Source organism: Trichoplax adhaerens, genomic scaffold (genome assembly GCF_000150275.1).
Source record: "Trichoplax adhaerens TRIADscaffold_17 genomic scaffold, whole genome shotgun sequence".
Lineage (NCBI taxonomy): Eukaryota > Metazoa > Placozoa > Uniplacotomia > Trichoplacea > Trichoplacidae > Trichoplax > Trichoplax adhaerens.
This window is the reverse complement of record NW_002060959.1, coordinates 908,520-980,608: the sequence shown is the minus strand read 5'-3', so window position 1 is coordinate 980,608 and position 72,089 is coordinate 908,520. Positions and strand designations below refer to the sequence as shown.

Sequence of the window (72,089 nt, the reverse complement as noted above, 5' to 3'; positions counted from 1 at the left end):
GTCTAGAGGTTGGCATATGCACATTATGCGGTGGAAGACAGTTGTTGTGTACTACAGTACTAGAATTGGAATGATCGATTCACACCCATACTAAAAAATGTCGTTTACTAAACTGTTTACACTGCATGCAACCAATCGTTCAGATTAGTACCGTTAATATAATAAATACCACTATATTAAACTGCTTTACATAACAATAAATTAACATTTATTTAGCCTTATCTACAGTATCCAGATGTTACAAAGTAATAGGTTCATCGCATAAAGGCTTTGAAATAATGAATATTTACATATCAAATTGTTATTTCGGCTAGTTCCATGACATAATCTGATAATAAAAGCTTGAACTCATCTCCAGCAATATAAAAATAACGATAACCGTCTTATAAAATAGATTGAGTTATCCATCAGATTTTACTAACGTATTATCTTCTCCCCCTTCATTACTAATGACAGAAGAGCTTCCTTCAGCAGCCTGTTCCGTGTGAGATTTCTTGTGCCTTAAGATTTCGATCGCGCTAAAGTTGAATTCTTCAAAGCATACCGGACACTTGTATAGCCTTCTAGCAATTTGCTCAGTCGCCGATTTAGTACTTGAAATTAATCCTACAGATAATTTTTTAAAAGATCTACACTTTACTAAACAGGGCACGATGATAAAACAATACTTTAGATTTTACATGTATAAACGTTGACCTTTACTATGCTGCAGAATTGTGCATTCACTTGAATGTTTTAAGCGTTCAACAAAATTAGCTTTCATTTCCGTATTACACAAACTGCAAGACCACGTTCTCGAGTCTAGATACTCTAATGTGTTACTTTTACACCGATCTTCGGTAGTTTCCAAACTAAAATATACCAGTAACAAAAGGTATAGTTTATTATACTGTACACCAAACAGGCAATTTTTCCGTGTTATTGTCAGCATCATGAATACCTATCATATTCCAGATAATCACTTATTTGAACTTGAGTGAGGTCTTTCGTATCACTAGATTCTATAGTTTCTTTGTCGGTTACATGAGTGCTATCTGTATCAAATGATAACATGATTACATCATATATATTCAAACTGGTACAGGTCAATACTAACCTAACTGCTCAGTTTTTTTCATGTTACTTGCATCAGCATACTTCTTAATTGTATATCGAATTGAATCATCACATATGCGATAGATTTTCTTTTTTAATTTGTCTTGAAATTCGTCTAAACTTTTCGCTTTTTTACCGTCCAAAACATCTAATGGAGTTAACAAATTGAAGATATTTCCAATTACGGATATAATGCAATTCTTTTAAACATCAAATTGGATGGATGATAAATCAACGTTATCTACCTTTATCGACATGAAATTGTAGTAGTTGGTTCCACATATTTCTAACTTGGACTAATAAGATTAACATTTTACCACATCTCCGACAGTCAGGATATAATCCAATTTCTAACCAGTTATCGAAAATCATTCTAATCGGATGATATACGTATAAATTTTAGTAAACGTTATTAACAGCATGCGTTTCAAGTACGTAGGTATAGGAGTACATATGACCGCCAAACATATATATGAACGGCATTCTCTTAAATACTACACATAACAACCTGGTACATGTACGATCGGTCTTGATATTCTTTGCAAATAGTAATAGTGTTTGCAGAGCTGGTAGACGAATACCATTGACAAAGTATGGCTTTGTTGTTTCTAATAAGGATCTAAATGCAGATTTATTTAATTAACTTAATCTAAGATAATTCGTAAAAAGTGTCTTTAGCTAGGATTTTAGTAGCGTTAAATGGAAAATATTTTTAATCAGAAAAATTACACGTATGCTATAATTTGATGTCCAGAACTGAGAGCACTTCTAGGATTGGCTAATTGGCTCTCATCTTTGTTGCTGATAATCTGAAATTAAAAAAATGAGATTGCTACATTACAAAGTAATTATTAAAGTAAAACCTTGGATTATAATTAATTAAAGAAGATATGACGGCTTTATTAACGTTACTGTTAGCTTTGGCTGTTTGGTATTTACAATAGAATACAAACATACAGTATCAGCCCTACCACGCTGCTGTTACCTGTGGATGAAGAAGCTGAGGCTGCATAGCAAATATACTTCCAGGATGTGGTGTAACAAATGATTTAGTCTAATTTAAACATAGCATTGAAATATTACTAATACCATACACTTCCTAATGCTATCCTGTAAATAATTCCAGCGCCACTAATTATCGCTTCACCTTCGCATGAAAAATTTGCTCATTCTCTTTTCTCCAGGAATTACATTCGTCAGCTAGAGCGATGTTTGGGTACAATCCACTAATGCACCAATGACGATACAAATTAAAATATTTTTCGAGCTATCAAATTGAGTTTATCAAATAGTGTTGATAATTGATACCTTACTAAAACAACTTTATGCAATAAAACGGTACGTGGATCTTCTTCATCGTAATCATCCTGTTTTTTTTCCTTTCGATCCTTAATACATTCAGTACGAAATATTAAATTCAAGAACCTTATATCTATATAACACGTTGAAGTAAAATCGTTTCCTAACCCTTGATCTATGGTCGCCATACAACAATCTGAATTCAGCATCGCGGAAATCTGTTTCTTTTACTTCGTCATCGCTAAAGTTTTGTGCATGCTAAAATATTGATTAAATGTTTATGGTAACTAATCAGAACTGACTACGAGAAAATAAGTGTTGAGATCAACTATTAGTACATACTTCACCATCCATTCGAAGCATCTTCCTTTTACCCAATTTATCACGTGCATATTTCCGCTTTAAGTCTCGCAGCTGTTTCTTTCTCTCTCGTTTCTTGTCAATGCTTTGCTTTCTGAACGGATCGTTTTTATCATTTACCTCTTTCTCAGAGATCAAATGATGATCCTATCATGGAGACGATTATTATTTTAGTTTTAAAATAGTACCTTAGATATTGCAAGTTATATAACGCTTATCTAAAATAGCTGACTTGTAATAGATCTAAAAATTGCAATCGCAACTTGGACATTTCATAAAATCGTTGTTCTTCTATCCCGCGCTGTCTACACCATTTTTTAGATGGAATTTCCCTCTCAGCTTTAACCTAAGAGCCGCAGTACCAATATTCGTTGTGGTTAATAAGTATATGATTGGGATTTATATAGCAGCCTTCGTCATCCTTACCTGTAGCCATGCATTGTAAGCATTCAATAAAGTAAATGGATCACCTTCCGTAGATAAAATTTCCTCACGAGCGTTCTGTTTTAATATATGTAATCAATTCTTGCAAATAAGATCTAGAAATCTAGTAAGCTTAGAATCTATAATTAACTTCGTTATCTATCTTAGTGTAATTCTAAAGCCAGTGAAACTTACAGCAATTTCACTGCCTTGGTCAACAGTTTTATAAAATGGAGACTGAACTGCAAGTGCAGCGGCCATTGTTACGATGGAAGGGATAATCTAAATTTTATGACGTGAATTAATTATTAGAAGCCAATACTGAAAGTATGTAACGATATTAACATTGCAAATGTTATAAGGGGCATGCATTGTTAAGAGTATTATAGTTCATAAAGTTAGACCTTGAATAACGTCCCCATAATTAATGTCTTGCCAATAACGACTTCTACCGGAAGATTAGCTAACATTTTCCCAATTACTGTCAATTTCATATTCTCCTTTTCTATTACATCCTAAATTAAAATAATAATAACCAGTAATGACAAACTTATTAGCATAATTCAATCTATTAATTTACGGATTTATATTCCAGAAGTTACAATTTCAAGTGCAAATGGTACCGCACCTGATCTTGCAATGATATAACCGAATGATCGAGTGCAGCTTTGGATGGTGGTTCAATGAATGGGAAACTACACAGTCCGAGATAAATTAAAATGAACGAATTAACAGTGGCATCGTTGCCAGTTAAGAAATCAGTCGGCACGTACATCTTGAGTATGTACGAGTGTATATGAAGAAAATAATATAATTAGCCAAAATTACTTCTGTAACAATGTTATAGTATACATGTAGCCATTACGACAATTGCCAATCAAAGTATGAATAATTTATTAATCATCAATTTATCCGCACATATGGGCTCAATGTGAATACGTGAAAGCGTTAGAAAAGCAGTATAGTTGACGTACAATGATCATACTGTTTTTAATCTCTCTTATAAAAGTGAATACTATTATCACTAATCTTTAAATTACTTACTCCGTGGGATTCTTGATTTCTAAAAGAAGCATTTGTAATATTAAACTATCAAGGGAAATGCGTCGAATTTCCGGTGTAGAATACTGTTCGAAAGCCTCATATTCCGAGTCCGAATACAGACGGAAACATACTCCTGGTCCGGTTCGACCTACAAGATATATTAATACTTTCTTTAATACTACGTTAAGATAAACTTTAAAGCTAATAATAGTGTTTCAAGAATGACATTATAAGAAAGAAAATGGATTTACCGGCACGTCCTTTTCGTTGCTCTGCACTCGCTTTACTAATCCAAAATTCTTGTAGTCGGTGCATCTTAGCTCCCGAATCATAGCTCATTTCTTTTACCTAAGTCGCCAAAATATTAAGTCAATATTAGCTATAATGTCATACTTATCGACCAGTCTCATAATAGAATTACCTTTCCAGAATCGATTATAAATCTAACTCCATCAATAGTAACTGAAGTTTCAGCGATATTAGTAGATATAATACATTTTCGAACACCTTCTGGTACAATATCAAATACCTAAATGGTTGCGACAAATGAGATCTTTGAAACTCAAAGAAACTAATTTCTTTACACATTAATCTAAGAACAAAATATTTATACCTTTTCTTGCTGTTCGACAGAAAGCGAGCTATGTAATGATAAAACAATCCATTTTTTGGTTTTCAAAGCATAATTTCGAGCGTCTTCGAATAAGGCTGTTATATCTGATAGGCCACTTAAAAATACGAGCATATCACCACGTTCGTTGTCAGGGTACTGAAAAAGGCAAAAACACGATAGTCAGGTAATTTGTCAACGTCTAATTGCCAAAGGTTTAATTGATATGGTATGGTATTCCATAACTGCACAAAATACCTTTTCGTCAATAATTTGCATAATTTTCAAGTAAGGAGATGTATCAAATCGATCAGCTGTACCTCCAAATTCGCGGGACTCCCGAATCTATGATGGTTACAAGAAATAGCAATGTAGCTGTTAGTTTCATTATGAGAACTTAATGGAACAATTCAGAGACATAACCAGCTACTATTTAATTTATGGCAATTTTTAAAATAGTTTAATTTACAAAACTTAAATTCCAAGACCAATTTTAACTATGGCCTGGTATGACTATTAGCAATATCTAATATCACAGAGTTTTCAGTGATAATGTATTTTAACTACGAGCATGACGTAATTTCAATTCGAATTTTCATCTTAGACTACGTTTCCGAATATGCGTATGTTATAATTTATAGTACAATAGATATAACGAACATCTCTGGTAATAAGATAGCAAGCATTACTAAAAGTCTAATCAATGTACTGTCCAATACACTTTTCATACTAGAAGACATATCACTACTAAGTATAAAAAATACGATTTTAGGTCATTTAGTCCACTATAAAGTGCCTGAAAAATTTCAAATATTAGGTAGTCATGATAGTAGAAATTTAATTACCGTGAGTTGAGAGACATATTCCAATTGGATTGGATACAATCTACCGGGAATCTAGTGAAGATACAAATTTTCTTAAACGTATCAAACAATCCTTATTCGAATTAAAACCTAATTTAGTATAAAATTATTGTAGCATGCGTAATAATTTCATAATAAAAGTGCTGAAATTACCTTGATTACTGGAGCACCTTCAAAGTAATTTGCAAATAAGCTAAGATAGTAAAAAGATAATATTAAAGGAATTCTTAAGATCTCAGCTTTGTTTTAACTCTCATATTGTTTTACTGAAGATAAGTTTCATTTACTTAATATTAATAGTAGCGGACATTAATATCAATTTCAAGTCACGTCGAATTGGTAGCAGATCCTTTAAAATGCCTAAAAGAAAGTCTCCTTGAACATGTCTCTCATGAACCTAGGATATAATTTAAAAATAGAATTTAAATTATCTGTCCATTAAGATTGGACCTTCATCGTCCTTCAAATATAAATTAATAGTTCAAACTTCAAACCTCATCAACAACGATAACGTTATACAATGACAGAGTTGGGTCGGATACTAACTGTCGTAGTAAAAGACCTAACAATAAAAATATTTGATATGGTACATTAATCGAGCAAGTTTGGATACATTAAAGTGTACAGTAACTATATCACATCAAAGTCGATACATTCTAATATAGTAATAAGATTTAAGGAATGCTAGAGAACCAGCTCTAATTCGAGCGGAAATTTTACAATTAAAATTATGCCCAATTTTGTTACTGATACACAGTACATTATTGTTGACTGAAAACTTTACCTTCCGTCAAAAATAGCACCTTGGTAGCTCGTGTTTTGCTCTCTTCAAATCGAATCTATATGAATAGGTTTCAGTAGCAATGTTAAAAATGTCCTTTATTTTATTAAAATCCAATGTGCGAATTAGTATGTAATAAACGCCATATTTTTTAGCGAATTTAAAGGCAACTAGTAGCCTCTACAGTGGATAAATCCATATTGTGTTAATTCTATACCAACCTGATATGCAATTCTTGAACCATACTGATTGAGCATCTCATATCCGACACGTTTTGCTAATGACATGCATGCAATTCTACGTGGTTGGGTACATGCAATATGGCTGAATCCCGAGTTTAACAGGTATTGAGGTACCTAGAGAGTAATACAGTATTTACCATTTCTTTGCAGTGATCATGATATCAATAAACATTTGCATCTAACCCTAATGTTACAGTATCATATTAATTTGCATGACTACATTTAGATTACCTGCGTTGATTTGCCACATCCCGTATCACCAGCAATGATCACTACTTGATTTTGCTGAACCGCAGTAATAATTTTTGATCGGTACTGACTTATTGGCAAGTTGCTCTGATCGTTCTTAATTTTACGTATCTTAGCAAACTAGAATCATGTTAAGAGTGATAGAGACTATTTTAGCATACTTTAATGCAATTGTTAGTTTTTCTTTTACAGCTAGATCATCAACCTAATGTGTAGCTTGTTATTTGAATTTACTGAAATATCATCATAATTATCAAGAATATATGAATGAATAAGAATCGATATCTGTTCACTAAGATTCACGTTATTAATATTGACATTATTATAGGCCATTTCAATGAGATATTATATCTCTTTGATTTTCATTCCATGCATTTTAACCTTTTGCTTTTGATTAAAGTCCTCGTAGAGATGAACTAATTGTTTAAACTCTTTAAGCTTTTCCTGATTCAAACCTCTGGGCAAATGATCTATACCATGAAAACGATTACATAGTCTTTATTATCTGTATAGATTCTCTTAGGAATCGTACGTTATCTCCGTTGATATGGCATTACCGTAGTTTTGATGAAATAATATACTGAAGTTGCATCGGTATCTTTTATCGTATTTTAAAGGTAGGTCAAGTTTTGAATATCCTTCAGCTCCATCTACAGATCATCATCAAAACCACAATATTACAGACAGCTCGAAACTGCAAATTGCATGCGAGAACGAATTCAAAATGCCATATCGTACACCATCATTCGTATTAATTTCAGCTATATTGGTAATTTGTCACCTGATGGAATGGATGGCGATTTATTCTTCTGATAACGATAATACCGTTCGCAGAATAACCAAAAGTCTTTATGATGTTTAGTCTCCCTAACAGCAGAAAAATTATTTCCTACACTACTCTTCGATAATATCGTTGATGACATTGCATACTAAGTATCTACACACAATATAATCTATGGTAAAGATAATTGATCCACATCTTACCGTTGCAGATAGCTTCTCCCGGAAAAGAAGATATCGTCTAGTTCATCACGATATAAGGTGAAATCAGTGATCGACATCTTCGACCTCGGCAATCAGAACATCGCAGCCATTTTGATGACTAGAGCTGTGTTTACAAATGATATGCTGCAAGTAATATCCGATTGTCCAAATGTCTGTGCTTCTGGTCCGTATTCTGTATAGTCTGTGCTGTCCACAGGTTGGAATTGAAATCATAAGCTGGCCGATCTGGTCTAGACTGTATTATCGTATATTATGTTTGAGTACTGGATACACCGTACAAGAGCATAGTCTGCGCATGACCCTTGTTACCCTAGCAACCCTTCAAACAGTAATTGCATTCGGTCAGTTGATAGAACGTTGACTAAGTTCTTAAATCTGTTGACTCTTCTACATATAATAAGTAATATTAAATTGACAAACCAGCCAAAATGGAGAATTTATCATTATTACCAATGAGGTAGGTAAAATGACAACATAGATACAGATATGATTATTTCTCAGGTATTTTTCGTTGCTGCAGTCTTGCGTGATTTCGCAAGGTATACAAGGATACCATTATATACCATTTTAATCAGATGAAGACACAGCAATGAACGATCATTAGTTAAAGAGTTAATATAAAAATCGTATTATAGTTCAATGATTTATTGGTATAACAGATAGAATATTCAACCACAGAGTTGATCAATGAGAGATTAAAATGTTCTCTGTTTCATTGACTACTTTTAATATTTGTTATGCGCTTTACATTGTTTATTTGAAATGGTCGCATTTTATGAGTTAGGCATATTGTGATTATGATCGATATAATATCTAGCTAAATAGACAGATATGGAACTTACTTTGCAGTGGAATGATTTGATAGAGCAATGATCTAAACTATAGCTGTCGATCAGATTGAACGACCACAACCGAAATTTTAATGTACCAGATACTGTTCTGTCTTCATAGCTAACTAAGATCGTTAGAGTGTTTATTGATCTGTAATAATACGATTGTACTACTTATTTTATGACTATCAATAAGGTTAATGTAAAGTTCACGCTTACATACTAGTTACACAATTACATATAATTTTCATCGAAAAGGGTATAAATAATCCATGGCTGATCTTGATAGTCTCTAATATTATGTCGATCATAAAGAAACGGCTATAAAGCAAACTAGAGCATTATTTTATATTACATCGTGTATGCTAACTCTGAAGCATTGATCTAATTTAAATCAAGTTTAAACAATTATAAAATTATTACTTGCTGTCTTAATTTCGTATAATTTATTGCTAAAATAAGCTACAACACACAATCTAACTCTATAGGTCGATGCATTTAAATTAATGAGAAGTTTTATCTGGTATATTTATAAAATTACATCGAGTAGGGGCAGCATTAAGTGTTAATGAAAAAAATGTTAATAAATATAGCTACTTTCTGTCAGGAAACAGCTCTAACGTTTAGTATTTATCTATTTTAAATCTTACTTTACTAGCTGGATGCAAGGCTATAATGGTGGCCCTATTCACTTTATCGATGAAGTCACTATTTGCTTTCTGGCTGGAAGAAATATAAAGTTTATAAATACAGAAACCAAGGACCAAAATTATCATTACCTTAACGTTAAAAGTGTTGGTCTATTTACCGTCTCTAAAGAATATCAAGTTTTTGCGTACTCGGAGATTGGCTTAAATCCAAGCATTCATATTATTTCATTTCCAAATTTTGAAGAGAAATGTGTAATTTCAGGTAGTTCATTGAATCTATTTGAACGTTAGACTGACTCTATCACATTATTTGTACTAGTTTACGGTGGTATGGTATATCGATAAATATTAATTGATTGAATCTCTTTAATAACTAGGTATAGCAAAGTTGGAAATATCAGCATTTACTTTTTCAACGTATGGAACATACATTTCTTTCATTACTGGTGTACCTGACTTTCTGATATCCGTTTGGTAAATAAAATCTTAATAATAATATTTAGCTTTTCCTATTCCGCTATGAATGAAAATATATTATATCAAGAATCTACTTATGAGGTATTTGTGAATATTAAATGAATAGGGACTGGAGTAACAATAAATTGCTGTGTTCTACTAATGGACCTACGGTAGAGACGTCATGCATTACTTTTGATCCACTTAATTGGCATAATATGTGCACCTACAGTCATCACCAAATCACCATGTGGAATATTGAACAAGCAAATGACAAATATTTATTGAGTGGACAGTAAGTCAATGGAGTGGTTCGATAATATATATAATCCATGATCATTTTCGATAGTTTATGTATTATTTATATGTAACATATACGTCTATGAAATCTTTTCAGCAATATTACTCTACCGTCTGTCGATGAAGTTGGAATCGTCTCAGCAGACAGTAATCGATATCTCCAAACGCGCCAATCGACACGATTATCCAGTGCTGTTACAACTATTTCTAAATCAGTACGTGATATTTTAGCTGGAACTGCGGCTAAAGCGAGACGAGAACAGAAAAGCAAGCACTTAGTTGTCCCTGTATCACATTGTTGGTCGGCCAACAGGTATTGTATAACCAATGAAATACTGACTCTTACCTGTCCAAAATAACTCGAAGGCTATGATAACATGGATAAAACCGTCTAAATTTAAAATACGAAATACTAGCTAAAATATAACTCAAACTTTACTATAAATATAGAATTAATTAAAAATTCGATAGCTCTATCATCCATATATAAAGGTGTTTATCCGTTTTCTGATGAGGTTTGGCTAATATATGTGGCTAAGAACGCTAATTACCCGTTAATTAATCTTAAAGAGATGATTTCCATGCAAATCATGATAATATCTCGCCTACATAATAATACTTATCTTAGCATTGTCACGATGTTTCTAATCTATTGTAAAATTTTATTCCTGTTTCAGCAATATTTATATTGGCTGTAGAGGTGGACAACTTGTCATTATTGATGCTACTTATAATAGCACTCTGAATATTTTAATTAATCCGCGGCATAAGCATACCATTCCATCTGTTCCGACTACACCTTTGAGCAAGCCTAGTAGTGCCGCTGCTAGTCGTATTGAGCAAGGTAATACGGGTATATTAAACAAAGATAATTTTGGCTATGGCTAGATTTGTAGCAGAATATGATATAGATGCATGCCTATAATTATAATTTAAACTGTTGCTTTATTGGACAGATATCGATTTAAAACTTGGGCAGACACCTTCACCAACATTTGATTTAATTGGACCTGGAGCCTTTAGTTGCCTTTCACTCCATAAAGATGGACTATACGCTGGTGGAACTGTAAGAATCATATCTATTATCCGCTTAATTACTAATGTCATTAGTCCTTTAAATTTTTTATCCAAATTTTCAGATGATTGCAGCATGATTGACTTTGCTAACGTTATGATTATTTAGGATGGAGCAATCCGTACACTTGATGTAACATTAGATGAACCAAGAATATTGGATCAAATTGAAATTGGCCGTGAAATTACATCCTTGACCTGGTCATCTGACTTTGAAATTCTTGGTGTCGGGAGTCGTCAGGTTTGCAATTCATTTTTTTTATAAATGAATTGACTTAAGTCTATTTTCTATCTTGCATACTTATCACCTACATGTCATTATAGGGCACGATTCATTTTATAAGAAACTGGAATATACCAAATGCAAATCTATTGCTGGATCATCATTATGGTAAATTTGTTGGCCTTGAATGTATCTATCCAGAAAATGACTATTGCGTGGTAGGTTATTAAATTATGATTTGAAGCATTATTAAAGCCTTTCATAAACTTAGCTAACGATTACTACGTAAATATGCTATCAATAGAAATATTTCGTTCTTGGCCTAATAAAACTATTGTATCCTCATTTCTGTTTACCATACTCTCAATTTGATTCTAACAATACTATTGTAGACCATTAGAGCAAACGGAACTTTGCAGCTATGGGCAATTCAGGAGCCTTCGCTTGATGCTACCTGCTTTATAGGATGCCAAGTAATGAATTGCTAACATAAGATATAAGAAATTAATATCATATTTCATATTAGGATAACATAACTGCTAAATTTTTTTTGTTGCTGTATACTCAGGCTAGTTGTTTGGTTTCATGCCCATCATCGAAAACGGTCACTATTGGAACAGAGAATGGCTATATCTTCATAGTTGATATTAATGAAATAAGATCGCCTAGAATTATCTATCGTAATCGTCTATTTCATTCCTGTATCACTAAATTAGCGTAAGAATTCTACATAACTGATAAATCATATAATTTCGATCGATCGGATTGCTTCATTAAACTGTCATACTAAATATTAAATCTGATTCCGATCTAGTCATGATGTACAAGGGCGATACCTCCTGGCTGGGTCTAATGATGGCAATTTATTCATCTGCAGTGCTCATGCTACATCGAAATTTCAAGTCTACGGCTATTTAGGTATTTCAATATGATTGACTAGCACCTTTTTACCGTAGTAACCCGGTCATCAATCGTTGTAATATTTAGTAAATATAAAATTCGATTGTCACTTAAATTAATGCTGATTATTTTCTTCTTTCTATTACAGCTATATCTGGCAATATTACTGAAATTACTACCTATACCGATGAAAATGATACAATTCAAGTAGCTGTTTTGCATAATGACAGCATGTTGACATATTTCAATCTTTCAGGTAAATTTATGGTTCTAAGCATTGATATCAATATTAGCCGTGTTATATCCTAGTGTTCTCTAAAGATCTGATGTGTTTGATAATAAATTTGGAAATTTTTTACTGATTAGGTTTAGATCATAATCAAGATGTCTTTGCGACTAAAAGTGGTCAAATTAAAGATACTGCAGTTAATCGAGTAGATTTCAAATTGACAAGTGCAATGAAAGGATTGCAGTTTACCGCTGCTAATACGCTTGTAGCATTTGATGGTAACTCCAAAGAATTAAAAGAAATTGATGTACAACGAGGAGATGGTCAAAAAGTAAGTTATTATCCTGTATTCTGCGTCTGGATATCTTCATGAAGTAATTTTAACTTATAATTATTTAGGTCAGATCTAGCTGGAAAATCAATCGAACATTTTCGTGTCATCAATTGCCTGGTGGTGGTGTTTTCATTTCTCGAAACGGCGATTTATTAATAACCTGGTCTCAGGATGGATGTGTTGCAGTTTGGTCATTGCCTTCCATGGTAAGTGGAGAATTTAAACGATCGATTATTCTAGATTTATAGATAATGTAGACTGACTCGAAATTTAGTTAGAAAGAGAGGAGTGATTGAAAAGACTACTTTTAAAATTAACATACCCTTAGATTAGTTGGCACAACGTAGGTTGTATTAAATTTGTAAAATCAAGCTAAATTCATCTTAATTTCTATCTGGGCTTCTAAGGAAAAAGTTGGTTGCTATTATTGCCATGATTACCACCGTGGTGGAGTAGCTGCTGCTATTATTACGGATGATTGCCAACATATCATTACGATTGGCGATTCCGATAGTTTATGTTCATGGTTATTAAAGTAAGGAGACGTTGATTGGTGTAATAATTTTATGCTAATATTTGTCACTGATCTAAACTTACAAAAATATTTATACATTAAATGATAATTATGATCTTATTCTATACAGCTATGGGAATTCCAAGAAAGGCGTAGGGACTGTAGAATCGCTGGAGTTAGAACGTCTGCAGCAAAATCAAATTATTTTAAAAATGGAAGAGTGGTGGGGTCCAGTTAGTGCAAGTGAGAGTGATTCGCCAGATTATCGAAGTCGTAGTGAAATGGGTCGGCAAAGTAGTGCAGATACGATTTATTGTACACCAACTCCAGTACCAACATCAGATCATAGTTGGCTGGAAAGATTAATTATGGAGGTAAAAATATTTATAATCTTAATTTCATTCTGCAAGTAATCTCCATAGTTATTAGCAAAAGATTCTATTATAGCCCAATTGAAGATGGAATATACTTTTGATGGATTCTGTTTTAGACTCAACGATCGGATGATAAAAAATATAGTGACGAAAAACGAGCAATTCGTGTTGCAATACGAGATTTGAAAAGAAAGGTAAGAAGTCTTCGCCTGATAGAGGTTTACTTATCATATTCTTCGTTACGACTCTTTGACAGTAGTCTGCGTTCATCATATTGTACAGTATGGTACTGCGTGTATAAAACATATAGAATTAGTTCTTGATACCGTTTTTCTAGCAAGTAACATCTAAAAATGTTGCCATTCTTTATATATCAGAATAGATATTTGAAAGTTTAAGAATTGAAATAAGTAATTTATGCTGCATATGATAGGTGAAAGAGCTAATCATTAATAATGAAAACATGCCCGAGATTGATCGATTACAAAATTATGAATTTACATTGGATGTTGAGGAAAGGCAAAGACTTATTGAAGAGTCGGATAAAGAAGTTGAAATGGTAATGAAGCATGATAGCGTCCAAGACTTGTTCTTGCATCAACTAAGACCGCCATCAGTTTTCTGTTTATACGCTATAAATTATAACTGCTAATTTCGCAAATTACGGATAATTCCGTAGGTAAGACAAGATATTAGATTAAAGAATGTAGCCAAAAAGTATCACCAGCAATTAATTAAAAGCGAGTGCTGGGATCAAATGGAAATACATGGGAAAGCAATACATGTTAGTATTATAACTTAATATAGCAAATTTCTATAAAAGATATGAAATTTAGATTTACTGAAATTGAAAATGAACTTATAAAGGGATAATAATATCATGATACATAATAATAGGCATTTAAATCCAATGTGGTGGTAAGCAATTATCCAATGAGGAAAAGAACGGAAACTGAATTAGCCGAAATTGCTTTTGTTAATTTACAACGTAAAATAGAAATTGCTGAAGCATCGGTAATTTACACTTTTTTTGAAGGCAAATTATTACAGTCTTGTAGCTCGATTTCATTACTTCCAGCAGTTGCATTGCTGTAATATTCTGGTACAATTTCATTTATTTTTCTTGCAGCTGCAAAAAGAAATTATTGGCTATTCAAGTAATAGCTTAACTGCAGAGGTAAGCACAATATAGCTATTTGTGAATTTTACTGGATATCTTAATTGAAATCATATGGAATCATAATATAGGCGGCTGAAAAAGCAGATGAGGAAGAAGTTAATGAAAACAATAAGGATGATTTACAGCATGAAGGTGATTCCGTTGCATTGCATGGCAGTCGGGCAATTGCTTATGGTGGAGGAAATCCACTTTTATATTCTCAATTTCAATTGCATATGGTGCAAGAAAAACGCGATCAAATAACTTTGATAAAGGTGGGTCAGATGCCGCATTAAAGCGAATAATCAGTGCAGTATTCATCGCAGTGATGGTTTAGTGGCATATATGTCATTTATCTGTAAAATTTGTGATGTAGTTATGACACGAAGGCAAGTAACACTACTTTCTTTTCTGCAAGATTACATCCTTATTATAATAATTCTAATAAATAGTTAATGATTAGTAAAAGTCATAATTATGATTTCTTAGATGTTTACACTTATTAAGATCAAATAGCACATTAATATCTAATAAATTAGGATTAAAGACATTTCACCGTAAATATCTATTCGGTAGCTTTGCCTGATACTATTTCTCAAGGGATAACCAGTCACAATTTCTTCGATTTGAATGGTGTTGCGTAGAATATTACAAAAAAAAATGAAGCAGTATAATACAGAATTAGCAATCATCTTTATTTTGTAGTCGAATCTTATCGTAATAGTTTTATGATGATTTTACAATATAGTGATACATAAATTTCAGTTTCTTGTATAAGCTATTTTAAAATTCATTGCATAGTTTTGCTATGGACTTTATGAATTATAAGATGCCACCGATCGTTTTGAAGTTTTACGATGATCTTATATTATAGTACAAGTTAATGCTGATATCATTACATAATTATACTATTGAATACTACTACGCAGGATACCATCTATTTTATTAAAATTTTATGATAATTTTACAATCTTATGTAAGTTTCAGTGCCTTGTACAAGCTAATGCTGAAATCATTGCATAATTTTACAATTGGATTCGACTATGCAGGATAGCATCTATTATATTAAAGCCAAATTTAATGAAGACTTCGAAGAAGTAATGAAATCGAAAGCAAGTGAAATCAAAAAGATACAGGAGAAGAACGTGCGAATGAGTAAAATAGTATCAGATTTAAAATTGAACGAAGAAATCTTTCAACCAGAAATGCATATTGATGAAAAACCTGAGGAGTTACTAAAAGTTTACGATCACGAGGTGAATTTCAGTAGCTGTATAAATCTTAGATATGTAATTTTTTAAAATTTTATTTATCCTGAAAAATACTAATGCGGTAAAGTCTTATCTATATTTATTCTGTTGGTTGCTTAGATTAAAGGCGAAAAGTATTTACCGCCAGAAGAAGTAGAAATAAGAGATCGAATCAAACGCGAAGAAGAAGCAAGAAAAGCTACTGAGGAAGGGCAAAATCCTAGAGATCGAGCTTTGCAACAGATGATGGGTGGAAGATTGGAAGCTAACCCAGAGGAGGACCTTTTCAAGGTTATTATATAAATCGTAATAACGATTGAATATTTTATAAAATTTATTTCAGGACTTAATTTCAATTTGATTTTTGATCAGTCAAAGTTACAATGAACTACAATACTAATTATTTTAGCTGTCATTGCGAAGTGCATTGATAATATTAATTTGATAGTTCTAAATCGATTTTTACATTTTGATTAGGAATTTGTTCGACCAGATTTCTTGAAAAAACCACCAGAACAAATGACTGATGAGGAGGCTCGAATGGCCAAAGAGATTGAAAAAAAAGAGAAATCTATTGTAGAAGAAAGAGAGAAATATAAAAAGGTTAGCACTTAAATTTAATTAAGCTAACCACTCAGCCTATGGATAAATTCTTCTAAAACTCCTTGTCTAGCTTTAGTTAGGGTATCTCTTTCGGTTACCAAATCAATGCTTTTCTTTTTCTATTGTATGAACATATAATTGTAATGACTTAATCACAAAGGTATACACGTTAACTATTTAAATTAGGCTTTGGAAACTGAATTAAAGAAATTACAAACTAATGTGACTTCCATTTGTGAAGCATTCGATGATCGAATTGCTCAACTATTTGAAAAGAAAGTAAATACGGATATGGTCATATGTCAGGTATAGCTAAAGATTTTCTGAATTTTATAAAGAAAATTTTTTCGAGAAGTTAATGCATTGCATTTCGTAATTTGTTGATTTATACTGTAGTTCTTAGTACAATTAATAAAATCTTTTCCTCTGAATATTTTAAAAAATGAAATTTATAGGAAGAATTGAAATGTTTGCGGTTATATTCGTCGCTATTAGAGGAAGATTCTATGGAAAGGAAAGAGTCTGAATTAAGTAAATTGCTGGAATACAAGAAACAACTGAAGGTAAATCATAATCCAAAGAACACTGCTCATATAAATATGATATGGTTGGTGTTTATCATCGCTTTTCATTATTTTTTTGATGAATATATATAATGTTTTCCATACGAATTTATTCTTTAGAATCAAACTCATGCCATGCTGACTGATGTTAAACACGAAGTTGATTTATTCCATGAAGAATATGATAAATATGTTAACGATGACAAGGTATATAGAAAAGAATTGTGGCGTCTCAAAGGGCTACTTAATTTTAATTTATATATTTCAATATTGAGAATTAGCTGCTTTAACTACTCTTCTATTAGTAATCATATAATCTTACCATATTATTTAGAACATGGATAAAGGATTTCGTAAAGAATTTGCTGATACTGAACCCTACTTGGATACATTGCATAAATTATTCCGTCGTCGACCTAGGTAAGTTAATATATTTAGAAATATTGTAATCTTAAAGATGATATTCTAATTTATATGCATTTTTAAATCAGGGGGCAAAAGAATTTAGTCAGGGTGTGCAATGATCCTCCAGTTGTTATGTCGCCTAGTACAAAAAATCCATATGCTCATCCACCAGGCTCACAGGGTGGAGGATTTGCATATTCTTCGGGCTTTTATAAAGCATTGGATGATTATGATGACATAACTCATATGCCACAAGGGTTAGATGTTCTGATATGGGAGCGTTTAACCGAATATCGTAGGAATAAAATTGAGATAGAGCAAGAGGTAATCTACTATAACTGAAGACTCTGATAAGTGTGCTAAAAACTATTGGTTAGCTGTCTGATGCTAATGCATATATTGATGGCGGCAATAGGTTAAGAGTAAAGCTTTGACGTTAGCCGAAATGGAAGAATTTTTGAAGAAGCGTGTTAAAGAAGATGATGACTTGAGAGAAGAGATTGAAAGTATCCTTAGAAGCCTAAAGAGGTACCGTATACTGCATAGGTCACTAATTGAAACATCGTAATCTGTAGAAATATCCTGATAGATTTACCGTATTACAGGGACTTTATTGCTATCATGAAATATAAACATGAACTATTTCATTTAAACTTTTATGTGATGTCAGGAATTAAAAAGTCGTTTGTATGGTTATATATTGCAATACATTGAAAGTAAATCATTTTCTAAAATTTTCACAGAATTAAAGATGAGAAAGTAAAGTTCATGATCAATATTTCAATTCAGTTCTTATTAAAGCAAGGCCAGGTAGCTCATTTTGACTTACTTTATTACTTAGTAGTGATACCATTTTTTTTATAAACAGATTATTTATTAAATATCTTTGAATATCTTCACATGATTTAGGTTGAAGTTTATAGCGATGATTTTGTCCCTGATTATTCTGATAGTATCTTGATTCATCGATCTGTAATTGAAGATTTAAATGCAACTATTCGTGTAAGCTTAAATTTACAGAAAAGTTTTTTATTATATTAATGTAACTTCTTAGCTCTTTGCATACTTATAAATTAAAGTCTTATATAACAATTTCGAATTTTACGTTAAAATAGCTCTTAGGTGAGGCTAAGGTTAGCATTATGAATGACTGTAAGAACTTTAGAAAGAATATCCATTCGTTGGAGTGGTACGTTTGCAATCAATGTTACTGGTATTAATGGCTAGTTGATAAACATTAGCTGAATGCACTTTCATTTAAAATTTTAGGGAACATAAACAGATGAAAATGCAAATTGAAGATTTGCATACTAAAACCAAGGATATTCAACTTTTGCGTGTTACAAAGGAGTTGCAACAAGTAATAAATATAAAATGACTTTTAATAAAATAGAATTGTTAACTAAAGGCATTAAATATTCCACTATATCTATTTAGTATCTTGGTGACGAGGATTATCAGCAAATTCATCAGCATGAGATCCAGATGCTGGAAAATACTATAGCAAAATATCATCATGTAAGTTGTGAATTGGAAATTTTACTAGGGTAATAGGGATAACACTATCTATCTTAGGTTAAATGACCTCCACATATATTGCGAGTTGCGTTGGTGTAACATTTAAAGCATGATTGAAGGGTTTAACTATCTGAATTTTTTTTAAATGCCACGAATAGGCTCATGAGCAAACAATAAAAGAGCGTAAACGAATGTTTACTCGCTTACAAAAATTAGTCAAAGCCAAGCGTTCCGAAAATGATTCGGTCACTAATCAACTAGACGAATTATCGCTTTCCTTGACAGAGAAGAAATCAATCTTCGATGTTAATGGTAAGTAAATTATTCTTTATTACGAATTAGCAATTTTAGGAAATAAACAGTATAATGTTGACAATAAAATTTTATATTTGATTAAAATTAGCTGGAGGTGATATTGAAATCACACGTGAGAAACGCAGGAAAGAAATCACAACTAGGCGCAAATTAGTCGATGTTGCTAAAATTCAAGCTCAAGAAGTTGCTGTCTTAAGGGCTGAAGTGGAGAGGCTGCGCATGAAAACTTTCCCAGCATTGGTTCAAATAGATCATTAATGGATATCGGGAAATATTCCTACATTATACTGTATATGACTTCTCCGCTTGAAAAGGCGAAATTTACTGTTGTTAATTAGTTACACAGATCCAATATCCTGTTACTCTTCCAGGCGCATTAAATCTTGTATTATAATTAAGAATTATTCATATGTATAGTATAAAAATTCAGTAATACGCAATCTACTTCTATATTAAGGCTAATAGTTAACTGGATCAATATCTGTTGACTAGTAGTTATAAGTATTGCTGACATTTTACATTATTTTGGGCTTTGGTGCGCTGATTTAATGTCATTTTCCATCACTATAATTCTTATTAAGTAAATTTACATGGATTGTGTGCAGCAGCATAGCTTAGCCGACTCATAGAAAATATGAGCTATTTAAAATAGTGAATAAAACAAGCTTTAGTATAATTTAAGCAATATACTAGTATTTTCGTAATTTTTTCAATCAATCGACGAATCTTTTTGAAACACTGATATGATGATCATTTTACTAACTCAATAAAGGGAAAAAAGTAATTTTGATGATCGTTTGGTACTTTCTGAGTAATTGATACAATTTTGCAGCCATCCGCTCGCTACCATACATTACAACTACTTCTCATAAAGCTAATAAGTTTTAAAGTTGTCACAGTACTTCTCATAGCATGATATTTATAGCTCAAAGTCTTGGGCTACAAGTAAGTAAGACACATCGATTTATTACCTTAAATTAATAAATGCATCCGATATTTAGTAGTGCAGTATGATTGATACATGATTCTTTGATGTTTATTGATAAATATAATTGAACTCTTCTTGCTTTAACCAGGTAACTGCAATGAAAACTAAAACTAATGCTATCGTGTAGTACGTATTATCGTCGCTAGAATTGAACGGTATTCTGAGTCATCCAATGATTTGGTGCAACAAATCACATATTTTAAGCCAAAACATGCAAGAGTAATAGAATAGACACTAGTACTATGCCTTGCGCTTATAAATGCGCTTGGCAAATACATGAAGTGCTTTAGCTAAATCCTGATTGGCAATTTTGTTTATGCCTTCAGATAGAGTTGTATAACTCTGCTCTTCATAATCATTATACCTCTGCTTGAGATTTAGCTCATTATATAGGTCTTTGACTTTTTGCACTGCTACTTGATCATTTTTTGCATAATTATCCTATTAATTTAAAAAAAATTGAAGGGTTATACCGTGAAAAAACGGATGCTTTGTAAGGAACAAGAGTGTTTGATTTTTACTTCAATTTGAGTTACAAAGATGACAACCTGTAAGACTTTTTTCTGTTCTTCTGATGCAATGGACAGTGCTTGTACAACCAACCAAGAACATTTATTGTCTTCAATATCAGTACCAATTTTACCGGTTATTTTCGGATCTCCAAAGCAGTCAAGAAAGTCGTCCTGTAAAATTGATAGATATTATATTGGACTTTATTTAATGCATGCAACAATCGGCGAAATGTTGATGTCATTCAAGATATACACCAGGCTACGAAAATAATACTAAGCAGAAGCTATAACAAAAGCAAACCTGAATTTGGAAATATTCTCCCATCTGCATTAGAACTTGACGAGCATCTTGATAATCGACTTCGCTATTGTTCTTTGTCTAGAGTGATGTATTCAATAAATTTTATGGCATGATTACTAATAATGCAGAAAAAAGTTGGCCGAAAGAACTATTGTTGTGAGCTTACCATGGTCATAGCTAATGCAACAGGTAAATAAAAGGAATAAATTGCAGTTTTATACTTTACAATTGCCCTATACCTGAAAATAGGTTAAATGAAAAAATTAATTACTTATACTGGTATAAATCAATTAATTGTTGTATTACATATTACTGCCAGCCAGCCAGCCAGCCAGCAGTAATAAATGATTTAATTTTTGAATGCAATATTGATTGTAATGCGGTCAGGGTAAAAAGATATATATTTTGGGTTAAAAATGCGTTAAAATTTACATAAGTTATTTAGTTACTCATTAATTATAAAAAGAATGTATGAGAGAAGCATCAGTAATAAATCAAGGCTCAAAGGTATAGTAACTGTATAGATCAAATTCTCAATTGTACTGTAGTATTGCAATAAGAATGACTACGTGGTTTCATGATACTTGATGCAATCAATTAATCGTAAATGACTTTTAAGCAGCTATACCTTTCGATTGAAAATCTAGAAAAATCTACATAGCTGGGTGCTGTAATTAAATCAAGAGTCTGTCCAACTTCTGTATCGTAGGTTGTCTGATGAAGGAAAGGTATAATAGTTAGGTTCGGTAGAGTAAATTTTTTAAGCTTCATTTTATCTACTACGTAGAAACTAACTTCATGCATTAAATCCAGAAGATCCGCATAATAAGGTTGACTACGAAAGTATTTCTTGAGTAACTTATAGATACATGATTCGATCATGAAGGAATCGTTGATAGCAATTGTACCAATTTCAGGCTAGAGAGAAAATTTAATAAATAATTACTTTCCGATTATAAGTACGGAGAGTTATAAATAAAATATTACTAGAATGATATAGGAATCCTATATTTCCAACTCTTACATTCCTAAACCAGCATGGCTGACCACGACGTGTAACTGAATCATCCATAATATCGTCAGCAACAAGAAAAAATGCTTGTAACTGTCAATGAAAAGGGATATGTGATTCTTAAAGCTTCTTTAAAAGATGACTATAAATACTGTACTTATTGATAGCCAAGACTTTGGAGAATGAAATAAAGTTTATACTTCAATGCTGAATGCAAATACGACTAGAGAGGTATTGCAGATCATTAATTAATAGCTGTTGCATTTTCAGTGTTATTGTACTTACGAATTCCACACACCATCCTAGTATTAAGGCTCCCTTAATATCTTCATCGGATAGTTCTTGCGGAGCAACTAGTAACCTTGCCGTAGCAATAACTGATAGTCCACGATTGCGTTTGCCTAAGATAATAGTCAGGACAAGCCATGAAGCCGACAGAATTATACACTACTTACTTGATTATCATAGCTATATTACTAAAGTACAATCTTTAAAACTCTACGATGGAATAAAGCTATCGCCAAGATAGTTCACATTGATTGATTGAATTGTAAATAAACGATAGATTATATAAAACTACCAAATTATGACAATCGATTATATAAACCACTCGATGTTTACTCAATTTAAAAACGTGTCTATCATTACACAGTACGTAATCATTGATAACCTATTTTGAAAGGCATAGTACTGATACTATCTATCCGAGCAATACGATATACTGTATGTGGACTTATTTAGTTGACTTTACCATTTACCGAGAGTCATAGAGGTCAATGGAGATGTTACATTACTATATAGTAATAGACTTTGATGACATTTGGATTGGTTCATGTATTAATAATGTTGTAAAACTGGCTTACCTCCAGGGACATTGCACTCTAGCGACTGTCATCGATCCCAGGGTAAGACAAAATTAAGTTAAAATATCAATATAATAGATAAATATTAGTAATAGAAAGTATCATAATCCTCTATTTTCTATTACAATAGTAAAAATAGACAGCATGAGAGAAGTTGCTAAGATATGAGCAAGGTTGTAGGCAACAAAGTCCTACTGTAGTATATCGTCATTTGTGTACAACGATTGCAAGCAAAATTGTATACTCAGAGTAATATCGCCTACAAGATTGCTTTAACGGATATAATAATATTTTAATGTTGTGAGATAAACTGCTGATCCATTGCTAAGATCAGACTTAGTGCGAAAGAAGCAATGTCGTGCTAGGTTACTATTGCATACAAGTGCTTGTTGAAAAGTACTTTATACAAGTACTGTATACTTGTGCTTATTATCGTCTACATACATTGCCTAGATTGGAGAAAATGCTCAGGCTGCTCAGCAGCCAAGTTATACTAAATCATTGTTTAGTATTACTGTATACGAATACTATATACGAGTATATCCGTCGTTTGCAAGTGTTAGAGACTATGTGCATAGACAATGTTTGATGAGAATTTTTACTCTAGTGTAGCTTGTTTTTCCACTTGTCATTGCCAATGTGCGAGCACTTGTAACTTGATTCTCTTTCCTTGAACCATTTCTTATATATAAATATCCTATCTATTCGTACTCGATAGAGCTCCATGGGCTGTATAGAAAGTCCTTAGTCAAATCCATTATCCTACATTGCTCTATATCTTCCAATTTCTCTCAGTCAACTATCCTTGCTATCTTAGCGGAAAAATCCATTCAAAGCAACTTATGGTAAGACAAGACTACAGTACCTTTTTCATCCATTGAATTGCATCGACAGTTTGATCATTAGCTAGACCATCTTCAGTTAATTCGGTGACGAGTTGTGGAAAGAGCTGGTCGAATAAAGTAGCATCATTATCGCCTAATTTTGGCTTTTTAGCATCGGCCATTTTGCTCTGTGAAATGGAAAATTCTCAATGATTTGCTTGGATGAAAGTGATCAAGGTGACGCTGGTTGACCTCCTAATGACGTGACCCGCCTCGACCTGACACCCGCCCTTGAAGACGATTGTCATCGACGATAGGCCAGGGTTTTATTCGGCTCAATTCTTGCAGTCTGCCAAGCGGAGAAGATCTTGCTGTACCGTATATTAAAGCTGTATCGTTTAGCTAAGTTTTGCGCTACTATGATCAGTGCGTAATCCAGTGGCAGATTAGTAGCTGTACTGCGCAGTCCACATGGTATGACGATCTGCCGCAGATGATGCGTCAGTTCGGGTCAGTGCTGTCAGCATCCGATAGGGGGGGGGGGGGGGGGCAAACTCTTTGCTGGTGTAAAATAGATGTCACCACAAAGGCTTGTAAAAGCAAAGGCTACTCGAGCAACAATATTGACCACTTATCCAGCGTCTCCTTTACTCTCTCTCTTACCAGCCACTACGAACGGTTCTACAGTACTGTAGAGACAATGACGAGGCTGATACTTTCTACTCCGTTCCTACAGTACCTTTAGGAGTGGAGACGGTGGAAAAAGGACAACATTTTGACTTGAGTAGCCGCTTGGAAAAGGGGGTACTGTATATTGTATAGTATTATTGTACTAATCGCAGCTTTGACTGGCGACATCTTTCGGAAATACAGTACAGTAAATCACTACATTGCTGTGCTACAGTGTGTACTGTACTGACCTGACTGTACACTGTACGGACAATCAGGCCGAACGAATGCAATCCAAAATTTGCCCCATACTTGAAGTAATTTACACCGCCGTATAAAAACTTGAAAATTTTACTTCCCAGTTCAGATCCTTCTGAGTTCATACTCGCGTGATGAGTAGCATCATCACTCGCTCATGAGTGAGACGTGCCAGCTCCGTTTCGTTACGCATATGGCACGTGCTACGTCTGACAAAAACAATAAGTAATTTACTTCCTGTAGGTCACTTTTTATTACTTTTTGACTGGATTATCCCATTTGTAGAGCTTTCACTTCAGTAAACATCCAGTGTTTGCTATTTACTTTGATTTTAAGAGAAGAAACAGCTTCTCATATCAAGTTGTTAACAAAAATTGGACACCATAGTGCCTAACGATACACACAGTGCTGTACTACGCCTTTTCATTCAGCTTTCGTGGTCGCTCAACCAAGCGTTAAAGGGGTAGCTTTCCAGCTCATTTTGGACGCTCTTTGAAGACGAAAGAAGAGTTCATATCAATTCCAAGTGAAGGGATGAAATCAACTTAAAAATGCTCGTGATTCTACTACCGTATATACCTAATTATATAAATAGTGCTCGCAACAAATGCGAACGTACTTTTGCAACAGCATGCAAGCCAATCGATGATTTCCATACAACAATAATTTTAACCTTCCAACCTCATCACGACTTGAGGAGAGGAGAATACTTTCCCATCAAAGGGATGCCAAAGCATGGCAGGCTTTTGTAACAGGAATCTTTACAGTCGTGCTGGAATATGGTTTAATAAATTCAACTACAAACGTAGTGGATAAAATTTTTATTATCATCTGGTCAAGAAATAGAAAGGCCTTCAAATCTTGTTTTGTTGTTAAATGACATACGTTAGTGACGGGATATAAAGTTTAGTGCAGTATTAAGAGAATTAATCATACCCTTACACATGCACTCGTATGTATCAACTTATATCGCGTTCGCTAAAATAGATATGAATGCGATCTATTCTATCTTCAATAATTCGTTCGGAATAAAGTATATAATCCATTAGACGGCGATCATCTACTCGTAAACCGGTATACAACTGACGTTGAACGAACACTTCATAAGTGGTCCAAACATTAAAATAGCCGGTGTTAATTTGTATTACAAACGGAAACAAAATAGAAACAGTAACAACGTCATACCATTTATAAAGGTCTTCCATTAGTTGCTATTACTTTACTACTTGGAGCGCCTTCTATATCTGGTCTATTCGTCTTTTATAGCGCATAAAGATAATTTTTAAATTAAATGAATAGATCATGTAGGCCTCTACGGGTTACATCGCACAAATGATATTAGATCAGTCTGTAAATATTGAATCATTGTAGAAAGGTTACGTCTTCAGAGAGTGATGAATTCTCAACTATCTTTTGTTGTAATTACCTTGATGTAATGAACAAACTATAACAAATACAAATAGATATAGTGAATAATATTTAAATAGTTTCAGACAGTATTTCGCTACCAATTGCCAGGTAGACTGTTCACCTTTCTATTATAAGTTAAAATTCAAACAAAGAAGATCAATTACCACAAATTTAGGCTATATCACGAAAATTCTAATATTAAGACAACTACACCAGATACATCGTACACGAATTGTAATATAACTAAGTTCAGTAGAATTGATAGCTACACATATTTGCACATATATTAATCTTACCGATGCAACATAATCCATTAGTACCAGTAGAAACGTTAGCACAAGAAAGGGAAGAATGATAGGCTATAGTAAAAAGCATTGAATCTGGTGTTATTAGCTATTAATAGGCAAACTATCTTCAAAGATAAACAAAATACGATAAAAATAGCAACAACGTTTTTTCCCAGAATAGAAAAGATATCCTTCTGGAGCAACCACTTAACTCAATAGCTCATTAATCGAACGATAAACATCAACTTATCTCGAACGTTAATTACAAAAAAACAGCTGCACCTGTACGCATAATCTGTATGTTTTAGTCACCTAGTTGATACTAACTATTTACAAATGATGTAATGTCATCTTTATCTTCTGTAACTAATAGACAATAGCATCGTTTATACAACTATAATAAGTGCAGCTGAAAATTTTCTAAGACTAGAAATGTACAAATAGTGAAATGCTAGACGGTAAACCAGTGATAAAAAAAATTCCTTTGATCACAGGTATGCAGATGTACTGTATACGCGCATATATCAAGTTACAAACAACACCCCGAAGATATATTCTAAAATGGAGCAAAATGATACTCAAATAGTATCTTGTTTAGCCGTTCAAAATCCAGGATAGGCACGTAGATTAGAAAAGACTGTCTTATTTCAAATTAAAGTTCATAATCTATACATACAGCTTATACTTTGAATAATCAAGTTTTGAAATAAGACATACTGTAGGTATTAATTTAAGCTTACACCGATATCTTATTTGAGGTGAAAAATATTGAACGAGTCCTCTCAACTTTTGAATGCTGTATATTTTAATAACTTGGAAATAAGGTTATTTAAATTAAGGTATCTGAAAAATCGAGCAAATGACCACAATATTTCAGTTTACAGTAGTGGACATTTTGTAGAATAGCAATTTTCCTCTACAAATGTCAATACTTTAAGCTAAACTTGGTGGGTAGTCATGGACTTGATTTTGGGGATGAACTTGTAAGCAGTTTCAGTAAAAGAAGAGGAATAGAATAATATTTTGCTTTTACTACAGCTAATCAACTACATCAATAGAGACTATTTTATGATACGATATCAGAGCTAGATGTTGTCAGAAATGACCACACACCACAGCTGGTAGTAACAAGCAGAACTCACACAATTTTTCGAGGAATATAAAACTTAAGAAAGATAATATTGGAATCAAATTTAGCATTGAAATACGAACATCAGTGACTCTAAGAAATGGAGAATTATTGAGGTAGATATCTATTGCATTAATATCTAATCGATCCAACCTGGTAGGATTGATACCCTTCAGGTATACTCGGACTGCATTATTACGGCCTTTATAATCAAGGAGTAATTTACTGTCTAGAATGCTGTACCTCGATCTAATTGGATGTAGTTAACGCAATGATCAATCAGATATTGCGGCTGATGCAATGCATCCTACTATCATCGTGCAATAAAGATGGCATGATGATGAAGCTATCAAGTTGTATTCTTACCTTATCTAAATAGTGTTGTAAGAAATTATCAAAATAATGCAACTTGACCAATGCGACGAGGCATGCAGTACCCACTATCAGACAGACATGAATCAAGCCAGTCCAAGGCAAAGCAAAAGATGCTGATGATTTTCTCTTCATCTCTAGCCATTGATCATGAATAGAACTCGGTGATTCTTTAGTAACTGTATCATGGCTAACATTGCCAGTACCATTATTATCTTGAGTTAAATTTGGAATTTCATTTTGGCTTTGATTCAATTTATCTTGCTGTAATAAATCAGTTGCCTTGGATGCAACGTCAGCTGATGAATGACTCTTACCAGCAGGTTGAGTGATATGATCGCATGCAGTCGACGGTTTTTCACCCCCTAATATAAAATTTAATCGATTGCTTGCATTTGCTAGTATTTTTCGCCTTCTCGATTGGGGATTTATGGGCTGTCTCTTTTCAATACGTTGGTCAATATTCAAATCGGCATTAGTTGCCATTCTTTTGTCGACTTCTATTGATTTCAAATGAAGTTTACCATGGAGGAGCTTTTAGCTTTAGCAGTGATTAGCAGGAGGTCAGGTAATCACGACAGTACTGGTACAGTACGGTACAGTATTCTACAGTACTGTACCAGTACAGTAGAAGAAGCAAAAATTGACTGTACTGTACTGTACACTGTACACTGTACTGTACAGTCATACAGTACTGTAGAATGGTAGCAGTCGTGGACTACTGGAAGGATGGATCGGGGCAAGAAATGTTGAAGCCTAGATGACGGTAAGTAAAAGTAAAAAAGTTTTCTGTTAGCGGTCCATGGCTCGATGTAGGTCTTTTTCTGGTAGTCCATGGCTGTATTTTAACAGTAGATTGTCATGTCTCTCTCGAAGGGTCTCTAGTGTACACTACGTCAGATTTATTTTCAAATGGGCTGCTGTATCTGCAGTGTATAAGATGTCATACTGAATCATTACCCGATGACATATCCCAAAATGCCGCTGAAACGGCTCTATCCCTATATTATACTTGTCTAAGTAAATTTGCCAAGTTTAAAAGAAATGAACTAAGATCTTGGAACAACGGTGGCCCATAATTTTGGCCCACCGTATGGAAGAGAGTATATCAAGGCAAAAACAATCTTTTTCCTACTCTACCTCTACGTTTCTGACAGCGTACTGCAGAAATGCGACAGTGGCACCGACTATACCATTAGTGATCTACCATGGTACTTATGCTACTTACGGTAGTACATACCAGCAATTAATGGTACTAGTAGCATCCACTCTCCACTCAAAATGGGTGCGTCCGATGGACGATCGCCTGGTCGCCATAACGACAACCAACCGTCCTCCGTTAAGAAAGAGAGGTAATTAATCAGAGTGAGCTGTTGTCCAAAGCTCACTATCAAACAGGCTAAAATCGCAGTAAGTTGAATCATGTCGGCAATAATGGAACGATTTCAATCACTTAGTAAAGGGGAAAAAATGGCTTTATGTGCCGTTGGTGGCGCTACTTTAGCTTATGTACTTTATAAATGGTATCAGCGGCCAACAACAAGTCATGAAGAAGAATTGAAAGAAACTGAGGAAATTGAGGAAGCTACCGCGGAGTTTGATGAATACCGCAAAGGGAATTCCAACAAAGTTTTAGCGCTAGGTTTACCGGCTAGTGGTAAGAGTAGCATGGTTGCTAGATTCATTTATGATGAAGCAAAAACCGAATATGAACCAACCAATGGTTTCAACATTAAAAATATGTCCATGGATGGTAAAACTGTCGAAATTTGGGAAAGTACGTAAGTTACGTGGTAACCATATCACGTTGACTAAATATATATACGATTGCATTAATTTTTTTATGAAATTAAGACTTCTATCTATTAATGAAAGAATGCATTAAGCCATACGCTTATCACTAATAGTATTAGATAAAATATTATTGCTAAAGAATGTGGAACTGTTTTCAGACATCGATTTAATCCAGACAGTACTAGGCATTCAATCTAGTAGATTCCTTCCTTTATATGTCATCACGATTAATATTAATACACTTAACACGCAGATCCGTATCAACAAAGGGAGAATTTTTTTAAAATAGAATGAAGATGGTAATCTATTTACTATTGGATCACAATGCATATCACGTTTCTTTAGAATCGGATTATTAATTCAAACTACTTACTTCAAATTCGTATGTAACCGTTAGTAAATGATATTCTATTACACTTCTCCTATGACAATAAAAACAAAAAAATACTGCTCCATTAGGTGAATTAATTATTTACATGTGCACTGACTTAAATCATGATATTAACCTACGCGCCCCAATTGATACTTTCTATAATTGATTTTAACTTCATCATACTATCGTTTATAACGATAATTATAATTAATAAATGGACTTAAAGTAGATTCTTACTAGAACAAAAGATTATAAATTTCTGATCTTAAGCATCGATATATCTCTTTATATTTTCTATTTTAGTCGGTGGGAGTATGTCAAAATACTGGTATACATATTTACCTGGCACTGGTGTTCTGGTATTTGTAATTGATGCTTCAGATTCATCAAACTTTCCAGCTGTTCGCCTAGAATTACAAAAATTATTTGACAACGATGGCTTAAAATTAGAAAAAACGAAATTTGTTCTGTTACTAAATAAACAAGATCTAACGGGAGGCAGCTTGGACAAGGACACTATCAATAGTATCTTGCCTAATGAATCTTGCATGAAAGATCATGTTGTCAAGATAGTACAAACATCACTATTGCAAGCCACTGTGGATGAATTCAACACCATTAAGAATACAGTATTAGAATTACTATACCAGTGATTTTGTTATTATACATTTTATTTAGCTATAAAATAAGGAAACCTGAAAAGTAATTTTAATGATACCCTCTTCATAAATAGCATTCCTTTTTTTACAGACTGATACTTCCATCTTAATAGACATGATGATAGTGATTTCGATTTTTTTCATGTATGTATACACCACTAACATGTAGATTGAATCATATCTGATTTACATTATTGGCATTAGTTTCGCAGTTTGGTGTTGAAGATATAGTCAACCTCTGTATTATAATTTTATACGGTTATGATCTGATCAGCAGTACGGTAGTCGTCATCTGGTTTAGGATTTTGGAATCACAAATTCGTATCATGCTTGTGGAAATTTCGTGACTAACTGTAAACCAAATTAGCTGCATTAACCAGATGCAACTTTATTGTAACATCATTTTCTATAGTGTGATACACGTAGTATTCAACATAGCTATCATAGTTTGTTCGCAAGTCTATTGTTCTATAATTGCATTTTGCTATTCTTCGTTAACGATATAAGCGCGACCTGCTTGCAAAAATTGATATGAACTAAAAATATGCCAGTAGTAGCATAATAATTATATTTATTACTATTAATTGTAACTAATGAGTAATTATATGAGTATGATTCGACGTCTTTCATCTTTAATAAACATGTGATCACGTAAACGATAAATATTAAGAAAAACTAGTAATTAAAACTGCTATGCTTGATAGATATCAAAACTCAGAGCGTAGATTAAATACGTGAGAGACTCGTATTTCCTTTGCAATTATTTAAGAGGAATTATGAGCTTCGTACTAATCTAGTTTCATTTTTATGGATGCCTAATGTGTGAAAAATTTTAACTGTAACAAGATATATAAGAAATGAAATTACTTTTGCGGCAGAAAGCAAAGATTTAGTACTAACATCCTTAAACTAGGTCTTAGTTGAATAAATAAATTCGAATAATTTGATATTACATCTCGTAAACTTCGTTCTAGTAATATATCACTCCAAAACTTATGTAGAGAGGTTATACATATCTATCGAGATGTTTGTACTGTCATCAATTAACGTTCATAGTTTTAAAAGAGGTAATGTTAATCAATAGATCAAAAAGTTCGTACTATCCATGCAGAACTGAACTTTAATAGCACTGAAACGTTTAAAAATAAAATTGATAGTTAATACTAATATTCTACAAAAATGCTTTGATTTTAAGATAAAGTCAAAGTATCTACTTTGATTTCTTGTTCAACGTTGAAACAGATTGATATCGACGTAACTAAGATCCTGAGCGAGAGAATAAAATCTATTCTAACATTTCCAACAAGTTACTATTAAATTTGTTGTTTAGTTACTGATTTCGAATAAATCACTCACGTCAGTAGATTATTATTGTAGGCATAAACTAAGTTCATCCATATAGTGTATTTTATAGAATTTGCTAATATATTCATAGATAGTCTATCAAGAATATTTGGATTTGTAAGGTTACTATATTAGGTAAAAGTAATCGAAAAAATTTATCTTTCAAACAAATTTAGCTACTAAAATGTCAACGTACTATAGCAGTAAACGTTGATGCATTCAACGATTTTATTACTGTTTAATTGAAACCGTTAGCATGCGTACATAATCAGTAAATGTACGATATAAATTTAACAAACAAACTACGGTATCTATCTTACGAAATCTTAAATTTAGGTTTAGGTGCAGACAGTTTCATATCATGATTGCTTCATGTTATTGCTAATTATGTCTAATTTCATTAACATTATGTGATTAGTACAAAATATGAAATAATGGTAAACTAAGAAACCAGAAAGCTCTTCTAGTAATGTCTTATAATGAATCCAGTTGGCCACTTATAGGTTTATCAAAATTGACTAACTACAATTTGCTATTCATTGAAAATAATTAATTCCTACTTACCCCATGAAGCATTTTGTATGCAGTATTCAGTAAGAGTAAGGGTAGATTGATATTCTTTAGTAACTTTAGCTACTACGATGACTGAATGCATAAATTAATTTATAAGATACCATAGGTGTTATATCAGAAAAGAATTTAAGCTATTATCTTCTATGAATTTTATATTATGAATAAGTTATCCAGCATGGTTATTATATCTTAAACCGTATTAATACTCTTAATTAGATCTGAAGCAGATATTTTATGGTAGAATTCAATAAAATAATTAAGAACAATTAGTTACAGGCGTATCATCTTAGACATGTATTAACGAATAGAAATTATTTTAAATATATTGCAAATATATTACATCATGTCTTTGTAGAGGCGCTATAGAGGATCTCTAGTATGGTGCGGATACGACTTAATTCCATAAAAAATTCAAAACAATTAGTTATAGATAGATGATTTTATACTAGTATTAACGAATAAAAATTACTTTAAATAATGTAAGCAATCTAGGTGGCGTGTATCGGTAGAGGTCCTTTACAAGACGCTATAGAAGATTTCTAGTGCCAAGTTGGTACCGAACAAATTTATTTCATTTCAACATGCAATTGCAATGTTGGTATATAGTAGCTAGTATCAGTGATAATATGATTAGCTGCATGACATTTTTATCGTATTGTATATTATCAGGAGTCTGTGCTACACTATTAGTGTACAGTATATACTAGAACAAGTATTGAAGCTTTATTTTGCATCAAACTAATTTGATTATGCAAGTAGTGTTTGCATGTGTAGATGAATTACGTAGTCGGCCAACCTGAATAACCATTTCAATAATTATAATAGCTATTAAAATCAATGGAAGCGTACTAGTTAAGCTCAGAAATCCTTTTTATAATTTGACATGTGTTTCTTTCCTAATTTTATTATTAGCTCATTTATTTAGCTAATGATCTTATCTTTACTTTTCAAGTATGCTTGATACAATCACCATAAAATGCTAATTGGAGAATAATATTGCTTCTATTTTAATTTAAAGTATATTATGAAATTTAGGTATAAGTAAGTGCAGATAAAATCATTGGTATCTTAGTTGATTTGAATTTCGCGATATGCACATCGATCAACTCAATAGATACAGTTAATTCGATAGATTAGAATGTGGATTTCACTCATAAATTGACGTCAGTCTAATACTATGATATACTTATTAATTCTGATTCGTGCGTTAAAATTCAATTCATTTCATATATTATTACTATAAAAAATCTCATAGTTTCAGGCTTATTGTATTGATAAACCACAAATTGACGATTAATCAACAAATTTTCGCATTTCTTTGTAATCATGTGATACCTCTGACTGATCTATAAAGCAAGACACCTAATAAAACTTCACAATTTTGGGATCAGGAACATAAAACTTTCATTAAATACTTGGATACAATGTTAAAGTGTTTTCTCCGTAAATAATTAGAATATATCCTAGCCCAAACCAACTAAAAGTATCTATGTCACATGATTAAAACTATTATAGCTAATTCTATTTGATCGACAAAGCAAATTAATAATCAATAGATTGTGTTTGGTTCTGAATAACTAGAGAATATTATTACAATTTATTTATTCTGTATGTAGCTGATATCAAGCGTCCTTTACGTCTCCATGGTAACGCAGTCACTTACTGAGATACATTAAGCATCGATCATCTTGGCTCTTGGCCTGCTCAAATTGCAGTTTATCATTTCCAAACAGGATTTGATAAATACATTTGGCTTGGAAAGTGACTTTACCACAATTATTATTCTCCCAGTAATCGTGCAATTTGCCGTACATAATTATTAACAGCGCTATAATAATTAATTTTAATTGAAGATATCATCTTGAAATCTTATCTTCTGGTAAGTCTGTTAAAAAGGATTTACTTCTAAATAGAAATCAGCCCATTAGGCAATCAGTACGAATTATTTGGTAGCACCCTATTATAATCTATATTTCAAATTTTTATTTCTTTGGTCTAGGTCGGTTTTTCTCCGTTACCTCTCAAAGCATCACGAGTTATGTCTGATTAATTAAAAACCTTTAATATGTCAGTTTTTTAAGAATTGTAATCACAACATAAAGGACTAAGAAATCATCTCGTGGAATTAGAGTGACTGATATCGTCGATCAACTTGAATCGAGGAGACTTTAAATCACGATTGTTCGTTTTAAGTAGCAAGTAAGTTTGATTTTCTTAACTATTTAGCATAATTATACTGCTATTTCATTGCTTATAGAGATTAGATATGATACGTCTTATAGAGAAAGTACAGTGCATTTTAGGTGATCATATTCGTAATTTTCGATAGAGATTTAATTGCATACTTACCTGCGTCAATAGTAACCAGTTTAGAGAAATCATTGATGCAAAAGCTCTGCCATAAAAATTGATTTGTGTAACTATTAAGATTGATAATATGTCTATCTTTACGCTTAGAATGTTATTAAAAAGGCTAAAATTCATTTTATAACACGCTACCATTCCTGGCATAATATCAGCAGTAATACCTTTGCATTAAAACTAATTCTTTAGTCTTTAATTTACACGATATACGTGACGTGATTTAGATTAAAATAAACAATTACTAAGAAAGCGAAATGTAGCAATCATTTAAATGTATCGTTTTGATGGATATGTTAAGGTGATGAATATTTGTAAGATTGTTCATGCCTGTCTACTTATACACAATTTAGATTATTAAAAGGTTGAAATCTCGAAATGGATACCTGGTAAGTTGATTTATCTATATCAACTATATTTAAATTAGTATTCTAGCAAGATTATAGAATTATCTGATAATAATGCCGTTTTAATATTAATATTTACTACTCAATGGAATTCTTTGAATATTATCATAAAAAATTGAACGCTTTGCATCTACCTAGACATGATTCTAAATTCTACTTTTTATTCCGGAATACAGGAGACCAGTTACATGGGGTAACCAAGAACCATTAGTACCCATTAGTACGGCCGCCCTACGAGCTAAGCCAAGTCAGCGAATTCTAGCATTATCAGAGCCAAAACCTATCTACGTTGACGAAGCGACTCACTTATTAATGAGCATGGAGCGTTCAAAATCTGCACCTGCTACGTAAGTCGTTACCTAAGCATATCCACTTGCCTTGTTTAATACTATATAGTGACTAATACCAATATCACAATTATTGTTCTAACGTTTGATAAGATATGGACAAAAATAATTTGAGGCGAATTGATCATAGCATTAGTAAAAGCAGATGCTGCAGATTTAAAATCAAAATTTCGACTTAATTAACTCATTTAGATCGAATCTCCGTTACAAAGACCCAACTCCACGGATTATACAACTTGCAGAACCGAAGAAACCACTTGTACTTGAAGGTGCTGATAAGTAAGTAAATCGGTAATTTTGATTGCTTTTGTAAAGAAGGGCCATAGAAATGCGATTTTTATTAAATAGGGAGTTAACGTATCCTATCCTAATTTTAAGCGTAGTACTGCACACATCGATCAGGTTACATATCGAACGAGTTTCTCTGGAATAGCTAGATTCTAAAGTTAATTTTAGTCGATGCCAGCCTTGAAGATCATGATACTTTTCAATCACAATCTCGTGAAAATTTTCAGATAATAGTGCCATTTTATTGTAGCTCGAAATAAAAGCTAGTAACAGCGTTTTTATAACATCTCCGTTGATTGGTAAATTGAGGGTAAAAATAACCGTAAAGTACGGTATACGAGTACATCAGAGTTTTAAGAAAGGCTAGCTGTTTCCTAAATTAATTACAATTTCAATGCAAAGATTCTTTGCATGGATAATTTTTTGCATTAGATGCTAGCATTAGTAATTAATTACTTACAGAACATTTATAACTGGAAATATAAATAGTTTTTTACTATTATGGCTCTCTTTTACGTGATTTATTTAGTTCAATCCAAGTTCTAATCGTTGATGAGATCGACTAATATTTTATAATTCTAATTAACTGCAACGCTAAAATGTATTGCCAGGTCTATTATCACAATGATTAAGTACGGTAGTGGTTAGGAATTCATAAAATAAAATAAATATTTTTGCTCATTATTCATTGTTATTGCCTCTTTGACATTTAGAAAGTATCAACCATTTACGAGAGAGGGTGCAAGGTCGCCATTAACAGAAGAGAAATTGATAAGACTTAGTACACCAAGTACTTTAAATCGACGGTTTGAGCCCGATAGAACTAATATTACAGAAGTATCGAGGGCAGCCCTTTTTGGCAATATCCCTTTAAGTGTTGATCAATTATCTCAACCTAAAACCCATCGTCAAGATAACTGTAGAGATCCAGTTTGGGAAATCAGCAAGGCAACAAAGCATGCGAATCCATCATCACGTATTCGAGAACTAGCGCGACCAAAAATATTGCCGGAAGGATTTCAAATACAAAAAGTTGAACCATGGAAGCCTCTTTCGCGTTCATTAAGAGCTGTATGTACCAGGAGGACAAATGAATTAGCTCAACCTGTTCGACGCGATAGTATGTCTGATTGTTTATATGATCCTGAAGCTTTTACGGTTAAGAAAACAGCATTATTGGGGAAAGTACCCGATCGTATTGAGACTTTAGCTCAAAAGGCTTAAAAACGAAAGTATATCGTTACCTTGTTAAAATAAAGACTGAACATAAATGCTAATTAATTGGCCAACCATGGATGTCAACGTTTATTCAATCGTTGATACTGTAATGAAAATTGATTTTATAACGTCCCAACTTCATTAAATGTTATGTTTTTGATATATCACAGCTATGATAATAGCATGAAAATATTTTTGCAACGTTGAAAATAGTTATCTTGCCATACCAACGGTCTCATTAGCTAGATTGAAGACGAGATGCCTATTTATAGATGTAATAGAACTAGATAGTTGTGATAGATTTTATATTTATTGATCATGCGATGAAGATTTTAGCTTTCCAGTCTCATTCGTATATGTTCGTATTGTGACGTGGTACAAGTAATTTTACCTTCTATCTTCAAGCAACCTAGTATGAAATATCCTCATAAAATACTGATAGTTCTAATTATAATATAAAGACTCGATTATTTTAGATACATGTGGTTAGAAAAGCCAATCTATCTAGCCTATTTTTTTAGATATCTTAAAATGAGAAATGACTTAAAATCTTTAAATGGAATATTTATGCATTCGTCATTGCGCTAATGTGACTGGCGATATAATTTTCTATTCCGACAGCCTATGAAAATTTTAGTTGATGTGATTAATTCATATAGATCATATTTACATCTACTTAACTGAGAAGCTGTAATTGATTTTATAATACAAACTTGAACGATTCATCGTTATGACACTTTAAAAAAATGAATAATAATAAACAGAATCGACATACTAATATTTAGCTATAACATTGAACTGCGGATACACCAATCAATATCACAGGAATTATTTTAATACTTCAATAACTATTTTTACGAACGCATTAATGCATATATGCTTACTTCTATAACCCGTAGTGTAATATCATTCATTAGTAGGATTCTATATATATAATTAATAATTTAATTGAGCATAACCCTTGAATTAGATATTGCTGAATCATAATTATTATTAACGATACGAGAACTTTCATGATTATCCTTTCAGCTATGCACGTATTATTATTATAGACTTTTAAAAGTACGGAATGACTGAATAAATTGAGATTTGGGGCTACAAAGTTTGTTAATATACTGTACTATCCATTAGAATTTTTGCATAAAATAAATTGCCTGAATAATAAGGCATTTTATCATCGATATTTGGCCTAAGTATATGCTACTATGCTGATAATCTATGAATGGGACTTGAACTATACACTTAAAAGTCATTTATCCTCGATTTGTTATCGTATTATAAAAAACGTTCTGATTTGAAACAAAATTGGGAAAGTCTTCACCTTTCGAAAGCTAGTGTAAGGACAGTGTGCATAATTATCGTCACTCCTTGTTTATTGTCTTGATTGCATCATGTCGTATGACCTATCATATTTCTATTTATGGATTGAAGTCCATAGTGAAATATCTTAATTTGATATCAATGTACAGTTTGGGGGTGACAACTAACTTTGCACAGCGATGATTTGCCATGACTGTACTGAAAGTATACTCCGTGTAGATAAATACGCCCTCTAGTGTATCATACAGTACTGCACATTGGTAATCTCTCTATACACTTGCGTAAGCAAAGCTTGACTACACTGTTTTCATACGCTTGTAGGCAGTTAGAGCAAGTGATTTACTGTTTAGCTGTTGGTTGCTATTCTATCTTGTAATTTAAAATCGAGAAGCTTTATGGCTATATAACGTAATGAATGCTTGAGATCGACGATTCTAGATAGATTTACGAGTAGTTAAGCTTCAAGGTTGGTATCAATGACTCTAAATAATTAAGGTAAAGCGAACGGATGATTGACATTTCAAGTTAGTAAAGCCAACGGATTTAGAATCGTCTCCTAGAAGATTAGAACTGCCATGAGAAAAAGTTGAATAAACACGTCTACATCATTGGCATCTCCAAACTAGGCTTGAAGGTACTATTCTAGAGTTATTAGAACCATCACATTTCTATGTAAGTGATTTTGCAATCAACATTACAAGTTAATCCAAGCTATTGATTAAGGATTACAGTAATCATAACATCTAAACGTTGGAGAGGACGATAATTAAACCGATGAACTTGATAGCATTAAAATATTGGAGTTAACATGGAACGTTATCAACTCATCTTATACTGTGCCCTATTGGTAATAGCCATATTTCATTCAGCTTGTGGATCAGTTGGGGATCGTCTTGAGCGGTATCAAAGTCTGCTAAGTCAGTGTGTTGCCAATTGCCGCGAAGCAACAATACCTTGGAGCATTTCTATCTTTGGCTGGGATTGTTTAGATAATTGTAAATATCTATCGATGCATCAAGTTGTAGATGAATTAATTGAATATAATCAGCCTATACCACAATGGCATGGTAAATGGCCTTTCGTCCGTTTCCTTGGGATCCAAGAGCCAGCATCGGTTGTATTTTCCATCGGTAATGCAATGGCCAACTATTTCGGTTGGAAAGCATATCGAGAGAGTGTACATAGTAATTATAGAATGTATCATGTTGTGCGAACTTATACGATGGTTTCTGTCAATGCTTGGCTTTGGTCTACTATTTTTCATACACGCGATTTACTCTGGACAGAACGAATGGATTACTTTAGTGCTGGAGCTGTCATTGCCTTTGGACATTACCTGTTTATGTTTTATATCTTGACAAATTATGGCTATAAGTGGTTAGCTCGTTTGTATGGTGGAATAGTTCTGTTGCTGTATAGTTGCCATATCTATTACATGGCATTTATTCAATTTAGCTACAGCTATAACATGCGCGCCAATGTTGCTGTAGGTTTTCTTACAGCATTATGTTGGTGTACCTGGTTTATAAAGACGGCAAAATCTAGACCCCATGTATGGATAGGATTTTTATGTGCTATTGGAACCCCAGCAGTAGCAGCGCTAGAATTGTTCGATTTTCCACCATTTTGGTGGACCTTCGATGCGCATTCATTATGGCATGCTGCAACTATCCCATTTGCATACATCTGGTTCTTATTTCTACGTAGTGATGCTGAATTGGAGATCAGAAGAGACCAAGGAAAATTAGAATAATGATATTGTGGAAATTTTTGTTTACAGGTTAATAATTATAATTAATTAACCAGTCGCAATAGACACAAGCATCCTCGACAGTTTATTTTGTTATGCTCTAATTTTCTGCAAGTAGAGCGCTTATTGATTGTAGTGATAGGTTTCTAAAGGCATGCTAGATACAGATACTGTAGTACTCCTAATCTTGCTGGCAGTTTGACGAGTATTATGCTATCTATACTAATATCTGGAAGATGTTTTTTAATCACTATTTTCTAATGTCGTTAACCAATTGGTAATTACCTCATTGGAACTAATTCTGTCCAAATAAGTTTTACTTCTAATTTTCTATCTAGCCGTTATTTATTTTTACATACGAGTATCTTCTCGTTCGTTTTTATTCATTTTAATTTGAAATTAAAGCATTGTACAGCCAGCTCTAGTTGATTTAGGTCTGGACTAGATTTCCATGAAATGAATCTTATTCATGATTTTACTTACATTAATATCGCATGACAGTAAAGATGCAATCAATTTATCAGCATGATATCCTCATCAATCGTTCATGGAGATAGATCAAGGCTAACAATTTACATTATCAGATCGTTTCTACGAAGAAGTCTTATAAGGCATATACTGTAAAATTCATTCATAAATCGTGATTGATATTGCAACGAGCCAATCAATATTACAACCGGCTACTTTAGTAATATCATTTTCAAAAATAGACCACTAGCCTAGGGATGCGAAATTACATTTTAATAATTCCATCAGATACTGCTTTCATTAAATTTTTACACTTTCTTTCCAATTGTTTAGCAGTCTGTTGATAGCAATTTCTCTTGTCCCGAGCCATAGCCTTTCAAAATTTAAGAATTATTTGTTTCAAAATATCAACTACAACTTGCAGACCTCTAGCACCGTCTACCAAAAAATGATATACCAGCTCTATTCGACTGACCTCATAATTTTCACCATGGCTATCCATTAGGTCCTTTAAGAATTTTACTTCACCAGGTGCGATGTGTCTCCTTGTCGTTTGGCTTCCTTGGCTTGCAATCATTTCTAATTCTAATGTCAGCAGTTGAAATATTCAAATTAGTAACTTACTTTAGGAGTTGACTAGCTGAAAATGCCTACCACGCTTTCGTAGTAATAATATATATATATATATATATAAAATTACAATCATTTCAGTCAAGATTATATATTAATCCCAGCGCATCTAACCTTGAACAACTTTGGTTGTTGGCTTAGATGGATTAGCTGGTTGATCTACTTCCATTCGCTCTGTTACATCCTTAAATAAAGCACGGGTTATAGAACTTTACATACACGTACTTTAAAGGTGCAACCATTCAGAATTAAAAGAGAGTGCATATACTTAAGAACTATTTTCCAATCAAAAATCAGTCATTGAGTTTTACATCGATGTACTTTCAAGGTACTACTAGTAAGAATTGGAAGGTAGTGCGATGGCATACACGTACTCGTATACATAAGAATTACGTATTTTAGATCAAATGATGGGTTATTAAGTTTTACATCGATGCACTTTCAAGGTACTACTAGTAAGAATTGGAAGGTAGTGCGAAGGCATACGTATACTCGTATACAGTACATAAGAACTACGTATTTTTCGATCAAACATGAGTTATTAAGTTTTACATCGATGCACTTTCAAGGTACTACTAGTAAGAATTGGAAGGTAGTGCGAAGGCTTACGCTTTCTCGTATATATAAGAACTATGTATTCTACGATCAAAACATGGGTTATTAAGTTTTACATAGATGCATTTTAAAGGTGAAACTAGCACGAATTCGAAGGTACGTACAGTGGTGCTAAGACATCTATCGTACAAGATATTTTTCTATCAAAACATGGATCATTGAGTTTTACTGTACCTAAGTGCACTCTCAAGATGAAACTACGTAGCCAGAATTAAAAGATAGTGCTAAGAGATATTGAAGAATAATTTTTTCAATCTCTTCGTGATGCTATTACTGTATTTGAAGAACAATTTTTCAATCTCTTCGCGATGCAATTACTGTATTATCGCCGTCGCTATTGCATCTACGATGATCGTGTCTAAATACATACTCGAATTTTAATTGCTTTGTTGGAGTTTATAGCTAATCCAATGCTTGAAAAATTTTCCCGTAATGTTTTCTTCTTATTCCAATTTTTCTTGATCGTATTGCTAATCAATATAGAAGAGATACTTAGTTCAATTGGCAAAGGTAACTACAAGATACTATACTCGTCCATAACAAGCTTGCTCCAATTGTGGTGCTATAGTAGTTTTGAATACTGTACAGGCTTGAATCGAACAACGTGCTGCAAACTAACTTTGAAATCGAGCAAGAACGCTCATCCTTTGACAGCATGTATTTTTAAAAAAAGTTTGGACTTCAAGTCGTACTAGAACTTGAAGTATATGCGAAATAAACTAGCAAAGAGAGAACTGCATGCAATATACTGTACAGAGTTTAGCTATGCATGGGTTTAATCCTAACTACAGCTTCTTCAACAGTAGAGTAGCAGAGGTGCATATACAAGTAGCAATCTCACTAGCAATTAGGAGAAGTGAAAGCTATTGCTATTTACTTGCTGATCGTCACTTTAGCTGCTTTCCGTTTTAATACACGTCCAGGTGCCGTTGAATTGGGGCGTTTGTTACGTTGTGTCTTCTTCCTACGGACTCCAGCCATGCCGGCGTTGCAAGTAATTAAGAGTAGATGCACGCAAGTTATGATTTAGTACTTGGCCAACTCGCCTGTGGCCTTGCGGAAAATACTCAAGCTAAATAGCATCGTGTAGTGGCTTAAGTATGTCATTTGGACACAAAGTACATTATTGACTTGAGTCAATATGAGAGCTGGCTGTAGTCAAGGATAGACGATAGCGATGTTCTCTTAGTCTTGTACCATAGTAACCATGCTACAGTGCCGTACAGGACTAGCACTGGCCTACTGTATAATAAATGTATATTACTGTTGGATGCTAGAAGTGATGGTGGAGATTCTAGTTCAATTGGGATGTGCACAACTTTCGTTTCAAATCGCTATAGGGAAATGAATAGCTATCAGCAGTTAGTGCTATTAATCACTCGTGTAAAATACCTTAGTGACAAGAGATAGAGCGAATTAATCGTCTGCAACAAGGACGAAAAAGCTAGCAGCCATATTAAATTACTACTATAGATGATTATTTCCACTTCTTTCATCTCATATCCATAGTATATAGTATATTACAAGAGAGTGTTTAAGTATCATTACTACCATCGATTTTTTCTACCAGTTCCAGATGCTGACACCGCTAGATTATGCCCAATCAGTCTATCGAATTGACTCTACCGTATAGTCATGAATGACTATTTTCAAACAGTATAGTATGTACAGTATCAAAAAGAAACCTTGGCAACTTTGACGGCAAATACTGCATATCCAAATAGCTCTAGAACAGCCATAGCTGATCTTTGCAGCCTTGGTTGGAAGCGTAAAGAATTTTGTCAACATTGGCCTGTCAAGTAGCGATCAGCAATGGATTTAACGCAGTTATTCCACGCCAGTGTCAAGACTGCTCGAATACGAAGTAAAGCGTTAGGCCTGGAAGGTGACTATTCCAGGAATATCTTGCCAAGAGAGAAGAAAATTTGTGAATTTTCGAAACGAGCTAAAGGCTTGGTGAGTTTCATCGCATCTTTGACATCCACTCTAGATTATTTGGACACCTTGTGATCCATGCCAAATTATTATTCGATTTTGTCCTTACCATCAAACGATAATTATAGTATATGTACATGGTATAGTAAACTAGGGTAGGAATAAGATGATCCATTAAATCCTAATTATTGAAAATAAATTGAAGCATCTAACAGATGAGCCTGTATTACGCTACGCTACTTCTTGAATATTATTTATTCGTGTTCAACTGGAGCTTGGATGATAGCTGAAAGCTCTATTGTAATTAGTAACTTATTGAAAGTGTAAAGGATGGTTGAAATGGCATTGCAACCAGTAAATTAGTGGACGTGTTGATGATCAAAAAATTTTGCTCGATGGAGTGCCTTATTGATGCAACGCTGATGGAGCGATCACTTACGATGTGATAATTATGGTGTTCAATCTATTTAGAATGATATAATGGATTGGATCTAATATTTCTTTTTTGTCTGTGTGTGGATCTTGAATTCACTATGATTCAGTCTAGAATTGAATCGTAATTAGAGAGAGTGATCTTCCAGTATCTTGATAGCAATCGTGACATATTGTAAATCATCTTACTCAACGATTATGCTTGCTTTTAGATTGCTAATATATCGAAATTAAGCGACTTTTTGGCTAATTATAAAACTGAATTCCTAAGTATGTCAAGGTGAGAACGCTTTCGATATTCCTTCTCTTCGATAGTACGGTAGACTTATTCGCTAGATTGATTCCTTGCATTAAACGATAATATTTAAGTAGCACGATTACTAAATGAAACATTTAGCAAATCATAAAAATATTGTAATTTGAAAGTGATGTAATGATTATTCTTCCAATATAAATTAGAAAGGACACTGTAGATAAATGCTGATCAAATTGGTAGTAATTGAAAGGATGAACGGTATACTGTAATCGGTTAGGAATAGCTTTAGCCTCAGTCAGGATTGAATCCCGTAATGATACTTCTAATTAATCATTACTCTCTTGTCGTTATCGTGTAAAGGGAATGATAAATAAGTAACAGCATGGAAATAGTGTCCAATGCGTGATCATGTTAACTTATTAGTATTACATGATGATAGACAGACCGTGGAGAATGAATGTATCGAATAAATCATGCTATCTAGCTGATTTTTCGTGTTGAGGGTGTTTACAAGAATAATTGGTTATGTTGATTCTCAGTCAAAAACCATCCAACTTGAGAGTTAATACTAAATAGTGCAACTGCATGCTGAGAAATCCTTTTATTAGAGCATTCCAGTTTGAGTAACAGCTTTGTAAACGCATATGTATATATTGTAAGGAGTTGTATAGAGGATTGATGTTGATTCTTAAGTTTTTAATCTTTTTTCTTGACTTCGATTGTCATTATAGCCAACTGGTTACGGATTCATCGTCTTATCATGACCACAAATTTGATCATGTTGTTGCTGAAACACAAAAATTAATGATTAATTGCAGTAATAGTATCACCTTACTTCGATCAGAAGGTACGTACGATAACTAATACACCTGTAGCCATTGAAGATAATAATAATTGTTGGTTAATACATTGAATATTGAACCATGACATCTTGAACGTACTTTACACCAAAGTCGCTAAAATGTTATAAACAAGCTCAATGTTTTAAATATTTTACCATATTAAAATACTTGTATGATGATTGACGATGCTGTTATATGCCTATAACCTACAGTCAATCAAAATAAACTCGATGCCCAAAATTCCATGCACCGTCAAAATGTGTTAGCATTGGTTGAAAAATATTTTAAAGGTATTACTATTAATCTACCCTATAGTAATCACAATTGCACTTCTGGTATGTTGATATATTCTAATAAACTGAAATACACCCTTACTCTATTAATATAGATGTGTCGAAAAATTTTAATGATTTGAAAAATACCAGAACACAACGCCTTGGAGATAAAAAGAAATTGTAAGTTTCTTAATTTAGAAGAAAATTTATTGAATCTCGGCTAATCTATTGCCTATATATCAAGTTATAAATTAGTGAACACAATTCTCTCTTAAAATCTGTGCTTACATTGAAATAGAGGACGACTAGGTGTGGATTCGCAAAGGAACACAGAACACATTGCCCAATTAAAAACTGATTGTGAGAATTATAGCTAGATTTATTGCTATTATAAATTTTGCTTGCATTTTTTATATGGTTTGATCTACAATACCATTCTGCTTTTTTCTGCGATATAAAATCAAAGTTGAATCGCTGCATCCAGACGAAGATTCTGACGAAGAATTAAATGATGCAGAAAGGATTCAGGTATAAATTTTGGGGTGATTAATTTCAATAATGTTAGCTCAAGGATTAAATGACACTAGCTGTTATTACACTTTCAGTTAATGGAAGAAAATAAGAGAATATTCGAAGAAATGGGCTCAATGGTCGACGAAATAAGGTTAATCGCTATGCCTATCCATTTGTTTCAGGCAAATAGTGTATTATTGTCGCTTTAAATTAACTTATTCGTGAAATGACCTTTAGGAGAGTTGAGGAAAGTGTAGTTGAGATATCAAAGTTACAAAATTTATTTGCTGAGAAAACTTTGGAACAGGTTACTATTGCACTCGATCAATGTTGATATACTGATCAAATGTTATTTCTTAACGAAAATTTAATTTCATTATGCATTCACTAATATTTTTAGAGCAAACAAATTGAAAATATTTCCGATAAAATGGTGGATACAACGGAAAATATCAAAGAAGGCAATGAAGAGATTCGAGAGGTTATTGTTATCGATAGTATTCTTATCGTAAAAGTGTAATGTAAAAGCGACAAATCCTATAGATTTAGACTAAATAGACTGTACTGTGGATTATCGACAGGAATACTTTTGACAAGCATGCGTTAACTATTCCTTAGTCGTATACATATATCACGATTACCATTTGCAAAATTATTTTAAAACTTTTTACATGAGCGTACTGCATAATGCCATTAGACAATCAAGTTGTAGTATTAATTATTAGTACGTATTACAGAATAAGCAGAATATGTAATAGCATTATTTTTTATTTTTTATTAAAATCTTAAATATGTACACCATCTTTTAGTAAGCATACACTATACGATAATCATTTCTAAACAGTTGGAATTGCCCTTTTTTGCATTGTTTACTGACCTAATTGCTATTATTTCTTTACAGGCAATCAAAAATAATGCTGGTTTTCGTGTATGGATCTTGCTATTTTTAATGATGTGCTCATTGTCTCTAATTTTACTTGACTGGTTTAGTTAATAGTATAATTATAATGATCTAACGATACGCGTACGCACGGTTATATTATTTATCAGTACATTTTACGAATCTTTAATGAAAATGAACAGTCAGATTTTTATTTTTATGCTAACAAAGGTAGTTTATGTTATCATTACATATTCATCTATAACGAACGCTAACATATTGAAGGTTACATTATTTAGTATGCTAGCCAAATTATGGTAGAATATTACAGAAATACACAGTAATCGAAGAAATTATTAAATCGATAAATAAGATCATTTATGAAATGCTTTGTACTGTATATGATTTTATGAAACGTTATTGCAATCTGCATACGTGAAAGATATTGACATTGTACTTGTTGTTGCATATATTTAATTTTATTGATGATAGTGGATGTTATAGCATAGGTGTTTTACGAAGTGCAAATGTTAATTGCACTTCCACTGCCTGATACCTGGTTGATTTCATTGGTGCACTTCTATCATGCAAGTTTACAGTGCGTTTGTGCTATAAGTATAATTCGGTAAAATTTAAATTCTATATTATCGGTGCTTTTACAACTTATATAGGTATAAAGTCAATTGTAAAATATTGTCTATATAATAAACGGCCTGCGACTGTAATCATAGTTGCAATTGCCATTTAATCTTAAATATGGGTTAATTTGGTTTACTGTAATTTCTGTGCTAGATATTTTCAAAAATTTCAATATCATAACTCGCCTTTTACTAGCAGTTATGTAAACGCCGAGGTTACTCTTATTCATTTAATTACAGTAAACGTAATAATAGGAATCTGCATAAAAACGCATATATACATGTATGTTATGTTCATCCTGCGTTGAAAATACTTAAGCACATTATATCTTGATATTCACAGCATTACGGCTTCCGTTAAACTGGATAGTAATTATTCGATACTTTTTCGCTTGTTTGAAGTCATTGTACGTGCGTAGCTGTTAGTATAAAGCTATAGAACAAGAGACCAAACCGAAGCTGTCCATTTACATTACTTCAACTAAAGTATTCAGCTGCAAAGCCACAATTCCTAGTTTTTCCTTGAGTTCTAACATTTTTCCATTTCATCTGAAGCAAAGCAACCATAAAGGCTACTTTGTGGATTAGTAAAATGTATACCTACGGATATACAGTACTGTTATTGAATGTGATTGCCACCGCACATAGATGGTATTTAGTGGAAAGGCTACCATTTCAGTCTGGTATAAGAGTATAATAGAAAAAGACATTCTAATTTATCTGTTGTAGTTCAATTCACAGTCAAGTAAAAATTAAAACAATTTCAGTATTTATTGATACTATCAAGTAGATCGTACAATATAGATTATCATCATAAGCACAATTATTGTTTCATCGATGGTGTGCGTACGACCCCTGGTAGGAGTCCATGTCACACGTAGCGTTTATTGACTTAGAATTTTCTCTATCTTCACATTAATACATACAAATATGCAATACTAAAAGTGTTGCCAAATAATATTGAAATATTCGTTTTAGGATTGAAATGGAAATATTAAAACAACAGAAAAATTTCATCAGGTAATTTGAGATTGTTTAATACCATTATATAAAGAATTTTCTTCTTTCGGTAATTTGAAATTTAAAAAAGATGCAAAAGTGAAACAATTTCGTGATTGATAACTATGTGAGGAAAAAGCAATCAGTTAAACACTCAGTGACCTACGCGTATATCAATAACGACGCAGGTTCTTTTCCCATACACCATGCCTTATTTTTGGTAAAATACAAATTAACTCCAGTATAATCTCAGGAGTCACAACATAGAAAATTCCTACAATTGAAATTTGTTTTTCTTATAACTCTACGGAAGAATACTGATAAAAAATAGAACTAAAAAATTTGAACTTAGATAAAACCTGTACTGCTGAATACAAACAGTTAAACAAAAAAATGTAATTATGCAGAGAATCGAGAAAACAGTGAAAGACAAATGTTAATTTTTTTTGCAAATAATTATAGTAAAAGCGATCAATATGACCTCTGCAATTTGTGACACAATTCATATTAATCCTAAGTTTGAACGAGGCAATGTGTCTTAGAGTAACTTAGCTAATAATTCATCATGGCATACATTTTTGAATTCTGTAAACATTGCACCTCTTCATGCACAAAAACATTGTAATGAAATAAAACAGTGCCTTTATAATCTACATCATAAAAGACTAGCAATAATGTTAATTACGTATGACAATATTGTCTCTTACCTTGGAAATAGTTATGGTTAATTTGTATTATTTTACAACATTCATTATCAATAACTGTATATCAAATATTCATTTCACATATAAAAGTTGAATGATTTATAATATATAAGTATTCTTGATAGTTAATTAGTCTCGTTGTAAAATAGCTTACGGTCGAACGTTCTATTTCATGAATGAAAAGCAATTGTCAGACTATTAAAAATAACAGCACTAATGTGTTACAATTTTTAAGTAATATAAAATCAATACCAAATCATTTACAATCAAGAACCAGTTGTATTGTCTTCTTAGAAAGGTAGATCAATTCAGCGCAAATTCAAATCGCTCAATGCTGTTGTTAATTTTTAAATTTATAGTCAAAAACAATACAAATTTATCTAGATCAAGGGTACCACGGCAACATCCTCTACACCTTTTCCATAATTTCGAGGTGTGAGTTAACGATATCGGCTCCCGTCCTAGCATCATACCAGTTAAATTCGAGTACATGGAAGATCAACTTTTAAATGTCGAAATGAATTAATTTCAAGGTGGGCAATTGCAATTGATGCTATCTGCACTTATATCGTTAACAAGACCGAGTTGCAGTCCAAATATACGCCGATCCATTATGAGATTACACAACAGTTTAAGCATTCATTATCACCATCTGCCAATACTACGTGAATGTACGATAGAAAAAATCAGCAGGTTAATACATACATTGTAGGAATCCTTAGGGCTGGGTGGCTCAGTAATCATTAATGAAACTGTAATGCAGTAAGATTAGAAGGGGTAACTGTCTTAGCATATGATGCTCTAGTTAGCGTAAGCTACTACATACAATAAGGGAGGACATTTAATAGGTCATTAAGTAAGAAGTCAGAGATTGGTCAAATCCAACAAAAGCTACAATTTTATAAGAGACTTTAATGCCATATCATTCAATAGTATTACTTTAAATACCTACGCTACCAAAAATCAGAAATGTTACATTTAAATCACACATGTTCATCGATAATGTAATTATTAAAAATTTAACGCAATAAAGATATTCAAAACTTTATATCTACGTAGATTACTATTAACGTAATAAGTAAACCATCTTTGGGCGAAAATTTTATAAATCACTCTAAAGGAATATAGTTAAAATCTTAAACGTATGCTATAGAATTTTAATATATGTAGAATATCATTAATTAGAAACAAGCATGATAAATTAATCGACAGATTACATAAATACCATTAACAATTTTAGCAAATTGTTTTAGGATGACCGAATTTCTCATCTATATCTATTTACATTTCTAAATTTAGCTAAGATCTGCTAATCGTCGAGTTCAGTAAAATTTAAATAAGTGATCCGAATCTAATCTTAACTAATTAAAATTTTTAGAATTTCGTAGAAGGCCTCCTATCTATTTATATGCATATGTGCAGTCTGCGACAGGTTTATTACAGAAGAATTTAAAACGATTTCGCGTGCTACCATTGCAGAAATAACTTATTGCCACGAATGATGTTAGTTTAGCTCGTGTACAAAAAATAAAATAGTAAGTAAAAATATTATTACACGGACTAATCTAAGCTACTATAGCAACTAGTGTGGGCACGTATACCAATTGGGAAGAAGATGAAGAAACCATTAACATTCAATAAGAAACGCAATGGTCAATAATCGATTGTTGACCATAGTTAGCGTTGCAGGTAGCCTATTAGCGTATACTACTTGATGTTATAGCAGCCTTATAGTTGCAAGATGCATTGCTAGACAGTTTAAACGATTGATGGGCGACCAAACTAGGAAGTCAAGTAGACTATAGAGTGTTATAGCAGTAGCTTTAACTGTCTGCAAGCGATTAGTTAAAAAGAAAGAATGAAAGCAATTACCAATTGAAGGGTTGTGTGGAGCATGAAGTTAGACGGTTATAAGACATGCTAGAAGCATTAAATATTACGAGATTTTCAAGCTAATGCATTACTAGTAGTAATAAATACTTGCTTCAACGAAATTAGTTAGAAATTGCTGCTAAATAACATTTTGGCATTGAATGCATTAATTGTACCGACAACTAATTGATTTGACTACAGTAAAGTAACAAATACAGACAGAGTTAGCTATAAATAGTATTTAAATCTCACCTCCTGGGTTACTGTTGTTGTTGCTGCTACCATTATTAGGATCTCGCCAACCGCTGGGCAGCTTAAAGTGAAGGCAGACAGGCTAAATAGATCAATAGAGCGAGTGTCCATTTACTCATCGAAATTGTAATAATACCAAATTAAGTATAAACAATATCAAGTAAATTACCTTATGATCGCCCATGCAAACGTCTTTACCTATGACATCATATGTGTACGTTGACTTGCTGTTATGCTAGAATAAATAATTCAAGCCAATTACATGAGCCACTGATTAAATAAAGAAAAGAAGTAAAGTTAATTTTATGATGCAAACCTTTACAAGGGGTACTGCGGCATTATTCAAGAGTATCCTGTCGCACCATGCAGGACATCTAAAGAGTACCGAAATATTTTCAGACATTAGCAGCAAGTCTCCGTCAGCGATTACTTACACAACATTTTTAAGACGCTAACCTTGTTTTCATATATGTCGTACCGGCAGCAACATCCTCGCAATAAGGATAGCTATTAATGTAAATTTAAGAGGTAAAGTAAATGTATATTGAGTACTGCACTTACAGCTTGGACGCTAAGAAAATATTACAAGTTAGCTATTACCTTGGAGGAAAATTACGAGGGCATTCTGATAGTCTATCCTTGAAATAATCCGCTTCACGATCACATTCCCGCATCTGCGAATAATAATTTACAATGCATTATGGTGCATTGTATTAAAGAAATGACATCGAACTACGATCGCAATGTTAATTAAAGATGATTGATAAGCTCCGCTGCAATAATTAGTACTTGCAACTATCAGCTCACCTTTTCTCCATTATTTTTATAAAAAACACTATGATCACCATAATCAAAAACTTTCTTTTCGATGGTAAGGACAGCCTGTATCAAGTAATATTAATGTAACTATAACAGCATTGACTATCTGTGAAAAATAACCACAAACGCAAATTTTCATACCTCATCACTGTTATCAACATCTCTAAATACCAATTTTTCTTTCGTTTTCTTCTTTGAGTAGCGATCTTCCTCAGGTGGACATAAAATCTAAATACGATACAGATCATATAATAAATTTCGTCGATTTAAACAAACATGTGAACATTTGCTTTAATTAATTAGCTTACGTCAACTACGGAACGTAAATCAAGTCTAAAATTGAAATCGCCGAAAATGAATAGAGGAGCATCCGGAAGATTATCACTTTCAAATCTAAAATAGTTACACAAGAAATTAGTCATTATCGAGTAACGCTAAAATTTCGTATCTGACATGATTTAAAATACCCGTTTAATATCTGTTCGAGGGCGCGCCTTCGACTATAACTAAAGGTAGAAGGGGACTAGAACAATAACGTAGATAATTTCCATGATTAAATGATATTTAAATGACGAATAATTCCCGATCGCGCAATGACAGTTACAGAAGTAGAATTGTAATTACTATATGAAAGATAGCAGCAACTCAGTAACTCCTGCAATAACTTACTTCCTCGTATGCTGTCAGATTGCTAGCATCATGAAATAGGTGAACATTGACAAAGTCTATATTTCTATAGAGATACCAAATCAAAGAAATACCAACCATTAACATTTTCAAGTATTCATTAATTAAGATGTTATATTAAAAAAATTACAATTTTAATGATAAGTATCAGTGAGTTAATGTATGAATTAGCAAGTAAGAAACCTACAAATTGCCAATTTTCCATCTCAGTCTCATATAGCCTTTCCTCGTCCATGTAGTCTTAAATAACAAAAAAAATGGAATTCTTAAAAGACTGCAAGTTCAAAGTGTTGTTGCTTCAACACGTTTTATTTCGATGTTGTAATAACTAGCGTGAGTTGCTATAATACACATTTGATGATGATATTAATGCGTAAAAAAACCGAGTAATCCAGCCATTAAACAAATCTATTTTAGCTTACTTGCTTATAATATTCATCTGGAAATCTCACTTTTTGAATAATTTGGACATCTTGCAAGTTTTTAGTATGTACCTGCCAATATATATATATACAGTATTATATCGATCATCATTTATAGCAAAATTATTTTTTGCGCGTAGTCAAGTAAGCAAGCTAAGATATCTATTCTATCTATCCAATAAAAATTCAAGGGTGTTTCGCTGAAGATGATCAACATCGAAAGGGTATTATTTAATCTATAGTACACTACAATAATTAATTTTCTTGTTTATGCTATACAACATATACTCTACATGATTCTTTAGTCATTAACATGGGCTATTACGCACTGAAACTGTAACACTCCTATTATTAACTTGTAATTATATCCGTACAACTACTGTTCACAGACAATCACTTACGTTTAATCCCTCAATTTTTTTAAATTGTTCGCCTACAAATACGAAAAGAAATTTATCGTGCCAGATTGAGCATATTATATCAGTAATTATATTAGTAAAATAATCTAATTCTTTCTAGTAGGACATCACGAAGTATAAAAACGATTCAAAGAAGAGTTCCACATTTGCCAGTGCAAGCAGGGACTACTAAAAATAGGAGAAAATATTTTCTCTCGTTGTAGTCCCCGGTACAACGTACAATGAGAGCTCGATTTACTCTGAATGAAGATCTATTCTTGCTTATTTATTAGAATTATAACAAAGTACGGCAGATGTAACAGTCGCTGCTGATATAATATCACTTATAAATACACATTGATTTAATTTACCAAATATGATGACGAAATGCATCTTACTACAGATTAAATTTTCCATTATTATTTGTGTCTGCATTTCATCAATCAATTCAAATCCAACACTTACTTTTAAAATTCCAAACCTCTGCATCGGTTAATGATTCATGCAGTAAGTAGATATTACCTAAAGCCTACATCATTGGTAAAGTATTTATGAAATAGATTAATTAAACAACACTTACATCAACTAAGGTATCAAATATTGTACACATAAAGTTGTAATCATAGATTAAGAAATATTCCTAATAATGCAAGCAATAAAAGCTGTATTTATATTTCATGAAGGAGAAATTGCATAACTAATAGGTAGACTATATACACGAAACGGTGTGCTATATGTAATATAACTGCTTAATTAATCGATCTATTCTACATTTATTGATCGATTATCTTCCCAATAAAACGATTAAAAACTGATTTATTTTTATCTTTGAAGGAGATTGCATACAAGATATAAGACTTACCGTAAATTTTGTTAAATCTTCGAAATTTTCGTCTAGAACAAATAGACTTCTGTCGTAATCCTTAATACGTTCACTTCGTCCTAGTTGTCTGCAAAGTTTAAAGTCGTTATTATGACGTACATATTAAACAAATCTAATCCAATAAACAAAAAGTGAATTATAACCGCTATCGCTCGTACTACTACGCTTTATGAAACTTATGACAGAAACTTAATTTCAATTTACACGTGAAAATAACCAACAGTATATCTATATAACCAGTAACATTCGACATGAATTTTATCAATAGATTTTAGGTTAATAAACAATGTCCGCCTCGGCAGTTAATTAATACGTTGTAATGCAGGCTTTTAATAATAATCATATTGCCAATTTAATCGCTTCACGGATAGTAGGGTTTATTACTTATTATGACTCAGATAGTAAAAGTATACCAAATATAAAGTATAGTACAGAACAATCACGGGATAATTGGTGCAGCATTGTCATTCAACTGACAGCAGCTGGCTAATCACAAAGATTGTATTTAATTACGAGCATGTAACTGTAGGTAAAAAAACATCAAAAGGATAACCTAATGAACAAGAAATCGAGAGCTTCATGGAGTTTAGCAGTTCAATTCATTAAGACAGTGGTAACAAAAATGGCCAACTTATTGATAATTTTTGTAAGTTTCCAAAGACGCTATTGGCAATGACAGTGATATGATTAATGACATAAGCGCGAGGTCGGCAGTAGCGGAATGCCATCGAAAATTACAATTTAATTCTCCCTATTATAATACACTTATAAAATGTCATCATTAATATTGTAGGATCGTCATCTTCTATACTTTGAGCTTACAAGCCACTTTAGCTAAAATTACTCAATCTAGGGAGTTGTTAATTTTAAATGTAATAACTACTGGGTAACGTTGTCCTTGCATCCATTTAACTTCATATTTTACTCAAGCGGTAGCCTAAGGTGCAAATATTTGTAGGTGTGCAACAAAACGATTACTGAAAATTTCACTACAAAAGAGTATGAGAAGGAATTGCTTAATTCAGGCGTCATTCTTAACTTGGGTGTGGCAAATTCTATCTGCATTACTCCTATTCTCATTATTATACGTAGCATTAATTAGTAAAATAAGTAGTCCCAATTGTTTTTAATGATCAGTATCTTCAATTCATACTGACTTGCCAGGCTGTAGTACCAACTATTAACAACTGTACAAAAATAAATTGTGTCCACGTTCGATGATTTCGACAGTCGTACATTAAACTAAGATGATAGAGTTAATTTAACGCTTTAACAGTAAGCATGAAATATCTCTGATACGGTATGCATAAAACATCAAAATAAATGACTACATGGACAACTCTAAAAAATTCAATGATAGTTAACCGTGATATCGTCCAAGGGATCAATAAACAATTAACTATAAATCAAATGGGAAATTGTCTGTCCTAAAATAAAACAATTCCCCATGACGTCATGTTAAAGGAAGCGCATTGATAATTAATATTCAACTTGATATCATCACACTATGCATGTTGTATAAATATCTTCGTTAAGTACTCGTATATTTATAAATGTATGATACATATAGATATATCTGCATAATTATAAAACAATTCCTACAGGAAATCTAGTCAAACAATCTGAACTATTGTTGATTTTTTCTTTAGGCGGCAATAACAAAGATAAATGGCGATAGATATTGCTGATTTCTATCACACCTGGACGTTAGACATACTTCAAATATTAATTTAACAAATCAAGCGTGTGATAGCATATGTATGTTATCAGTCAAGCAATACTATAAAAAAGGGATATGAACTTGTTTAAGGCTAAATAAGTATTGATTTGTGTTGATGAGTGCTGATAACAACGTTGACAAGATAGTCTTTTACATGTGGAATTAACTCAGTGGTTTAAATAATGTACTTTATCTTTTAAATATCTTGTCTTTCAATTGAATCAATTCTAAATACCGACATACTCGACAAATTGATCAACATGCTGCATCGATTTCTCATAGACTTTACCACCAACTTCTTGACAATGGATGGCTACAAACAAAGGTTTTAATCGTTCAATCTCCTAGATAGAACAGATGAAAAGATTTGAATAAAAGCAAGATCAATCAAAATTCTCCAATTACTTTAAGTATTACAGAATAATAGCAGCAGGCCACATTGAGAAATGCAATCATAGGATCAAGATCAGGCGAAACACCTATTATTGCCGTCTCAACATTTTACCAAGCACAGTAATCGCGTTGATTTAACATTTATCATTGGTACTTAAGCTATCTTCGATTGGTTTGCATAACATATACAGTATTAACTACGTATACTGTACACATACCGTATAATCAGTATTGATTACTATGCACTGTAGTATTAAACTAGGATATCGATTCGATAATTATAATAGGGGTAGAATAGAGCGCTCGAAAACAATGATCGTGATCATCATTATAGCATTTGTTGCAGTGAATAGATAAATTCTACTGAGTTCCACCAAAACCAGATGTCTTCACAGTACATTCCATTTCTACTGTTTTCTATTTTATACATTGTGATAGTATTGTATTATAGTCTAGGAGAGATCAATAAGCGGTATGAATAATCATCGTTGCTACTGATTACAAGATTGGATATTTTATCGTATGTCAGGGAAAAAAAATTTATAGCCGTGAACAGCTACTGCTGTGATTTTTTTTGTATAATACAACAACTACAGTAATACTTTCTTATATTCGACTTTTCTAGCTAAATATCCGATAGATAATTGATAATAAAGAAAGATAAATTCATTGACTTGGTGTACTGCACGACTGCGATCGAACTAGAGGTGGTCTAGCGTTGAGAAAATAGCAATTCCAACATGGTTTATCAACAGACGGTACAGTATAACTATTCTTCCCGTTTCATGCATGCATTTTCCTTAGCACTATAGAGAATGATTGGAGTATTATGCTCACTAAAATACAGTAGTAAGTTGGTAGAGACGAGATAGGAATTAAACTGTTAACTCATTGTAATAATAATAATTTTTTAAAATTATGTTAGTGTAAAGTTAATTGTTCAAGGCCGTAAGCCTGCACACTCGTTGATACAGGATAGGTTACTTTCCATAAAGGATATACTATACAGTATACGCGTACAAATACAATAGTATGCTAGTGGACAAATGAGTATTTTTTTTTGTTATCAACTGCGATTTTATAGATGTTTATCAATCTTCTGCCCGCATGCCAGAAAAATAAAGTACAATAGTATAAAAGGTCTCTAATACTGCTATGGAATTCATCGAGTTCGATGTACATGTAGTAGTATCTTGTTGACATTCCTACTTCAACATGGCGGCTGCTTACCTGTAGAAATTCATCGATCCAGACCTTGAGCATTTTGTCGGGCTTTGAACAAAGAACAATAAAATGATTATTTGAATTTAATAAAGTCATAGCCATTTAGATAACAACAAGGGAGAAAGACTCCATTCGAATATGAAAACAAAATTAGTCTATTCTACAGTACTACGTAGAAAGTGAAAAGCAAATGTTCCAAAAAAACGTGTACGGCGTAAAAAAGAGTGGGAGGAAAGCAAATCAATATGTATAAACAAATGTTGAAGTAGTTGATGATATCAAGGCTTCAATGGGTTCGGTCAAAGTAACAATAATTATAATATACTGTAGATGATTTTTAGTCGATGAAAAAAGGTCAAAATGATTCAATGGTGCTCAAGTTAAGCAATAAAAGCCCATTAGTTGCGATTGGTAAGAACAAAAGAGTTGAAGAGAAAGATCGATAACGATAGAATGATGGATTACAAGTAGAACATGAAAAATAATTGACAATACAGTACAACAAGAGGGAGAAGCAGGAGAAAAATAGCTTGCATGGATATTAGGCGATATGGAAAAAGGGAGAGAGAAAGAACGACTGCAATACGTCTCACTGAAGACTTGAAATCATTCGGTCAAAAAGTTCAAGGTGGGTGATGGATTGATTTTCAAGGTACAAGAGATTACATTTTAAATATTCATGTCCAATCATGATGAATAATTATAATCCAATGATACATTGTAATCCACTTTTAATGGAATGGATTGATAGAGAAATTTTCAATCATACGGCACTTGTGAATTGATCTGTATTGACGTTGTAAAATCATGGTCGGCTGACTAAATGGTGGATAATCAATAATAGGTTTAAATAGATGAGTACAGACATTTTTCCGTTCACATGCAAGAAGGGAACGGAGAATTTTATAGTGTTGTCGATGCATTCATTTGGTGTTGTTGGAGTAAAGTATGTATTATCCATCTTGAAAGTATTTTACAGTACTACAATTGACTATGTGGTAAGAGATCAGTGTCAAGACGGTTGATAGTGCTCGTCATCGACAAAGATATGGATAGATTGCTCTCGATGAAAAAGGAAATGCAATCTAACATCATTAGGCCATTGAATTCAAAATGGATGTGCTGTGCTTGTATGAGAGATATTGAAATATTTTGAATAATTTAGTGGAAACGTGAACAAGTCTAAATTTTAAAGCGAGTTTGTATATTGATTTTTCCATTCGTAGCTCAGTCAGGCCATAACTTGTTTCTGCTACATGTGCATCAACTATCTACTACTTATTTATAGGCGTATTATATCCATTGAAGTACTGCAAATCGCTCAGCATGATTGATGCCTATTAACGAGTAAACTTTTCTACTGCTGTATAGGACTGTTGAAGGATACAGGATACCTTCATTACTGATGCAAAAGTAATCGATGGAACAATCGTTTTCTAAATTATCATCCTGATTGCTATCACTGATGGAATTAAGATTGAATTTTTATACAGTAAGAAACGCTATTACCATTAATAAGTGAACATTGGCATAGAAATAAGCTGAAGAAGAAGGACGAGATCGCTATCCAAGGTACTAGGTAGAAAATCCTAGTCTATTTTATCATTTTATGACTCAACGATAACGATGAACGATGTATTTTAGCTATCTACTGATCTCTTTCGCTCTCTCACTCTCTCTCTCTCTTTATCACTACGTCTCCATTGCACGTTCAATGACAGCAATTTGCACATTTGAATAAGGGGCATTGAAAAAAAGGTGGTAGAAAATGCATTTGCAAATGAAAAGACTTGAAGAGAAAAGCCAAAGAGAGAGAGACAGAAAAAAAAAATAATGAGAAAGAGAGAGAAGAAAAATAATCCAACATGAAAACATTCTTACATAGACAGTAATAAGAAAGCACCGATGCAACTTACATCTTCAAAGATGGATCCAACATTGGCTGTGACGGCTAAAATTGACATGGTGATTTGGTATGATTAGCGAGTAGTGATTGCCTTTTGGGGGGGGGGGGGAAATGAACGCTCGAGCCAAACTAGAATTACACGATGACTCTATCCGTGTTGTGTTGGAATAGAGGCTATAAGTCAATCCCTAGAGAAAGCAATTGCAAATCGATGCCAATTGAAGCTGATTTAGAATCTTTTGTTATTTTACCAGTCAAGGATGATGGTTAGACGTTGGGATTAAGGAAGACGGGAAACGAAGCAATGAAACGGTGAAAGTTTAGGAAAGGGAGGTGGGGGAGGGGGGAGGGAGATCGATCGCTTGGCTTGTGACGAGTATATCCCCTCCAGCAATATCGACGATGATACCCGTTGAATATCGGTGATAGATTGAGTTGGATGAAAAGATTGTTGAGCAATTGAATAGGTCAAAGCTTTTCAACTTTAATTTTTTCAAGCCTTGTACGTCAAGATGGAACAAAAGCGATTGTTCAACAAGCGACAGGGGAGCCTTTTGACTGCAGTAAGCAGTCAGTCATGAAGTGATTGAAAATGTGTCAATATTTCTCTGGCTTCCAACTGGTCCAAGTGGTGATTGCTTCTGCCTAAATAGAAAATAACCGCAAGAAAAGAAGGTCGGCAAAAATCCATTAAAAGAAAAAATATTCAACAACAAACATAGGGCGTCATCCAACACATTCTATCTACAGTGGCCATCCATTTTTTTTTTTCTGACCTTCTTTCTCTTCTTTCTCCAATGGAAAGAGCAATGGCGGATTTGCTTCTTTGACTGCAAGAGGAAAATGCTGGAAGTGGCAGTGATCGGGTGACGATGAGTGACGACGTTGTCAGCAGCGTGTCAAGCGTTTTGGCGTCATATCTTGGTGTGACCTGGCAAAATGGTTGAAGGCGGCGTCGTTGACAGTGATGTTGGCTTGCTTGGTTGAAGTGATTGTGGCTGAGTGATTGCAACCAGTCAAGCTTATACGTCGACTACGTGGTTGAGGCGAAGGGCGAGTGTAGTGGTAGCAGTCAACTTGGCTGCGTCAATGAAAGGCAAAACTCGTACCGTACTGCACAGTGTACAGTACCGGACTGTACAATACAGTACAGTAGTTTTCCTTCTGTAAACTGTGATCAGTACAGTACTGGACACTGCGTCTACAGTGTCAGGACGCTGCGCACTGTGGAATCGAGAGATCGTCAGGTTGACCGTCGCTGACGGTTGTGTCCAACGGGACGTGACCCACATCATCGACTGTCATGCTCAGTATGGCCACCAACATAGCGCATACTCATGTCACAGAGCAGTCTTAGCGTTACTATGGAATCCAATGTTGCTTCAAGCTGCTAATCCATAGTTGAAAGTCAACAAGATCTTCCAAGTTGTGCACCAGCTCTACTTGCATCCATCATTCGTGTTGAAATTACTTTTTAATTCATGAGTTGTAGTAGGTTCGAGATCCCGAGATCCAATCCATTAGATTGGATCCGTGCAATGTGTTGAGATAGAATCCTCATTCAAATGGAACGTTTTCAAGATGACAGAGTGCGACCAAGCGACACCGGCCTCCTTCTCTTCAAGCCTTGGTCGGTTGGTGGGTTAGTTCTGCACTAGCCTGCATTTTCTTCCCTCTACTTTTCAATCATTCTAGGTGTTATAAGTTCAAAATTACCCTATCCAACTCATCGATAACTACATTATGCAAGCTAGCCTTGTCAAACAGTCATGTTCCCCACTCTAAATAAACTACAAATTCGAATTAGTTCAGTTACATCTGTGCAATAGACTGTTTACATAAAGAGGAATAACACCAATCAAACATTTCACCACACCAACTGCCAGCAAAGTCACAACTAGATAAACAAAACTTGGCAAAATTCAATGCTGGATAAAAACTCTCTCCTCACCTATTTGACAGTATTGTACACAACTGCCATAATGGTGGGACAAAAGAGTTTCCACGACAACCTATTGTCCATCCATCGTATACGTTCATTTACGCCTGAAATTCTACATCCACTTGCCTGTAGACAATCATTTTTTTTCCATTGGCTTGAGCTTGTTCTATCAAATTCGATATACAAACTATTGTATACGCTATGGACAATTAGATATTCTACACGTCTCTACTGTTCTAAAATGCAGTCATCACTGCACTAAGTAAACACATTATCGTTTCAATGTGCATTCAAAGACTTTATACCACTCCGGCAATAACTTGGCAAATGAACAATCGACTATACGCTAGCACTCATCAGTTATGCTGGTATTGAAGACAAAAAACAGCGTGGACAATATCCAAAACCAATTCGTGACATGCTTTTTTACCCATCCAACTGCTTCACGATCATAGTCTACAGTAAAATATGACGATGACGAGAATTGAAATCATTCCTCTTTGTGTCGATTTTTAGCCAAAAACTAAGTAAGCGAATTGTTACCGGCAGATGCAACCACAAACGTGCTACAGCCATAACAAGATATTTGACATCAAATTCAATCACAACCAGCTTGATTTAGTCAACATTAATTAAAAACACACTAATCAACTCGGATGGGCGTAATTTCATCATAAAGTGACTAATCAACTACCATATTGAATAGTGCCAAGTATTGCACATGGATGACAGTGTAATTCCATATCAGGAAATGATCTCACGATAATATTGAAGTTGGGATATGAAAATGGTAAATAATACGCAAGCAGCTCAACCAATATTGACTTATTCTTATATGCCAATACTCGTCGATATCATTAATCTTGATAAAGTTTCCCATGATACCATTAAATAGTAACATTTTTTATCCATCTTTTCATCATCATGCCTTAAAATTATGTCAATATCTTTGTACTGACTTGAAGTGCTGTAGATATCTTGTTGCCTTGTTTATATCTTGCTACTTTTGCATCCAGATGATGTATCGCTAGTTAATTACATATAGAGTAGAATATCGTTGATTGTTGGCTATGCACAATAGATAATTCCCAATCTACTTCATCATTTCAATATACTCCAATGAATTGTAGTCTGTTGTAGGTCATGATAATGATGATAAAACATGAGCAAAATCAACATATGGATACAGTTAATACGTAAAGGATAGGCATCACGACTCCTTTACGCCATGATCATAAAGTATCGACCATTATTAGCGCTAAAATAAGCATCGTGCAGTAATTCCGTATGATAATCCTTACTTTGTCGCGCGGACTAAGTAGTAATCGATCGACAGATATCTACAAGAAAATATCTCATTCCCTTAAGGCAAACCTATCTTATTCTATTGGCTGCTATTATCCTAAAATTAGAAAGATGTTGAAAGGAATGCTATACGAGTACTCAGCTTCTATTATTGCTTTTAATTTGTATGCTTAGTCATTTACAACAATTAATAATAATAAGTGCACTCTAATGCAATCAATATCATTCATTTTAGCTACAGAATATCACACTAGGCAAGTTAGAATAATAATTAGTTAAGTTGTCAGCGTTGGGTATTTTTACTAACTACTTAATAAGCATACATTAATCAGTATTGATCACAAATATTGCACTTTTCGATCGAAATATTTCAGTAAAATACATTTTTATTTTTCCTAACGTGAACGTATCTTATGCTAAATGGAATATTACTTGCGATTGGCATTTTCATATACTACTCTACATGCATATTTCAATTCGTAATAATACCACAAGTATTACACTTCTCGATCTCAACATTTCTATGAAAGGGGCTTTTATTTTCCGAAATTGAACCTATCTTATGCTTAGTACCATATATAGAGAGAATGACCTTCGTTAGATTTTTTTACTAACGACTCTATGTACATACTTTAATCAGTCATTGTGACAAGCCTTATCCAAGGACTTATTGATTTCAATATTGCTGCGAAACGAACTTTTATTTCCCCAAGGCGAACCGAACGGGATGCCATACAGTCCATTCAATAAACTTTGATTTCCCAAGGCAAACCTATCTTATGCTTAAGATACAATTACTAACGCCCGGTATTTTTACTAGCTCTTCTATACGTATACTATTAATTAGTAATTGCTACAAGTATTGCACTTTTCCATTCAAAAATTTCTGCTAAACAGATTTTTATTTCCGAAGGCGAACTCATCTTGCCGATATACTATGCAGTCTCTACTGTAGCTACCATTAATGCTTTTAATTTGTATAGACAGTCGTTTACTAAGAATAATCAAGGCACTCTAATGCAATCAATGTCGTTAATATTTGCCTTGCTAATATCATCGGTAACAAGTTGGAATAGCTTTGCAGTTGACAATTAGTAAAGGTAGGGTATTCTTACTAGCTCATAAATAGGTATAGGTATAGTAAATGAGCAATATTTACCGCAAGTACTGCACTTTTCTATCTAACAGATTTCTATCAAACAAATTATTTTATTTTCCTAAGGCAAATGGAATGTATTTTAAGCGATTGGTTGCTGTCACCAACTATCATAAAGATATTGAAAGAAATACAGTATACTCATATAGCGCCTGTTAATGCGTTTAATCGGCATATACAGTCATTTATGAACAATAGTCAAAGCACTCCAATCCATCCACATCGCTAATAATTTTTAGCCTGTGAAAGATACATTAAACAGGTTCGAACGATTTAGCAATATACAATATTAGTATCAGTAGGGTATTCTTGCTCTTTAGCAAATATGCATATATTAATTCGTATTCGCTAAAAGTATTGCACTCCACAAACTAAACATTTGCGAGGAACAATTTTGAACGGCTTGAAAGCAAATCGACAGTACCTTATTAATAGGCTATTGGTTACTATCATGCAAATGGCAAAAAGATTAAAAGGAATACAGTGGATAGTTCCTATTAAAGCTTTTAATCCGTATCGGTCGTCGTTTATGAAGAATTATAAAGACACTGTAAAGTAGTCGATGTCATTTATTCTGGTTTGCGAATACTACTGCTGTAGGCCTGTTTCAAACAGTATGTGGCATATCGCTTCGTAGAGATTATTTTTACTGGCAACGACTAGTAAATATGGATATCGAATAGCCTATAAGCAATCCGGTCATTTCTTCCTTTCTACGCTAATTATCTTGATATTTTTAGGCATGATAGTTTCACTCCTAGCAATAAGTTGTTTTTAAAATGCGTCTATAGAGAGTCTGCCACAATATCTAAAGTGTAAATCATTAACCGTAATTATGCGTGGCTACGGCTGTGTTTGCAAAGCATTACAACAATTATTTTACGGGTCTTCTGTATATATTTATTTACGACGATGTGCTATTGAATAGTTAAAATGAGTGAGTGATGATGAAGCAAGAACCAAACACATGGTGAATGATATTGTATCATTATAATGAAAATTATACGTTGGATAAATTTAGCGAAGTAAACACTACTAAAAATATACTTAACCATGGAGCTACTGTAACTAGTCTGACCATTTTAATTCGCTGACCTAGACTATGGTTTAATGGCTACACATTATATCGCATCACACTTTCAAATAGCCATTTACTGCATGTTAAAAACGGCGATCGTTAGCCGTTAATGTGCTGTATATCAATCAGCGATGAAACAGAAACAGAGCTTATCGATGAAAAATATTGCATGAGTCTATATCACGTACGATTAACTATTCTGGTTGATCAATGTTTGATCTGGTTTATATGGCTAATTGATCGAGATCCATGAATTCAAGATAGACTAAAAGTAAGTTCTTCGTGCCTAAATAAAATACCACTGCATAGGCATTCTATACCATAATCAATGCTTTCATAGCCTGGTAAAACATATTCATGTCCTCTCTATTGATGTATGTTAGTTAGCAAACCTATTTCAACTCTATCCAAAGCATCATTTCTGAGCGCATGTATGCTGAAAGTTAGTGTTTCCAATTTTATAATATCCATCACGCACCGAATTAGGCCAATTAACAACCAAAAAATAGAAACTCAATTATAGAACTCATCAATAAATGGCTTATAACATACAGGAACAAAATAGAAATCATAGTAAAAGAATGGCATTCTTTTATGGTGGTATTCCCATGTTCCTTTTAGATATGAAATCACATGATGTTGTTCTTCAAGATCATTATTTGATCAACTGGCTGTTGTTCTCTATTCATGCATCATCTTAAGCACGTCAATTTAATGTCAATAATTAGTCTCCATTCGAAGTGGAAAGCAACTCTTCTGATTTTATCCCTTTCACGGTCAAGTTTTAACATGATTTGAACGGACAATCTCCTTCTCGGCTTGACACAAATCAATAAGAATTATTCTAATAAAGAACAGACCTTAGGTCGATTAACATCGACGATCGATTCCTATTTTAGCAGACTTGATCTTGTCGCCATCTTAGGTAATCATTAATTCAAGTAAATTAACACTATGTAGCTTTGTTTCGCCTTAATAGCTAGAATTCAATGGCGCGATTATATTATTATTATTGCAATTATCCAATAAGAGACATCGACGCAACAGCGTAGCCGCCATATCTTTGTCTAAAAGGCCAACGATTGTTTGCCATGGCCTTGACGTGAATTATTCTTGTTTTTTATCGATTAATCTAGTCATGTTTAACACTAATACGTGGTAGACTATCTCGTCAACTCTCCAATATTGAATTAATCAGATTGGCAAGAAAAGTTCAATCCGTTTCAAAGACTAATTAATTGCTGGATAATTTACAAGCAACAACGTAAAGAAATTGGTAAGAGTTGATCCTAGTCGATGTTGTTTTAGCATAATTTAACGTTCGCCATCGAGCATATTATAAATTGTCTCTTTCTTTTAATAATGGAATTCGTTTGATAGTTAGAATCCATGTGTGGATAATTTTGAAAAAAAAAATTGACAAATATTAGTTCTATGCGCTATCCGCCATGTTAGCTAGGATTGATGTATGATAACGGTCGATGGACTGAGCATTTCTAACTTGATTTTAAATTCATTATATCATGTCAATGAATCTCTGTTAAGTCTTGACTTTTCTATCTTTAACTAATCTTGTCAATCAATCAAATTTGCCTATTCTTGCTAGAACAATTATCAAGTAATACGCGTTTCCGCTTGAAGTAAAAGCATTACTCTAATTCTTTTCTCTTTTCTATTCTACCAATGCTGCATTTTTTTTTGTTTTCTCTCCCAAATTCTTTTCTTCCCTATCAAATGATCTGTTTCGACTACGATTCCTCTTGCTTTTTATCCACAGCCACATTTTCCGTACATACTGTAGGGCAAACAGGCATCGACGCCTACAAGTACTATTTTACCCTCCAAATTTACACACCCATCTAATCACTATCAATAGCGATCAGCCCCACTATTAAATCCAGTTTGGCTACGACCATAACAGGAAGAAATATAAAATAATATTACAGCGGCATAGTAATCCACAATCGATAATGTCTAATTCAATATCAATCATTTGAAGCCTCAGATGCATAATCGCCATGTTGGTTACCCATTTTAATTATACTGATGAATTCATCAGGTTAGTTTAGTTTTGATCACTCTTCACGTCGATGCCATTCAAGCGGATCAATATCTGACGACCAAGATGATAAAATTATCAATCGTATTTGATAAAATGTGAACAATTTGACACTGTGGTCAATTTGCTTTCTAACTACCTTATATAGCGATATGACAGTCTTTGTTTCTCAACGTTATTTTTCTTCAACGATACAAGTCGTAATGCTTAATTGGATAGACTGTCCACTAGTAAAAAGGTACAATAAATAAGTCTATAGCGTCTTTATTTTACTTTTCTCTCGTTTTGATTCGATTATAAATACATTGAATTGAAAGGATGCTATACAAATTTCTATTTTTAAACTGAATCATTTTTTTTTTATTTTTGCAGTCCAATTTTTTTTGTCAACTTCTAAATCCTTCTCTTTTTTTATTTATTTCCTTGATAGCATTGAATACAGTTGATGAGATAATACAGAGAGTAAAGGAAAGTGAATAAAGTTGTTGTCGCGGCTGATCCTTTGATATTGATATAGATTCGTATTTGTGCGGATGGGGAAGGAGATACCTATATGCTAAATATAGCAACGGTCGATGCTATAAATTTCTATTGAGATTGGAGAGAGAAGAGAAAAAAATGGCAAACTAGGCTATTTTAACATTACTATTTGAAAATTAAATATTCTTGCCTATTGTCAACTTCATTTTATTTCTACTCTATCTATTGTAAACTTATAGGATAATACTATACTTTAAATATATTAAATTAATATTCTAGTTCTTTTCCAACTACTTGATACTCTATTAAAAAAATATATTTTTTGTCAATAGTGGCCTATATTCTATTCTGTAGATAATCTATCATTTCTATCAATTTATTATTCTTATTCTCTACGACGAGAACAAGGCCTATATCTTGCTTGCATTCTTTCTTTTTCTATTATTCATTACAGTCGACTGTATCGATAGATTCGTATAAACGCGTAGATATATAGCAGGTATTTCCACTTTCGATGACATCAAAATCAATTACTTGTACACCTGGTGTCTTCTATAAAAATCCTAAACTATTTACAACCGATATTACTGTCGTCTATTGACTTTTACAACGTTTTGACGTCGATTTTTTCACTCTACTTTCCATCCACCTATTTCCAATTGACTTATTCTCACGCACCATTTTGGCTTTTCATTCTATTACACTGTACTATTGCTGTTGATAATTTTAATTCTATCCATCCATCGAATTGCTGTCTATACCTATCATTAAACTACATATTACGTGAAAACTTCGATATAATCAACTAAGAAAGATTGACAATCAACATTTTTTGGGGTATTTAGATACAACTTTATGCTCTCGTTTTATATCTACTTGATCCAATTGAATTACTCTATTTCATTTTTCTTTTAAGTATATACTGTAAAGATACGAAACGTATTCTTGTAGATTAATTGACAACAACAAATTCTTACTACAACTACTAAAATATGGCTACTTTCTTGGCTAAACAAATGATTTCCAATAAAACTAGTGCATTAACTAAAAGTGCTTCTAGTAACAATTCTGGCGGTGGTGGCAGTGATAATAGTGAAAACGCCATGGAGCACGAAGAATTTTTGAAGCAACAAGAAGAAGAACGAATGGCACGCTATGTGGATAGAGAGAAAAAACGTGAAAAAATTCGCGATAAAATACGTAATAAATATAACTTAGAAAAACGTGATTACTTAAGCATCGTCGATTTAGAAGCCACTGCTCCAAAAAAGGATTCATCCAAGTCTAATTTCTCATCACGTATGGATAACTATTCTAATGAAGGTTGCTTTCGTCGAATGCTGCGGTGTTGCTGCCCATGTTGTTGTCGCCGCTAATACAATCATTCTACATGACCAGTTTCATAAGCAAGTAGGAGCTATTCGTTTCTCACCTTTCTTGATATTGGATATTTTATAAATTACAAATTTAATACAACAACGATTATTATCATCAACTATATCAATTTTTAAATATGGTATCCTAAAGCTGTCTAAAACAAACTAGAAAGGTTAGCAATTATATTATGCTATCATTTTGCTTACCTTTTCTTTTTCTAGTCATGCTAATCATTTAACCGATGAAAAATTTTAAATGTTTTTTCTCTCACGCTTTCATTCTTTTTTTTTCGTTTACTTTGTGTTATTCAATCGTCAAATTTCTATCAATTTATGCCCGATATAACTGTTTATTCGCTATACATTCAAACCTATGTTACTGTATATGTCGATGATTGCTATGACTAGTTGATACCATAAGGAAAGCAAAAAATCTCCCGTATTTAATTCTTCAAGCCATGATTAACATATTGGAACAAATTGTTGCAATTTAAGTAGAAGATCAAAATAAAAAGAATATAAAATATCAATAAAATAACAAGGATGTGCAATTGATTGATGGTTAGCATCATTATGGCAGACACACCACGAATTGTGAGGGCTATCTTGAACTATAATCCATATCTTATGTCTAAGGATAAGCCTTGAAAGTGAAATGTTCTTATTTATATACAATCATGGTAGCGAGAGTAATTTTTTTCTACCAGTGATTTATCGCATTGTGATTAGTAAAAACTATAGACGTATACTTAATGCTAGTCCGGTATCATATCGTCATTCTAATATAAATCTTGAATATCTATCGATTCTTGAATGTGTTATCCAGTAAAGTCCATGGCTTTTGATACTATTTTCAAGACCTTTTCTATGTGGTAGAAATACCACTGATTGATGGCTATAATGAAGTGGCTAACCATCAAAATCGAACCAATAGAATGTAAATACCTAGCATGAATTGGGAAAAATCCCGCTAATTTATTCGTATCGGATAATTACAGCTACATATGCTAGTGCCTAGTGATGTATAATCTTGTCCTATCGGATTTTAATTTTTTTCCCATCCTAATCGACGCAGTTGATGTAGTACATTGAATTAGCCCAGCATTTGTTAAACATTTAGCTTCCATTTACATGATCCTATCATCACGTTACTAGGACATTTTACCTCAGTTGTCAGTAATATCTAATTTAAATTAAGAAGTAATAACTAAATTCTAACCTATGCTACGGCTATTGCAGGTTAGATTTCATCATAAATCCAAATCGAAACTACAGTTTTAGATATCCATTAATGCTCATTAAAGCACTTGTCAATAGCCCCAGTGATTATGTATTATTAGTTCTATCACATAATATAACATAATTATCCCTTCGATATACGGGAAATAGTACAATACGTTGAGGATAATCGGATAAGAGAAAAATACTTTGAGCTTTTACTATTGACCAATGCCGATCATGTAGACGGCTAATATCAGAAATCATGTTTAAATTTACATCCATTGACATAATATAGTGATCAATAATACAATCCTTAAATTATTTGCATTTTGGAGTGGCGTTATTACTTTTATTTTAGTTCCTTATTAACCCTTCCCCAATCCCCAAGATGGCCTTGATCCGTAAACGTCTATGAACTGACGAATACCAATATTGAAGTACTCAACTATATCAATTATGGCGATCATAGTTACAATTTTTAAGGAGGAGTTCTTTGCTTCGGTTGTTATAGCTTCAATTTAAATCTGCACTACGCCACAGCCGTTTTCAGTTAATCAAATGGAACAGAACTACTTCGACCAGCTGCTAGTCAGCAATAAGAAAAATTGAAAGATCCTTCAAATTATGGCGTCGCCAGGTGGATACGAATAGGTAGATATGCTGTGAATTGGACATCATAAAATGGAATTAGACATTTTTCCTAGTAAGTAAAAAGTAGTTGCCTTCCAAAAATCAATTTCTTCTCTGTTGATTTGATCTAACTGAGACAATAAGATAGCACAGCTTTTAATAAAATAAAGACGCTTAATATTAAAGTAATTATTATTACCATAACAACATTCTTTGTCTAGATATCATAAATCATCACTACTGCTCTAGTTTGTCGTAATAATCCCAAATCAATCTAATTAAACAGATATGCTCGCTCTTGATTACAGTTAATAGCTTATAATCTCTTATCCGTATTTTCTCGATCTTCCTT

General features: G+C 33.0%; 11 protein-coding genes across 11 annotated transcripts; 6 read left to right on the top strand and 5 right to left on the bottom strand.

Annotated features, from left to right (window-relative positions):
* Positions 1 to 3,336: 3,336 nt before the first annotated feature.
* Positions 3,337 to 7,590, bottom strand: TRIADDRAFT_31352 (uncharacterized protein; the record flags this gene model as incomplete). Its single annotated transcript, XM_002116679.1, has 15 exons — positions 3,337 to 3,459; positions 3,582 to 3,692; positions 3,806 to 3,872; positions 4,222 to 4,369; positions 4,473 to 4,569; positions 4,643 to 4,750; positions 5,692 to 5,727; positions 5,848 to 5,887; positions 5,982 to 6,091; positions 6,189 to 6,256; positions 6,479 to 6,533; positions 6,697 to 6,831; positions 6,949 to 7,086; positions 7,348 to 7,436; positions 7,524 to 7,590. Coding segments are annotated over 15 exons (1,392 nt in total), but the record flags the coding sequence as incomplete, so codon positions are not given.
* Positions 7,591 to 8,399: 809 nt separating this feature from the next.
* TRIADDRAFT_60769 (uncharacterized protein) lies at positions 8,400 to 19,926 on the top strand (the record flags this gene model as incomplete). Its single annotated transcript, XM_002116749.1, has 39 exons — positions 8,400 to 8,428; positions 9,460 to 9,713; positions 9,829 to 9,925; positions 10,140 to 10,202; positions 10,305 to 10,520; positions 10,885 to 11,051; positions 11,164 to 11,273; positions 11,391 to 11,522; positions 11,606 to 11,722; positions 11,897 to 11,977; positions 12,073 to 12,221; positions 12,319 to 12,422; positions 12,553 to 12,660; positions 12,771 to 12,964; positions 13,033 to 13,173; positions 13,375 to 13,502; positions 13,612 to 13,855; positions 13,972 to 14,049; positions 14,289 to 14,414; positions 14,535 to 14,639; positions 14,753 to 14,869; positions 14,985 to 15,032; positions 15,104 to 15,289; positions 16,064 to 16,270; positions 16,385 to 16,555; positions 16,742 to 16,867; positions 17,054 to 17,173; positions 17,323 to 17,430; positions 17,551 to 17,637; positions 17,765 to 17,850; positions 17,922 to 18,159; positions 18,251 to 18,363; positions 18,579 to 18,645; positions 18,745 to 18,837; positions 18,951 to 19,024; positions 19,105 to 19,195; positions 19,273 to 19,353; positions 19,512 to 19,665; positions 19,757 to 19,926. 39 exons carry the CDS (start codon positions 8,400 to 8,402, stop codon positions 19,924 to 19,926), a joined length of 4,980 nt encoding a protein of 1,659 aa, XP_002116785.1.
* A 970-nt stretch (positions 19,927 to 20,896) lies between these two features.
* On the bottom strand, positions 20,897 to 24,350 carry TRIADDRAFT_31406 (uncharacterized protein; the record flags this gene model as incomplete). Its single annotated transcript, XM_002116678.1, has 10 exons — positions 20,897 to 21,097; positions 21,205 to 21,339; positions 21,470 to 21,547; positions 21,636 to 21,708; positions 22,098 to 22,183; positions 22,265 to 22,387; positions 22,494 to 22,574; positions 22,767 to 22,882; positions 23,345 to 23,369; positions 24,210 to 24,350. The coding sequence occupies 10 exons, from the start codon at positions 24,348 to 24,350 to the stop codon at positions 20,897 to 20,899; spliced, it is 1,059 nt and encodes a 352-aa protein (XP_002116714.1).
* Positions 24,351 to 26,283: 1,933 nt separating this feature from the next.
* On the bottom strand, positions 26,284 to 28,779 carry TRIADDRAFT_60767 (uncharacterized protein; the record flags this gene model as incomplete). The annotated part of the gene is made up of 4 exons (XM_002116677.1): positions 26,284 to 26,352; positions 26,522 to 26,539; positions 26,802 to 26,864; positions 28,288 to 28,779. The coding sequence occupies 4 exons, from the start codon at positions 28,777 to 28,779 to the stop codon at positions 26,284 to 26,286; spliced, it is 642 nt and encodes a 213-aa protein (XP_002116713.1).
* A 795-nt stretch (positions 28,780 to 29,574) lies between these two features.
* On the top strand, positions 29,575 to 31,113 carry TRIADDRAFT_60766 (uncharacterized protein; the record flags this gene model as incomplete). Its single annotated transcript, XM_002116748.1, has 3 exons — positions 29,575 to 29,645; positions 29,751 to 30,070; positions 30,764 to 31,113. 3 exons carry the CDS (start codon positions 29,575 to 29,577, stop codon positions 31,111 to 31,113), a joined length of 741 nt encoding a protein of 246 aa, XP_002116784.1.
* A 4,662-nt stretch (positions 31,114 to 35,775) lies between these two features.
* TRIADDRAFT_60765 (uncharacterized protein) lies at positions 35,776 to 37,663 on the top strand (the record flags this gene model as incomplete). The annotated part of the gene is made up of 4 exons (XM_002116747.1): positions 35,776 to 35,786; positions 35,981 to 36,151; positions 36,344 to 36,430; positions 37,153 to 37,663. The coding sequence occupies 4 exons, from the start codon at positions 35,776 to 35,778 to the stop codon at positions 37,661 to 37,663; spliced, it is 780 nt and encodes a 259-aa protein (XP_002116783.1).
* Positions 37,664 to 39,785: 2,122 nt separating this feature from the next.
* On the top strand, positions 39,786 to 40,730 carry TRIADDRAFT_31335 (uncharacterized protein; the record flags this gene model as incomplete). The annotated part of the gene is made up of 1 exon (XM_002116746.1): positions 39,786 to 40,730. One exon carries the CDS (start codon positions 39,786 to 39,788, stop codon positions 40,728 to 40,730), a length of 945 nt encoding a protein of 314 aa, XP_002116782.1.
* Positions 40,731 to 41,460: 730 nt separating this feature from the next.
* TRIADDRAFT_60763 (uncharacterized protein) lies at positions 41,461 to 43,421 on the bottom strand (the record flags this gene model as incomplete). Its single annotated transcript, XM_002116676.1, has 5 exons — positions 41,461 to 41,568; positions 41,671 to 41,780; positions 41,940 to 42,009; positions 42,811 to 42,910; positions 43,318 to 43,421. The coding sequence occupies 5 exons, from the start codon at positions 43,419 to 43,421 to the stop codon at positions 41,461 to 41,463; spliced, it is 492 nt and encodes a 163-aa protein (XP_002116712.1).
* Positions 43,422 to 44,252: 831 nt separating this feature from the next.
* TRIADDRAFT_60762 (uncharacterized protein) lies at positions 44,253 to 47,687 on the top strand (the record flags this gene model as incomplete). The annotated part of the gene is made up of 11 exons (XM_002116745.1): positions 44,253 to 44,396; positions 45,020 to 45,087; positions 45,795 to 45,910; positions 46,118 to 46,240; positions 46,294 to 46,360; positions 46,479 to 46,540; positions 46,647 to 46,708; positions 46,786 to 46,844; positions 46,931 to 47,000; positions 47,094 to 47,174; positions 47,595 to 47,687. The coding sequence occupies 11 exons, from the start codon at positions 44,253 to 44,255 to the stop codon at positions 47,685 to 47,687; spliced, it is 945 nt and encodes a 314-aa protein (XP_002116781.1).
* A 4,466-nt stretch (positions 47,688 to 52,153) lies between these two features.
* On the bottom strand, positions 52,154 to 57,296 carry TRIADDRAFT_31282 (uncharacterized protein; the record flags this gene model as incomplete). Its single annotated transcript, XM_002116675.1, has 13 exons — positions 52,154 to 52,273; positions 52,355 to 52,412; positions 52,495 to 52,545; positions 52,639 to 52,712; positions 53,166 to 53,250; positions 53,325 to 53,380; positions 53,527 to 53,590; positions 53,732 to 53,784; positions 53,967 to 54,038; positions 54,368 to 54,399; positions 54,830 to 54,893; positions 55,227 to 55,314; positions 57,211 to 57,296. Coding segments are annotated over 13 exons (903 nt in total), but the record flags the coding sequence as incomplete, so codon positions are not given.
* Positions 57,297 to 69,502: 12,206 nt separating this feature from the next.
* TRIADDRAFT_66398 (complexin) lies at positions 69,503 to 69,886 on the top strand (the record flags this gene model as incomplete). Its single annotated transcript, XM_002116744.1, has 1 exon — positions 69,503 to 69,886. The coding sequence occupies one exon, from the start codon at positions 69,503 to 69,505 to the stop codon at positions 69,884 to 69,886; it is 384 nt and encodes a 127-aa protein (XP_002116780.1).
* Positions 69,887 to 72,089: the final 2,203 nt, after the last annotated feature.